The 72,089-nt window shown below is 45.1% G+C and overlaps 1 protein-coding gene across 1 annotated transcript; it reads right to left on the bottom strand.

Annotated features, from left to right (window-relative positions):
• Positions 1-11,798: 11,798 nt before the first annotated feature.
• Positions 11,799-39,712, bottom strand: TNFSF15 (TNF superfamily member 15). Its single transcript, XM_050926436.1, has 4 exons — positions 39,455-39,712; positions 26,073-26,124; positions 22,184-22,225; positions 11,799-16,445 (listed from the first exon to the last, which is right to left on the bottom strand). The coding sequence occupies exons 1-4, from the start codon at positions 39,650-39,652 to the stop codon at positions 16,018-16,020; spliced, it is 720 nt and encodes a 239-aa protein (XP_050782393.1). The 5' UTR covers positions 39,653-39,712; the 3' UTR covers positions 11,799-16,017.
• Between the last annotated feature and the right edge of the window lie 32,377 nt (positions 39,713-72,089).

Below are 72,089 nucleotides of genomic sequence, written 5' to 3'. Positions count from 1 at the left end.
ATGAATGCCAATAAGCAGAGTGCTTATCTATAGGCTATCTCAGTCTGAGATATCTCTCTGGCCAGAAAAGTAGGAGATCTCAGTAGTTCTGGTCAGTTTGTGGGAATCTCAGTTCCCCTTCTGAAAATACTTCCCTACCTCACAAGTGTTAGAGGACAAACTCATTAAAGATCGGAAACGCATAGATGCTTTGGTAATGAGGATAGCGGGGGTGGGGGCTGTAGTTATCTTACACAATTAGTCAGCTCCTTTTCTAAGTAACAAGTGCTTCATGACGAATTTTCATTATTCATAAATATTCTCTAAATAGATTGGATAAATAAAACTGAGCACCAGATGTTGTCTGCAAACCGCTCACATCGGCTGTTTTCTATTAGTGATGTATGCACTGTGATTGGCCACCTAAGTCACATGGTACTGTCTTAGTTTCGCTGACTTGGATGAATGAAACACTTCAAACACAAGGATGACAATAAGCGAATAATGAGTAATACATTTTCCAGTGTGAAATTCTGAATGAATAAATATTCATGCTAAAATTCTTGAATCTTCCAAGATTCATGGTGATATCCAGCCATCATCTGAATAATCTCAGCTAATAATATGATGCCATAAATCAAAGAAAATGAAACTCAGTGCTTTAGTTTCTAAAATATTTCTGGCTTAGTTAGCTCCACTGAAAAGCTCTGGAGTATCGCTGTTGAAAACGTGATAATTAAGATGGGGAAACAGCAGCCAAACAAAGTCTCTCTATGCCAAGATTTACATGCACGGAAAACAACATGCAAACCTGACCTGATTTACTGTGTGTTTTGCATCTTTTAGCTGAAAATGGACAACGTTTTCCTGCAGCTCAGCTAAGTAGGGAATTTACAATAATAACTTTCACATACAAAGTTAACGGGTGGACATAGTTTCAGTGTGTGGGATTGTCAGGGCAACCCTCCAAATTCCCTTTCCAGCTCAGCTTTGTAAAGAAATGGTAGCTCTGTTAGAGATTGATTGCTTTCTGACTTGGTTCCAGTTATGGTAGGAGTATCATACTCCTACAGAAGCAAGTTGAATTCTAACTTTCCATGATGGAATCTCCTATAATTTCCCATGTCATGCCCCAACAAGAAAGGTGATGACAGGTAAGAAAATGAAAAATATTCATTGTCGTTGAAGAACAAGTTGTGGAAACCCAGGATAGAAAAAATGAGAAAGCAAGAACCAGCCTGGCTGTACTGCATTTTGTTGCTGTGTCTCATCCCTCAGGGGTTAGGGGAATGTTGGCAGACTCTTGTTTATTTTAGATGAAGGCAAAGCAGGAAAAGCTGAAATGGTTTGAATACAATGGTTTTGGGATATGATTTGATAAAGATGTGGAGGCTATTAGAAAAAGCACTAGTGTGGTCTAACCTTCAGATCCTGTGTGTGTCCCTGATTCTGGGTTCAGCTGGGGACTGGTTCAACACCTTGGAGTAAATTCAAACAGCCTCATGGCTACAATAATTTATGCTAGGCTTCCCACGGCCCCCATGAGTTGTTCTATTATTTGAGAAGAGCCCAAGAGCAGACATTCCCGAGCAGGGCCAGCTTTAGGCACTGCGGGGCCCAATTCGAAGGAGCTGCTGCTGAAATCCTGCCGCTGTCTTTGGTGGCAGCTCAATCGCTGCCTCAGAGGAAGGGCCCTTCGCCGAAATGCCGCCGAAGACAGCAATGATGGCAACAACAGTGGCAGGACTTCGGCGGCAGCTCTTTCGGGACGTTGCGGGGCCCTCTTAGGGGCATGGGGCCTGATTCCAGGGCATCGCCTGAATCGCCCTAAAGCTGGCCCTGTATCCTGAGCTGCACACCTACACTGGGTGGGGCTGGTGAGTAGGTTGTGGGTGACAGAGCAGAGACACCACCTGGGGAGGTGGAAGTCCCAGATGGCCAGATCCTCTGATTTCTCTCTGGACTGCTATGCTCGTTTGGATCTGATTAATGCAGAGGCTTGCTTGCTGATTGCATTACTCTCCCATGCTTAATTCATTACTCCTCCCCCAACCACACACACATGTTTAGTTTAAGTGATGCAGAAGACTGGAAATTCTGCCGCAGCATCAGAATGTTGCAAGATCCAGGACTTGCACCAACTCAGAAGTTAGCTCCAGTATGTTGTAGTCACATCACCATCTTCAGCTGGGAGACCTACACCGTCATTTCCGGTTCCTAGCCTCCACAAACACAACCACTTTCCTGCTTGAAGTTCATGCCAAGCCCTTGAAAAGGAAGGACAAAATGTATCCCTTCACATCAGTGCAGTTACATCATTGACATATTGACTCATACTATTAATACTTATCTTATCTGAGCAATTAAGGTTCCTGAGGCTGGCACAGTATGGTACTCTTCCAGGAAGAAGTCACCTGGGAAATTCTTAAAGGTTAACTGCATACCATTTCGGACAGGGATGCTCAGATTGAGGTTCGCGAGTTTCAAGTAATTGTTTGATGGGTCTCCTGTGGCTCTTTGCAGCTCATGATATTAAAACACTGTGTAATTTAATTATTAACAGATCAGGGTGCTTTCAGTATGTTATTAACCAATTATAGTTGATAAAATAATACTTGGTCAGTCAGTCATTTTGCTGTGAGAATATATATAAATAGTAAATGAAGCAATGACTTCACACTACAGTGGCTCTTTTGGGTAATGTTGATCGCTAATTTGGTTCCTGAACCACTGAGGTCTGAGTATCACGGATTTAGGATAATAGTAAAGTAGGACTGGAAGGGACCTCAAGAGGTCATCTAGTCCATCCTCCCCATGCTAAGGAAGGATTAAATACACCTAGACCATCCCTCACAGATAGTTGTCTAACATGCTCTTAAAAACCCCCGATGATGGGGATTCCACAACTTCCCAAGGTAACCTGTTCCAGTACTCAACTATCCTTGTAGTTAGAAAGCTTTTCTTAATATCTAACCTAAATCTCCCTTGCTTAAAATTGAAGTGATTACATCCTGTCCTGTTCTTGATGGACCTAGAGAACAGGTGATCACCATCCTCTTTCTAACAACCTTCTACATATTTGAAGACTGTTCAGTTCCCCTGCCATCACTCGTTGTCTCTTCTTTAGACTAAACATGCCCAATTTTTTCAATCTTTCCTCAGAGGTCAGGTTTTGTAAATCTTTTATCACTGTTGTTGCTATCCTCTGGACCCTCTGTAATTTATCCACCCCTTCAAGTGTGGTGCCCCAAATTAGACCCAGTTCTCCAACTGAGCTCTCACCTCTGCCAACCAGAGTGGACCAGTTACCTCCCATGCCCTACATACAACATTCTTGTTAATACATTCCAGGAGGACATTTGCCTTTTCAACAACACATTGCTGACTCATATTTTGTTTGTGATTTATTATAACCCGCAAATCCTCTTCTGCATGACCACTGCCTGGCTAGTAATCGCCTCTTGTGTATTTGTGCATTTGATTTTTTTTTAAGTATAGCACTTGTCTGACCCATGATTTGTATTTTTTGTTTTAAAGAAAATATCTAATGTGCCCTTTACCGTGTGCCTCCTAAAAACGACCATATCTCTCTGACCATCAACTAGCTTGGAGATTTTTTCTTTTTTCTTTTTCAATACTACTGCTACTACTAATCTGATCTCTTCTTTAAAAAGAACTGGAAATCCTATTTTTGAACTACAGATAGTAGACCAAATTCTCAGCTGGTCTGAACTGGCACAGCCCTGACTTCTGAGTCTACTCATGTGTGTAGTTAAGCACATATTTAAATGCTTTTCTGAACAGGGATGAGATTAAGCATGCGAGTAAAGTTAACAAGGTGCTGAATTGGGGTCCCAATTAAAAACCACATGCTATGTTTCTATGTGTCCAGTCACAACTGCTTGAATTCTGAATATCAAATATTCACAACAAATGTGTTTGTGAATGAGGCACAAGAACAAAGGGCCAAAGCTACAAACAGCTGCATGGGAGTAAATTTAATTTAACTAAGAGATGGTACAGGGGTGACTTGATTATAGACTATAAGGACCTACAAGGGGAACAAAGCTTTGATAACGGGCTCTTCAGTCTAAGAGACAAAGGTATAACCTGATCCAAAGGCAGGAAGTTGAAGTCAGACTGGAAATAAGATTAAAGTTTTTAACCTTGAGTTCCTAATTACTGGGATCATGTATCAAGAGTTGTGGTGGCAATTTTAAAAACATGGCTGGATTACCCCCCATCTACTCCTCTCCAAAAGACATGCTGTCATTCAAAGTGAAATTAATTTAGGGAGATTCTACAACCTGGGGTATGCAGGAGGTCAGATGAGATCACCACAAGGGTTCCTTCTGGATTTATAATCTTAGTCCGTGAGTTTAATATGCATGAGCACTTGTGCCCTGAAAAGCTGCACATGACACCAGTCCTCCCTTACTGACTTTAATAGGAGTGGGTTGTATCCTGTGGGCACAGGTGCTGGCTTTCTAACTTCCCCAGGGGTGCTTGACCCCTGCTCAGCCCCAGACCCTACCCACAGTCCAATCCTTTCCCCAAGACCCCACCCCTGCCCTGCCTCTTCCTGCCCCATTCTTGTCCCCTCCCTCAAGTGTGCTCCACTCCCTTCCCTCCAGTGCCTCCTGCACACCACTGAACAGCTGATCACTGGTGGGCAGGAGGTGCTGGGGGGAGGGAGAGAGGCTGATTGGCAGGGCCCACCAGTGAGTGCTGAGCACCCATTTTTTTTCTGTGGGTGCTCCTGTCATGGAGCACCCATGGAGTTGGCGCCAATGCCTGTGGGTAATTTGTCCATCTCAAAAGGATGAAGAGATGAATTGACTCTATGGGGCTCCACATCTCTCTCTCTCTCTTGTGATTCTGTCTCCTCAGCTGGTGTAAATTGTCCGTTGACCTGATGGAGTTATGATACTTTAGTCCAGCTGGGAGTCTGTCCCAAGGTATTTCAAACCTGCTGCTTAGATTCTTAAGCCAGCCACTGCAGTGAAGTTTGGATGCTCTGTTGATTTCCCTCTCCCGGTTTAACTAATTCAGTAACGGTGGGGAATAACCTTATCATTAGAAAATTCCACCCATTGTTCTATGGTTTTTACCAGAATTGTTTCGTATCTTTTTGCCGTCAGCCCAGATATTTCCCCTTGATTTGCATGTGGAATTCCTATTTCCTGTTCTTCAAATCATTGAACAATTGGTGAGATTTATGGATGTGTGATGTTATTGGTGCTCAACAATTCCTCTTTGAAAGAGCATGACAAATGGACCAATGTTCTTTCCCACCCTACACTGCCAGGAATCAGTGGGAGTGGTGGATCAGAGTCAAGAAAATCTAGCACAGGAAAATGTGGTTGGATAATGGGAATGTTTTATGAATTTCTATCTGGTTTCTACTAAACCATAGAATTGTTTCCAAAGGATGTAATTGGATCCCCGTCACCTGTGTCATTAGAAGACAAAGCGTTGGAGAATATTATCATGTCTTGGCAAGGGATAGTCTAGGTGGCCTAACAGGTCTTTTCCGCCTCTCATTTCTGCATGGACGTAGAAATAAGTCTTTAATTTCCATTCAGAGGCAATACTTGATGTCAGTTGGAGCCACACACATGGATTTATAACACTTCCCTGGGTCAAGTATCAGAGGAGTAGGCATGTTAGTCTGGATCTGTAAAAAGCAACAAAGAGTCCTGTGGTACCTTATAGACTAACGGAAGTATTGGAGCATGAGCTTTCGTGGGTGAATCCCCACTTCGTCAGATGTGGGTGGGTCATCAGCAGGAATTGAACCTAATGGGCTAACTCTATTAGATGGCTGCTGTTAGCAAGCTGGTGTCCTCTTATTTTATCTGCTATAGGAGGATAAAGGAACCCCTTGGCGGCATAGTATATGACCGCAGCCTCTCTGGTTTCAGGGCATTGGTGTTTCTACCTTACTGGGAAGGTAGGAATACCACTGGGGCTACAGTTACTACAGTGCTGTGGGATAATGATTCACAGGATTTTAATAAGGAACAAAATGAAGAATGACTCCGCAATAGATCTGGTCAAACTGTTTATTACAAATAATATTAGTTATGATTTTAGCCCCAGTTATTCTAGTGACTCATTCACAATCAACCTTGATGTTCTTGGGTCATAACTAAGGCTAAAATTTTGTCATGAATATTTGTAGTAACATAGACAGGTCATGGGCAATAATGAAAAATGGGCCCAGACAGGTCATGGGTAATAAAGAAAAATTCAAGGAAGCTGTGACCTGTCCCTTTTACTAAAAATATCCATGATAAAATGGGAGGGGGCTGGGCAGCTGCAGGGTGGCTGGGAGCTCTCAGCCCACCCACTCACCTGTGGGGGCTCAGAGCTGTGAAGGTCCTCCTGCCCTGCCACGTAGATGGGGTACCCCCACCACCCATGGTGGTTCAGAGCTTGGGGGCCCACTGCCTCAGGCGGCAAGTGTACCTCACAGTTCCCTGCCACTGCGGGAGTCGGTGGGACTCTGCAGCTCCCATCCACCGGGCTGAAATCAGAGAGGCCTTTGGAAGTCATGGATTCCATGACTTCTGTGGCCTCTGCGACAAAATTGTAGCCTTAGTCATAGCCACTGTATTTCCAGTCCCAAGCATTCAAACCTCACTAGTCAGGGTCCCAAACTTCATGTAATTAGCTTAAAAACCATGAAATAATACTAATAAGAGTTCTTTTTATTCTAAGGCCGTTTGGCTTGAGCCTTTAGGTCACACTCATTTCACGTTTTCAAGCTGTTCTCTGCAGCCATGCGGGCTAGAAATCTAGGGCTTCTCTATGCAAGGACACTCCAGAAAGTTAACCTGAAGTTAAACTGGATTGGTTAAACCATGTTAATCTCCTATGTAGACGCTCTTATTCAGAATTAAATCAGTCCTAATTCATTAGTTTAAATCATTTGGAAGGGGTTTAATGCAGCTTGTTTAATCCACTTTTTAAAAACTAGTTCAGATTAAGTTTCTTGAGCATCCCAGTGTAGAAAAGCTCCCCTCCCCTCCTTTAAATGGCAGAGGAGATTTTCATGCAGTCTGTTAATTCAAACATCTACAGTTTTGTGAAAAAACACCAACTATAGTAAGATTGGGGATAAAATCTGACAGCACCATGTTTATGACTAGTAAGCATTTGTAATAAAATTCACTCTGTTGAGAGACTGCACAAACTCTACACACAATTTAATAACCAATCAAAACTTCACAAGAGGATTTACATGGAGCTAAACTGGTGCCTAAGCCCTGCTGATGTCTCTCTGCGCAGCAGTGAATTTCCCCTTCACTGAATTATTTGGATGAATAATTTGCAGACTATAGGTTGCTCATGAACTCTGCTCTTTGACTATTCACCATTCCTGTTGTGCAATGGGTCACCTAATTTGTATAGCTTTTGCTCCCCAACTGGTTGACGCACACATGTGAGAAATGAGAATAGTGAATGATAGCGCATGGCCAGTGGGAATTGTGTGTGCTAAAACTGATAATGTTAGTATTTACAGTCATTTGCATGACTGCATTATGTAGCCCAAAGATTCTGGAATAACAGTGACTTTTTGAATCAAATTCCATGCTTTTATTCCTGAAAAAAGTAACAAATCAGGCTTTTAAAAATTATTCAAGCAACTATAAATTATACTGCATGTTTCAAAGCCACATTTTATTATAGCTGCTGAATATGATAGATCTGAAGAGCAATTTTACATTGTGTCATTATAACAGTTGCATAAAGACTAAGACATAATACCAGTTAGTTCAATATAGTATCAATAAATATACTGTGTACACTGTCAGGAGGTTTACTGAAGTTTTAATATAAAACTTTTTAAGATCAATGAAAGCATGTCATTTGGGGAGCACTAAAATGGCAGACCCTGGAATGTTAACATAACTTTTATAGGTTTCAGAGTAGCAGCCGTGTTAGTCTGTATATGCAAAAAGAACAGGAGTACTTGTGGCACCCTACAGACTAACAAATTTATTTGAGCATGAGCTTTTGTGGGCTAAAACCCACTTCATTGGATGCATTGAAAGTTTATGCTCAAATAAATTTGTTAATAACTTTTATAATGATGCAAGAATCAACAGGAATTCAATTTCTCGATTTATAGTAAATAGTAGTGTATAACTTGCTTGTTACATAATGCCTTTCACGGTATTCTAAAACTCTTTGCAACAATGAGCTACAAACTGATGAGTTAGAAACTGACAAGGCATAGCCAATTGTGGTGGCTATCTTGCATTCAGCAGCAATTCATGGATTGTCTTGGACAGTAGAGGCCAGGTCTTCTGAAGCACCCAGCATGTTTGGTGCACACTGGGTGCTGAACTCCTCTGAAAATCTTGCCTATCTGTGGCACTATGGGAGCTGCTGAGTACTTTGGAAAATGTGGCTTTTGTTTAGGAGCCTAAGTGGGAGCTGAGCTCTCTGGAAAATCTGACCTCACCTGTCCTTGCTGAATCATGAATATCTGACCACAGGAGCTCAATCCCGCAAGGTGCTTAGGCAGGCCTGGTGCTAGATTTTTTCGCGCCCTAGGCGCATGGCCATTTCGCCGCCCTGCGCGCCGCTCCCGCGGCTCCGGTGGAGCTGCCGCAGCCATTTCTGCAGAGGGTCCATCGGTCCAGGGCTCTGGTGGAGCTGCCACAGTGGTGCCTGCGGGAGGTCCACCGGAGCAGCGCGGGACCAGTGGACCGTCCACAGGCATGCCTGTGGCAGCTCCACCGGAGCCACAGACCAACGGACCCTCCACAGGCACGACTGCGGCAGGTCCACTGGAGCCGCCTGCCACTCCTCCCCAGCAAAATATCACCCCTCGAAAATCCTGGCGCCCTAGGCGATTGCCTAGTTCGCCTCAATGGAAGCGACGGCCCTGTGCTTAGGACTCCTCAACACCTATTGGAGATGATGGGAATTGACGGCACTCAGAAGTGCAGCCTGACATTGGAAGAGTGAGCTAATAGGCTGTTTAAATGAGTGGCAACATTGACGATGACACTGGGGCTGTCCCCTACTCTTCTCAAAAATTGCCAAGGGATCTCCCCACCTGAGTAGCAACTGAGGAGGGGCTGAGTTGACCTTGGTTGACCAACTCATCCTGTGGTGGTTGACAGCAGTCCTGAAGATTTAAAATCACATCTCTCCCCTGGGGAATTCCCTGCCCTACAGAGTGAATTCCATGGAATAATAATTGATCCTTGTTGTTGCCTCTGACCTGAGCAGTTAGCCAAAGTTTGGGGCCTGGTGCAGATGATTAGTTGGAAGTGGAAAGTGATGGTAGCTAGTATTTTTACAGTCTTGTTTACTTTCAAGGAATGTACAAAGCCCTGCTTCTCCAAATACAGGAGGAACCAAGCACACAAGCAATAGTTTCTTAGCTTACAGCCCCAGACCTCTTTAGCCAACATACTCCAAAAATTCTCTCTAGCTTTTTCCAGGATCACATTATGCTGAAAGGTTACTCCTTGGTTTTCTTGCCTCTGCCTCTCTCCATCCTGTGTTCTCCCTTCTCTCACCCTATCTGCTTAACCAAAACGATACTCTGCAAAGGCCCTCCCGACTAAGTCCAAAAACTCCTAGGTGGGTTCACAACCCCTTATCTTAAGTGGGTAGCTTGTAAGTATTTTATCTTGATCATAGGTGCTGGAACTAGGGGTGTTGAGGGTGTGGTAGCACCCCCTAGCTTCAGGGCCGGCTTTAGGACAATTTGCCTGATTCCCCAGAATTGGGCCCCAAGTCAGGCCCCTGCACCTTAGGCACCTTTAAAAAATTTTTTTTTACTTACTCTGCAGCGGCCTGGGGCTTCAGTGGCATTTCGGCAGCAGGGGGTCCTCTCCGGAGGTCTTCGGCTGCCAAAGTGCCACTGAAGCCCTGGACCGCTGCCGGATATTCAAATTGGGCCCCTCCCTTCATAAAGCTGGCTCTGCCTGGCTTGAAGTGGTAGAGGGTTTTCATTTTGCTTCAAAGGCTCTCAGCATCCCCACTATATAAATTGTTCAGGCACCCGTGATACTGATAGTTATGGCCATTGAGGAATGTGTTAACACCCAATCTCAGAGGTTTGTGATGCAACAACCACCTTTCTGCACAACTTTTCATGAGTGATGTACCCGAGTATTCAGATTCTGATTTCTAACCTTTATTGTTAAATCTATTCATCTAAATTTGGGCTATTGCCGATTATGTACTCTATGTAGCGCATGACATTTAAAATACTAGCTTTGTATTTCTGGATAATCTAAGCACTATACCCAGATGTTCAGACACTCTTTTCTCAACCTATGTACTATATTCTTTTTTTAAACATTGGCTTTAATTAAATGTTTAAATCTTTCAGTATCACATTCTAATAAAATACCTTCTCTCCCTTCAAGGCAGGTTTGACCTGAAAGATCCGGGACTGTATAAACACTGCTCACTCAGTGGTTTAACAGTTTTGTATCTAACCCTTTGGAGGGAGGGAATTTAGTGCTGGTGAAAGGCACTGAGCTGAGAGAACTGGAGACTGGTGTCACTGCAGAATGATGGTAGCGGGGCTAGTTGTTGCCTCTCCTCTCCCCCAATTTGCCACTGGTATGGAGGGACCACAGCTGGCAGCAAGGGATCATTCATTCTCCATGGCTCACTCAGACCTTGGGTATTCTACTGAGGCTGCCAATCATAGAACACACATCTTAAGAATATCACAGAGGATGAAACACAATATAAAAAATGTTTTTCCCTTTGAAAAGACTTCTCAAGCACAACTTTTAGTGAAACCAGAGCTATGGATAAGCAGAGGACCCCACCTACCATTTCTGAACCCATCTTAAAAAGACATTCTGGTTTCAAAGGCAAGAAGATTTTAGAAAGCCTGGAAATCAAAAATGACATGTCCAGTGGGAGAGAGACTTCTTGTCTCTGCTGGTGGAGAGAGAAAGCTTCCATATTGTCAGAGGAGTGATGAATAAAATTGGCAAGGATGAGAGAAGAAAACCAAAAATGAGAGAATGTTACCATTACATTCAAAGAGTCTAATTCAGAAGAGCTCCTCTCTGTTGCTTTCATCAGAACATCTGACCTTCTCTTTTGGCTGAAGCTTGCGCAAGAAAGCTTTAAGCATCGAATGCATGTTTACATACATTAAAGCCAGCTGTGATTAAAGCAAAACATTTAGTTTCAGGCAGGCAATCGATCAATGAATAAATAAATCTTAACAGCCTGAAAGCTTCTGCTGAATCTAAGTGAATAGACACTGTATATTGGAGTAAAGTTTCAGTGTGTCATCTGATGAGCACTGGTTTTCCACAGGTTTCCACAACTGCTTCTTCTTTTAGTGTTTTTAAAACAAAACAAAACAGGAAACAACTGTTTCCCCTGACTGAAAGTAGATAAGAAACCCAGAAAAATCTGATTTCGCAAAGTTTCTTACATTTCGAAAAGCAGACAGAAGCATGTAAATTTTAGTTGTCCAGGTAACAAATTATAGATTCCCCGACTGGGAGACCTATAGCTTTACATTTTCTGGTCTCCCTTGTACTGAGTTCACTCTTGTTTGCGCATCTTTGTCTTGGGGGCATGTTTTCTTATTTCAATGCACTTTAAAATGATGATCACCAAAATCTTTGCATGTTACAAAATGTTGCTTTTTCTTATAGAGGATCTACATGGTTTCTTTCATACTAGCCAGCAAAATCGAACCATTCAAATGGCTGAATAGCCAACGGCAGCTGCATTTCACACAGAAATCAACTCAAATTACAGTTGCATACAGTTTATTTATATTTTATTATAAAACTTTGGAAACAGTAAGCCAAGTCTACTCTACCTTGAAGGAAACAGCTTGTACTATAAGATAATACAGTTATTTATATGAAAATATATTACTATAGCAAAATGCTATACCAGTCTCTAACACCCACATCGGGCAAATATTTATGACATTCAATCTGATTCTTTTAAAGAATGACATTTCTCCTTAGTTCTCTTTGGAAATGATGGGCCAGCCAGGATGTTAATTAAACAAAGCACATTATGGGTTCGAGGGAGACACTGTCAAGGTGAAAAATCAGATTTCTTTCAAAAATTGTCGTAATCTATGTTTCTAATAACACATAATTGTGATTTAATGCCTTGATCCTTTCATCTGATCTCCACAGGCACTTCCTTATGGCCATGGAGACTCCCTTTGCAGTCAGGGGTCTGCCCAAAAGAATTGCCTTACAAGATCATGGTCAAAATCATTTAAAAAAACATAATTTCTTTTTCACTCTTTGTGGAGGTTGTTTCCTTTATGCATTTCACTCACTGGGCTGTTCAATTTCATTTTCTGCCTGTTGGCCCCAGTCCTTCAAACACTTAGTCACATGGCTAGCCTTAGGCATGTGAGGAGCCCATTAACTTTAATGGAAAGACTCATGTAGTTATAGTTAGGCGCACCTAAGTGTGTGCAGGACTGGGGGTGATAGTCAGTTTCATTCTCTGTTGCTCATGCATTAGAACAATTCTGATGTCTGTGGGTTTCCAAATCTGTGAGGGGATGATTTAAACTGGAAACAAATATTTCCATTGAATCGAATCAGAAAATCTTTTAGAAGAACATTATTGTTCATATTCGGTTTTGTAAAACAAACAAACAAAAAACTTTTACAAAATCCAAAGTTTCAGCTCAAGCTACTTGACAGTGTCTCAAAGTTTCAATCAACTTTTAAAATATTTGTTTCCCATTGTACTATTTACATGCTTTTTGCAACCATTCTTAACTGCCTGGGTCTGATTATTCTCTCAGTGGAGATACTCCTGATATACACCAGTGGAAGTGAGATCAGAATCAGTTTCTTTTTATACATACTGGTCACCATCATTATTACAGAAGCACAAATAACAGAGAAAGTTTCCACTGGAGATTATGTGCAGGTTTAATATGCCACCGCCACTTTAAAACAAGTGACGAAAGAAAAATCACTTACGTACATAAACGTGATAGCACGAAGAAGAGTTGCATATGAAAGCCTACACTAAATGGACTACAAATACAGACACCTGGAAAATAAATATGGGTTTGTTTTGTGGAGAACAGGGTGAGGAGTACTGACAGCTAATCTGGGACTGCGGCCGGTAATATTCTGGGCTGTGAAATGTATGATAAATAGACACTGGAAAGAAATTGTATGCGGCTCATGTGAGGAAATTATTATTGCTCTAGGACTTCCTAGAATATAAACAGAATATATTTATATCTCTTTATCTATATATAAATATCTCCAATAATCTTTTCTTATATACCATGTACTGTACGTTTCACTCCTTTCCCTTAAACTCATTTTACCATGATTTAGTGCACCAAGCATTAAGAATTGATTACTTGATTTTTATGTATATTTCAATCAGGTGTAGAAATCTATTGGGATTGTATCATGATGATAGAATAATGCCACCATACCCCATTCTAGAAACAAAGAGCCCTGTGGATTTCTTTAACTGCTTGAATTTTGCCTTCATGGACACACTTCACAGAAGTGCTAATATCAGGTGGCTGAAAATTACCTGTCCTGGACAGGTGCACTGTGAGGAGAGTGTCTTAGCTTAACAGTGGTACCTTCCCTGGGCTTAACTTACAATGAGGCAATTAGGAGGAGAAAAGCAGGAGGCAAAAAGAGAAAAGACCATTTTAAAAAAAAAAAACTTGGAAGCTGGGAGCATGGCAATATCCAAGCTCTCGTGGGGCATGTTCAGTGCTTCTTAATTGTTTTTGGATGCATCAGCATCATGGTGATAGATGCCTTCTAAGGTAGATATCAAGAGAGCCAGGTGATAGGGGGATGGGAAGGATGGAGGAGAGGACCATGGGAGGGTTCTTCTCTTACAAAAGGGTTTGCAGTGAGAAAAACACGGAGAATCCTTTGCAACTAACCTGAAGCAAAGCCAGTTTTCCAGCACTAATGTGCTTGTACAGAGACATGGAGGCAATGCTCAGACCGTGATACTGTTGCATCATTTTGTCTCCTTCCATGTGTCTCTCTCTCTCCATCTCCCCCACACCTGCTTGTCTCAACTTGCCTTGGCTCTTTTCTTTTCCTCTCCTACACCACACTCTATATTCTATTAATGTTGTCAGATATGTCAATGTAACAATAAGCTATCTCCTGCTAGGAGGAGGAATGCAATGGAGAGAATGGACTGGTTTCCTTGCCAATCTAGCTGCATTATATATGTTGTGTGTGTGTATATAAGGAGCTTAAATTTGAACTCATCAACTAAACCATGTCAGGATCTCTAGAGTTCTCTAATGTGTGTGATTCCCATTATTGGTTTATGAGAGGCATGCACTTGCATTGGAAGGAAAATATATCTCAGCTACATTTAGCAATATGGAATCCAGCAAAGCACTCTGAGTACGTATATAACACAGTCTCTCTTTCACTGATCACATGGAAAGACATGTTGAAAGTGGAGGAAGTTCCAGTGAGAGAGAGAGTTTGTCTAGCTGCAAAATTAATTCTTTGGGTTCTTTACATGACTGAGCTTGGGGCCTCGGGGCACTTAAGAATATAAAGCTTGAGCCTCTTAGAACATGACTTGAATAGTCATCAGTGAATTGTTTACCACGGAAGTGGCGGGAAAGCCAGGGAATTTCCCTGAAAGACAGTATGACCTAGAAGACTGGGCAAGAAACTAGCAGTGGAAAGTTCCCGAGTTCTGCTCCTGGCTACACCTCCTACTCCCGCTATCGCCTTGACATCAACCCAGCTCTCTGGGTAGAGGAACCACTAGGTGCTAGCCAGCCTAGTGCCTAGAAAAACTTACAGCAGCCTTTCCTTTCAGGAATCGCTGCAGGAGTGAGCACTGGCCATCTTGGAAGGGGGTAGGGGGAGGCATTTTGTTTTTAATTTATGGAAATTTCTGAAATGTTGTGGTTTCTTTTCCTCAAAAAGCTACAAAATCAAAACAAAACATCACTTGTGAGGGAACATAACACATTTTCAAAATGGTCCCTATTCTGAGTGACTACACTTACCTGCTGTACAGCAGGTTGAAAGTTTTCAAAAGTTGAAATTTTTCTGATTTTTTTTGCTCAAAATTTCAACAAAAAGCTCATCTCCTCCCTCTCCCTCCAAGATTTCTTCTCCTGAGCCAGTTTTTCAACCTGTTCTAATATTAGGACTTTTTTCATAGTGAGATGAATTTTTACACTGAAACATTAACATTTTGAGTGCTCCAGTGTAAAAATGGACAACCCATCAGAAATGCTATAAAAAGAGCCATTTCTGGGCAGCAAATGGATCCAGAACAACATAGCCCACAATTTCCTGCAAAATTTCTTGGGAGAAAAAAATATCAGTAATGTTTTTGTTTGTTGGTTTGGTTTGCAAACGGCAAGAAATCAGTTTAATCTACTTCCCAGGGCAGTTGTTAGGGATTAATGACATATTTAATGATTTACATAGTGCCTTGTAGATTTACATTTCTATATTAGGACAAAGTGCTGAGCAAACCTATTTTTAAGAGAGTGCCAAGAAGTAATTGCCTGTTGAAAGGGGCGAGCTGAAGAAAGGTCAAACAAAATTACGTTGGAAACTTGGGGACAGTTTAAAGTGGTTGTTTAAGGCAAAATGGGGTTGTTTATTGGAGGTGGAATATAGGCGTAGTTGATCTGTTTGAGTTTATTGTTCCCCGTCACCTATAAACTATCTGTGCCCCAATTGTAGGGATCCAAGAGGTTTCTAGCTTTAGCATGGAAATGTATTTTTCTCTCCTGTGCCTCCCTATGTTTTTCTGAGGTTTGATGTGGTGTGATCTATTGGGTGATGTGTCATTTAATTTAACGTTCCTTCCCCCAAGGATAACGATGGGTACCACAGGTGAAGGAGAATACAGATAAGGAAACTGCTTTTGAGAGCACAGATGCTTGGCACTAGGACACTCTGATCCTGCACTCACTAAAATCATTAGCAAAACTCCTGTGTGACTTTCATGATAAATTTGATTCAGGACCCTAATTAGGAGCAGCCCTTATTGGCTGCTGTCAGAAGCCTACAGTAAAAAAGCACCAAAGAATGTTTTGTCTTCTTTAGTGTAATCCACCCATTGGATTTCACTAACGTTGACCATCAGCCTGTCCCCCTCCTCCATGAAAAGCACTGCCCCTAAGTAAATAGGCTGGAACCAGTTGTTTCCCATCTCACACAGAGTCTTGGTGGCAGTCAGAAGTTGGGTAGGCTCAGGGTAGCTGTCCGTGACTTTGGTGATGGTCTGTGTTATGGAAACTGGTTTACTGTGATTTGGAGTGGGCCCTCGGAAAGTGACCTGGGAGTAGATGTAGTAATCCCCGGCCTTTGGAATCATCAGTGACTTGTTGGTGTAGTTCATGTTGTTCTTGGTGAAGGCTAAGCCTCGCTCGTGTTCCCACTGGAGAACTGGAAACTGGTTTCCCATGGGGGGAGAAAGATCTTGTTTCTTAACTGGGGAGGTAAAGGAGAAAGGAAAGACATCAGTTAGTTCACCTGTTCAAGCAGGATGTGTGGGAGTGAACATGACTCAGGTGACGGAGTCCTTCGAAAGAAAAAACCTGGCCAGCACATTCTCTTTAGTAAGGGCTCCCTCTGATGTGTATTCCTGTAGCGCTCAGAGGCCCCACATGAAATCAGAGCCCTGCTGGGATAAGCAGTCTACATACACATTGTAAGAGACAGTATCTGCCCCCAAAGAGCTTACAGGCCAGCTAGACGAGGCAAACAAAGGGTCAGAGGAAAGGAATATTATTACTCCCATTTTACATATGAAAAACTGAGGCACGGGGCAATTATGGCCAGATTTTCAAACACAACTAGCCATTTTGGGTGCCCACCTAGAGACGCTGTAAAGGGACCTAATTTTCAGAGAATGGAAGCCGGGGCCCCTTTAAGGTGTCTCAGTTTGAGCACCCAGGAACTAAGCCACTCGGCATCATTAGTCACTTTTGAAAACCGTGCCTGATGCCACACAGCAAGTCTTTGGGAAATTGAGAATAAAGCTCAGATCTCCTGTCTTCTAGGCCAGCACTTACCCACAAGAGAATCCTTCCTCAGGGTGCAGTCTGGTCACATCAAAGTGGGAAATTCACTCCAGTGTGTAGAAGGATTTGTGCCCCATCCCCTTCCTCCCCCAAGCCCAATGCACCATTTCACACCAGTTTCAGGTTTATATCAACACATCATCCTAAAATGCAGCTGGCTCTGGGGCACCTGTGTGAATGATTACAGCAATTGTACATAATGGTGCAGGACAGTGATCAAGGAGACACCCCATATCCAAGGGACCCTTCAGTCTATAATTACCTTACCTTTTATTTAGCTAGGACAGCTCTGGAGAAAAAGTGACATGGAATCTTTTCTGACCACAAATGATCAGCACCTTGGTGTTAATCTAATCCAAATAGCTTGCAACTCCACCTGCAAACACTGTTCCAAAGTCACGTGGAATCTAGATTATCCTCCTTGTGTGTCCCAAACTATTTTTGTGGCTTAAACTTATCTCTAGCTATGAAGGGTTACTATGAGGTTTCCATTGGGGGCAGCTTATCTCACATCTGCCCACTGTGAGGTATCTTGTACCTTCCTCGGAAGCAGCTGGGGCCAGCTGCTGTCAGAGACAGCACACTGGAGCATTTGGACCCCAGGTCTGATTCAGTCTGGCAATTCCCGTGTTCTGGTTTTTGCAGGGTTTGGTGGGAGGACATGCATAGCTGGACTTTTACCCTTCCTGTTTTAATTATCTTTCTTCCCCCATTTGTAATACAGCTCAGGCAAGCAGCTAGGATAACAAGAGCCCTATATTGTATTTATAGGAGTGATTTCTGCTAGGAAACGGGAGTCAACTTTCCTAGTAACTGTGTTTGTCACAAAAAATTGTTGCGGTAAAGATGCAGCTGAGAAAAGAAACATCTGACTTTGCTGGGCAATAAAAAGAAACATACAAGGCTACTTATAAGCAAACAAGCAAGAAAGAGGCAACTGATTTCCAGGAGATAAGACCTTTTCTTTTATGTGAGCGTGGGTTAATACTGCATGTTTGTTCTCTTTCCATATCATTCAGTTTCGGGGGAAGTGGATGAATTAGGTACAGAAAAGAAAAGCTTTGGAAGAATTCCAGACTTAAGTGCTAACTATGACCCGTGTGGTACGAGATTCAGCAAGATCACACATAATTACTACAAAGAACAGGATTAAGGGCATGTGGCTGAGAAATGGCTCAGTTCCTGTTAACTTCACTGGAAATATGGGGGGCTCAGGTAGGTCTACACAGCCTGCAGAATCAACCCTCTGTGCCCACGCCGACAGATGGACTAACGGGGCATGTGATAGCACTCTAAAACTATATGTGTAGACAGATCTTTGCAGTCAGGACTTGGGCTCAGAAGCCTGGGCACGGGGGTCGGCTTTGGAGCCCGAACTCCAGCCTGAGTCACAATTTCAAAGCACTGTCTACACGTTTCTTTTTGGAGCACTAGCATGAGCCCTGCTAGTCCAGACCTGGGTTGGGAGACTCACTGCCCCAGGCTGTGTAAACGTACCCAATCTGGTCTGAAACCCCATTTCCGGAACATTGCAACAATTATTGGCTAGCACTGTTTTTCTCCTCTGGTAATATATAATCCATAAGAGGAGAATGAGCCGTAATGCCTTGCATATTCGCAGAGCAATATAACACTTTGATGACGGGAAGTAGCCTCTGCAATAATGGCTTTTCAGCTCTAGTTCATTCTAACTTTTCTCCAGAAAAAGGTAAAGCACACAAATGTGTGGGGGAAGACAAGGACTGCAATAGCATCTGGAGTGGAAGGAAGAGTGCTCTCTCTCTCTTTGGTATAGAAACAGAGGTTAGGGGAAGCAAATGGCTGGCTGCTACCTCACACTTCCCCAGGGCTTCCAGGGGTGTTCAAACTCTGGTATAAGTTAGAGCAGCCTTCTGCCTGCTCTAATTTGCAGCAGCTTCCAATAGCCCCTCCCATTCCACCCTCCCCGAGGGCAATTCAGCAGCTGGGGATGCTGGAGTGCAGGGGTCTGTATGTATGCAGCTCCCTACCAACCCTAGCATGGCCCCTACACTGGAGTGTGCCACATCAGTTGTGCCTGGTGTTTAGGACAAATTTAAAGCTCCTCTGTGCTACTGCGGCAGCTCCAAGCAGCCTCAGAATCTGGCCCAGAATCTGTAAAATTAAACTGGATTTACTGGCGCCAGATCTGACTCTGGTAGGCCCTCTTTCTTATTTATATGAGGCTGTGTTTACACTTAAAATGCCACAGCAGCTCAGCTGTAGTATTTTGAATGTAAATATGTATTTTACCTAGGGAGGTGGTGGAATCGCCACCCTCATCGCTTGTTAAGGCCCGGCTTGACAAAGGCCTGGCTGGGATGATTTAGTTGGGGTTGGCCCTGCTTTGACTAGATGACCTCCTGAGATCTTTTCCAACCCTAATCTATGATTCTGATTCTATTCACTAGATCATCACTGTAGTTAAGCCACCATCTCAAGAGCTGGTAGCTAGATCAGCAGAAGAATTCTTCCATTTACCTAGTGCTAGCTACACCAAGGGTTAGGTTGGCATAACCACATCTCTTAGGGGTGTGGATTTTTCACATTCCTGAAGGACACAGCTATGCCAGGTAAGTTTTCAATGTAGACCAGCCCTTTGACACTCATCAAGTGAGTGTGACTGTAATGTGTGTTACCAACGTGGCCTAAATCAGACTCCGGAAGTTCAGGGGTCACCCTTAAAAGGTCAGCTGTTCCCAACCAGTAACAGGACAGTCCTAAACTGACTTAGGGAAATGTTCAGATACCACCACACTGTGATAGCTGTTTGTTAATGATTTAGTAGTGTCAATCATTCCCCCTTACCCCCCAAGTGCTCAAAATGAGGAGGGGTTAGCTCAGTGATTTGACCATTGGCCTGCTATGAATTTAATCCTTGAGGGGGCCATTTGGGGGAATGGTCCTGCTTTGAGCAGGGGGTTGGCCTAGATGATCTCCTGAGGTCCCTTCTAACCCTAATAATCTATGAATGTATTTTCAGTGACAAGGGTAGAGGCTAGGGACAGGGAAAATAAGAACAGACCCTCTGCCTCATAGCTCAAATCAAACCTTTCCAGAGCTTCAAAACAGACAGGAAAACTTCTTGAAGACATATTTGTCATTTTCCTTTCCTTGCTCCTCTCCATTTGGAGGTACAAGCCAGTAAATGTGTCCAAACAGCAGATCAAGGAGGACTGGAAATCTTGGTGATTTCCAGCTAGATTTTGTAAACTCAAGAGGTTGAAAGAAACTTGATTCAACTGTTGGGTGCTTCTTTGAAGCAAAGAGAACATCACACAAGCTTTTGAAGTTAATTCATCAGGAGTACAGAGCTCCAGTCTTATCTTCTGAGCCAGCAGCCATGCAGGGGGGTCTGTCTCTTGCTACTATGTCACACTGGCTGTGCATCACAAATGATTGTTTTATCAGTGACTGGGACCTTGTTCTCCGGCAAATCTGTACTGTTGTGTTGAAACATTTGGAAAGGTTTGCCTTATTAGTAAAAGGCATGGAAAAGGCTCAAAAGACACAATCTAGCATTAGCCAGGAACTTAAGGACAAACCCAGAGAACAAAATCCTGCTACTGAGAGCTATAGGAACCTAGGCCCTGATCCAGTGGAGTGCTTAAGCACATGCACAACCTTGCACATTGACTTCAGTGGGGTTACCTGCACACTTAAAGTTACTCATGTGCTTTTTGGAAGCATGGCCAGAGTTCACTCCAGGGGGTCAGACCATGGCAGAGGGAAAGGGTGTGGATCTTGGAAGTCGTCCAACCATCGCAGCTGTGCCAGCCATCTGGCAGCTATTCTGCCACTGACTTTCCCCATTATGTCCTTGCCCTTGCGTTCTCTCATCTGGGGGCTGTAGAAATAGCTTAGGGCTCAGTTATGCCCCTCCCTCAAAAGAGTGTACTACAAAGGGGTTTAGAGCATACCAAGTGTCCCTTGCCCCTCAGCCCATCTACAGAGGAACAAAGCATCATCCCTTGGTCTGGTACCTTGACACTGCAATAAAAGACCCTCCGCATGGTCATGACTGGCCCATGTCAGCTGCTTTGAGCTTGGAGGGCTCGGGCTGCAGGGCTAAAAACTGCAATGTCAATGTGCAGGCCTGGGCTGGAGGTTGGGATCTGAAACCCCACAATGGGGCGGAGGGCAGGGGGAGTTGGTTCTCAGAGCCTGAGCCCACTGCAGTGTTTAGACCCATAGCCCAAGCCCTGTGTGCCCAAGTCCATTGGCCCAGGCTCTGAGAGTCGGTGCCATGGCTTTTTAACTCCAGAGAAGTACCTGACAAGCTCCATGAGGGCATGGCTGAGGGTAATGCTGGCCACCGCTGTTAAGCAAGGTGTAGCAAAGAGCACCCTTCAGCCTGCTCCCTCAGCCTTTCCTATTGCTTGTGACACCCCCCACTCCTGTGCTTGAGAAAGGCATAATACTCCCGGCACCTCCCCCTGCTCAGCACTGCTCAGACTCGTAAGAGTCACAACGGAGCCTAATTCTCCTCTTGCACATGTCAGTGTAAATCGGGGTGATGCCACTGAAGTTAATGGAGTTATACCGGCGTGGAGAAGGCGTAAGTGAAAAGAATCAACTCTGTGATGCTTATGAAATATTAAAGGTCTGGTTCTCCTGTCCCTTAAACTGCTCTAGCTCCACTGACTGACAGCAGTGGAGTTACTCCTGATTCACATCACGATGAGTCTACAACTAGGTCCTTTATGTTTAAATATTCCTGTTAAATACAGCAGAAGAGTAAAATACTAGCCATTGATTTAAGCACCAAGATAATTTTAGCAGTTGCTAACGGCCGCCAACCCGAGCGTAAACAGCCTTTTAAAACCATAAAAAGAATCTTTCATAAAGTGCCCAGCTTTGTAGACACTCTGTACGAACACAGGGCAAGATCCTCGCCTTGCATAAATCAGCATAGCTCAGTAAGGCTATGTCAAGTGACACCCGCTTGAGATCTGGCCCGGAGAGTGTAAACGAGAGATGACTTTCTTTCCCCTACATTTCCTGCCTTGCAATGTCTGCCTCTCAGTTTCCATCAGGCACGTGCGTTTCGGAGCTGAGCTTTTGTGCAGTGCAAATGTTAGTGACAACAACCCAGGGAGGCATATCATTTTTGAACAGTTACATTACCTGTCAGGTGTGCTCTTGGCTTTTCTGCACTGGATACTAAAGCTGTAATTAAAAAAAAAAAAGAACATTTGCAAACATCCGAGTCTGATTGACTTTACACAGAGAGAATCTGTGTAGTCCCTCTTCATTTCCACCTGGGTCTGTTTTATGAGTTATTTGTCTAGGTGGTTTATTTATTTATTTTGTGGCAGGCGGGAATGGAATTTTGGACAGAGCTGATACAATCACTGAGCAAGCACCAGGACTTGCCAACTGCACTGCAAGGCTTGTGAGAACTTGGCAAATCGTTTTAAAACAAACACTGCCCCCTTCCCCACCTGCCCCCCCAAAAAAGGAAAGTAATAACCTCTTCTTTGAATTAGATTTCAGCACGCACCAGGGCACCCTTTGTCGTTCTGCTATTTCAATACTAATATAGTCAGATTGTCCTAAAAAAGCCACAGGGCAGGTTTATCCCTATGCCAATGCAAAGAGGAGGTAGTCTGCACATCCCTTTTTCAGGGCCTGGAGTACCAACCCCGCCACTCCCCCATCTTATGCCATCTTTCTGTCCCCCAGGCCTCCACCACTTCCTCAAGCCTGCTGGTGTGGTTGTGGCAGAGCACACTCTCCTCCTCTCTTCCTTTCCCACCTGGCCTCCCATCTACACCTCTCTCCTCCAGCCCAGTGCTTGCCCATGATCCTTTCTGACACTCCCTGCACTGCGTGACCATTGCTGAGGAGGTATCTATAGACGTCCTATGTTGAAAGGAGTTGGTGGGGGAATGGTGGACTTTGGCCTCTTTACACCAGCTGCACTGGCGTGAAAGGGACCACAGGGCCACTGTGAGTCTGGCCCACAGAGCAAGAGTGAGCTGGGACTGGCTTTCACGTGCAGCTACATTTTCTCTGCACAGTGTCCTTAGCAACACTAATATCATAGAACTGGAAGGGACCTCAAGAGGTCATCTCATCCAGTCCTCTGCACTCAAAGCAGGACTAAATATTATCTAGACCATCCCTGACAGGCGTTTGTCCAACCTGCTCTTAAAAATCTTCAATGATGGAGATTCCACAACCTCCCTAGGCAATTTATTCCAGTGCTTAACCATCCTGAGAGTTAGGAAGTTTTTCCTAGTGTCCAACCTCAACCTCCCTTTGCAATTTAAGCCCATTGCTTCTTGTTCTAGCCTCAGAGATTAAGAAGAACAATTTTTCTCCCTCTTCCTTGTAACAACCTTTTATGTCTTGAAAACTGTTGTCATGTCCCCTCTCAGTCATCTCTTCTCCAGACTAAATGAACTTAATTTTTTCAATCTTCCCTCACAGGTCATGTTTTCTAGAACTTTAATCATTTTTGTTGCTTTTCTCTGGACTTTCTCCAAATCCTTCCTGAAATGTGGCTCCCAGAACTGGACACAATACTCCAGTTAAGGCCGAATCAGCGCGGAGTAGAGCAGAAGAATTACTTCTTGTGTCTTGCTTACAACACTCCTGCTAATGCATGTCCATAGATAACACTGTACACGGAAGCGGATTCAGATATAGATTATTATCTACCCCGAACCTTTCCCTTCATTTATGTTTTCTATTGACTCAAACCTTCACCCTCAGCCCAACCCTTCAGCTCTAACCCTGCTCATACCTCCAGGGACTTTGATGGGATTGCAGGAGCATGTGCTGCAAGAAGATTTAGCCCATAGCATTGCAGATGATAAAGATGGAAAAGACATCCCAGAACCTGGAATGCATCTGAGCTGTGCTCAGGAGAGGGTTTACAAAGATGGCTTTAAGCCACATGTACACCCTGCATCCCCCAATTCTGGTTCTTTGAGGATGCTGGACTTTTCGCTGCTGTAGACTAGATCAGTGTTTCTCAAACCAGGGCCACTGCTTGTTCAGGGAAAGCCCCTACGTGCCGGGCCGGTTTGTTTACCTGTCATGTCTGAAGGGTGGCCAGCCCGTCCCTCGGCCCACACTGCTTCCTGCAGCCCCCATTGGCCTGGAGCAACGAACCGCGGCCACTGGGAGCTGCGATTGGCCGAACCTGCGGATGTGGCAGGTAAATAAACTGGCCTGGCCCGCCAGGGGCTTTCCCTGAACAAGCAGCTGCCCTAGTTTGTGAACGGCTGGACTAGAGTAGCCACAGGGCTGATTGTACCTGATTGCCTATTGCCCATTCCAGGATCTGGGCATCACTGGGGGGAGAGTTGTCCCCCAAATATGTCCCCTATACTGGGAACTGGTATGGAGTTGGCATAGAAGCTACTAGGTGATTCCCTTGTGCCGTTCTCCACTCGCCAGATGTGATGGCTTTAGGACTGGGTTGCATTGTAGAGCAGTATGAAGCCCCTTTAGCAGGGCAAATAGCTGACACATCCTCCTCCAGACGGTTTCTTTGGGAAATCTAATTTTAGGATAATATAAGTGATAGGGCTTCTACCCCTTTGCGGGTGAGACTGATCTATAGCAGAACAGATCTCACTGACATTCAGCGTGAAGTTACTTTCTCGGACTTTAATCTCCTTTGGCTTCTAGTTACACTCTTTTGCACCACACTAAGCAATTCCTTTTCCTCTAAAGGAACCTGGTCTGGCCCCCACTCTGGCTCCACTACGCTGTTTTGGCAGCGTACAGGTCCCATGAAGGAGCTGCTAGGGAAGAAGTCCCCCTGGGGAGAAGTAGCACAGGCCTGATATTAGTGACCTTGCACACTGTCCTCAAAGCCCCACTCTAGGGGACATGCTGGGAGCATAGCTGGGTCAGGAAGGGGCATGCTGTGATGCTTCTCAAGGGTTACCCACTGGTGTGAGGTGCCTCCCTACCACCTGCCCTTAATGAGAGAAAAACTTGTCTGGGACCGCAGTGGGTCAGTTCCCCTACCCCTCTAGTTTCTGGGAACTAGTGCCTTCCAGGTCTCTGTAGGCCCCGTTCTCTCTTTACAGGTTAACGATAGTCATCCTGCAGTCTCCAAACACCTCAGTGGAGTGCCCAGCCCCTGATGCACTGGATTTCCCAGACCCTTTGTTCTGAAAGGAACAGTTCTCTGGCCCCCCTCCAGCGGTCAAATGACAGCAAGCAGAAATAGTGGAAACAAACGTAGCTCTTCCTACTACAGGTGATTCTGGGCTTCAGTGTGGCTCCTAGGTGGCCAATCAGGTCTGCAGAAAGATGGCAGAAAGTCACCTTTGCCCAACCCCTCCTGTGCTCTTTGTCCCGGGTTTCTCAGAATCTGTCCCCAGAAGCCTTTGTCCTCGGATGTTTGTGTTTATGGGTCATATCTCTCTACACACCCTCCCACGCCCCTCTCTACTGTACTTGTATTGTTCCCAATTTCCGGCGGGGAGGTGAGGCTTTTAAAGGTCATTATGTAACCCACACACCTTCTGGGTGTGGTGTTGTGTCCCACTTAGTGTCCTATCTGGAGAGAGAGCGAGAGCTAATAAGTCTGCTCTACAGCCTTAGGTAACAGGCAGCTGGCTTTTAGCTCACGTGGTAGAGGCTCATGCACTAAACGCCAGAGGTCCCAGGTTTGATCCTGCCCACCAATGACTGGGGTTTGTGGGAGTTACAATTACACATGAAATTCTTAGCTCTTAGTGGAGAAGGCAGGTGTCTCTACTTGATAGCTCTGGGAAAGTGCATTTCCGTATAGTGGAAAGAGAAGGAGGGTGAGGTAATATCTTTCATTGGACCAACTTCCTTGGTGAGAGAGAAACTTTTTTGAGATATTGCCTCACCCGCCCTGTTTCTATTACCCTGGAGCTGACTTAGTTGCAAAAACACTGCCTTTCAGTATTGCTCCTACATTTAGCTGCCGTGAGGAATTTGCAATAGCAGGTACCAACCCCAGTGGGCACATGAGTGAACAGAAGCTTTTATAGAAGAAGGAAAGGACAGGAAAACTTACAGATAGGTGATGACTGTTGCTTTAGGAATCTAGACATGCTTTCATCTGCAACCTGCAAATAGATTCACAAGCAGTTAGTGTTCAGTTGATTGAGACAAGACAAATCATGGAGAACAGAGGCCCTCCTGTGTATGTAATACTTGCATCAAAAGAGTCTATTAAAGCCTTTGACAATTGCCTCAGGAGACAGAAGAGGCAGCAGTCTCAGGCTCAGTTTACATCTGAACTGAGCCTGAAGTAGAAGCCCCCAAGTAGCTTTGGTTGTTGGTGCACCTTCTCCTCCGCAGTTCCTGTTAGTCTGAAATTGTCTTCCAATATCCCTCTGCCTCATACACACAGGCCAGATTCATAGGTCTGGCTGATCTGTGCTAAGCACGGGAACTGGGATGGGAGAACGATGCCTCCAAGGCATCTTCCTGCTTCCTGGCTCAACCAGAGCCTGAAACGGCCCATGGAATAACTCAGAAAGGCGTAAGCGCTACTCTACATTATGCCACCCAGAGCAGTCACCTGGCAACAGTTCTGTCAATCAGGGGGTGTGGAGCACAACTCCACCCAGCCCCACTCCCTCCCATCCCCAGCCTACCACTGAACAACTCCTACACCCCAGGGAGGGGAGCCAATCGTGGAGAGGTGAAATAATGCACAGAGGTTAGAGCTGGAAGCCAAGATCTGACCCTGACTCTTTCTTATCTGAAAACATAATGGACCTGATCCTTAGCTGGTATCATACCGCCTCTGAACCAGGATACACTGATATATGGCAGCTGAGGATCTGCCCCATAATTTCTCCCTACTTCTGTACCTTGGAATTTTCTCTCTTCCTCTGCTCTTTTTTATGTGAATCTGTAACTCTATCGTTTCATTCTCTAGGGCACTGAGGAAAGAGTTTGCGTGAAAGACAGATCAGTAACGAAAAGGAACCAAGAACTCTCAGTGGCTGAGAACTAACCTTGCAAGTAAACAAACACTTGACAGAGGAAAGGTCAGTTTTATTATTTTTAATCACTTGCTAAATCCCTCTCTCTATCTCAGAGCCAGAGTCCCTGTGACGTGCATCCAGACTCACACAGTAAATATTGCAACATAATATTGACTCGGTCAGTGCCAAATACAAAAGGCATTTGTGCAAAGCAGCAGGAAGGGTGGTTACCACTTGCCAGTCAGATAGATGCCTGCCAGTGGTGTTGACTTTTCCGATTCAAACCCAAAAGAGAGCATGCATTCTTGCAAGGCTTTGATTCTTTTCAGCCAGATTCTCAGGTGATATAAATCAGCATAATGTTAAGTATCAGAGGGGTAGCCGCTTTAGTCTGGATCTGTAAAAGCAGCAAAGAGTCCTGTGGCACCTTATAGACTAACAGATGTATTGGAGCATGAGCTTTTGTGGGTGAATGCATGCATGCATCCGACGAAGTGGGTATTCACCCACGAAAGCTCATGCTCCAATACAACTGTTAGTCTATAAGGTGCCACAGGACTCTTTGCTGCTTTTACAGTATAATGTTGACGCCAATGGAGCTAGGCTGATTGAGGCTCTGGTCTCTAGTTTGTGCATGTGCAAACCCCGCCGCCCCCACCTTAATAACAGTGCCTAGAGGCCTACAATACTTACAGTGGTTCTCAAACAGCGGAGCATTTGCTGATGGTCTACGGAGAATCAGCTCACATGATGCTGACTCTTGTTTCCAGCTGCTAAACTGCATCAACACACTGCCTCTGCCCGCACTCTACATTTAGGGCCAGCTTCAGGCACCAGCGAAGGAAGCAGGGGTTTGGGGCGGCCAACGGAAAGGGACGGCACGTCTGGGTCTTCGGCGGTGGGTCCCTCAGTCCCTCTCTTCCTCTTTGAGCTGCCGCTGAAGTGCCGCCGAAGAGGAAGAGAGGGAGCAAAGGACCCGCCGCTGAAGAATGAAGCAGCGCGATTGAGCTGCTACAGAAGTGCTGCCGATCGGCTTTATTTATTTATTTTTGCTTCACCGCTTGGGGTGGCAAAAAAGCTGGAGCCGGCCCTGTCTACACTGAAAACTCTCCTGATATTATTTCTCCCCAAGCCCAATTCCTGTAGCTGCTACAGAAATGGCAAAAAAGGCGGCCTATGCAATAGTAAAAGGGAGAGCAGGTGTTCATGAGACAATAGTCGGCTAGATCATCAGTAGCCGTGAATCAGTGTAACATACTGATTTACAGCAGTTGAGGTGCTGACCCAACTCTCTCTGTTAAAACGAGGGCTAGGCAAAAGTGAGAGAGCCCCTGCAGAACAGAGTCTGCTGGGAGCCTGCTTGTGTTGTGTGCTTATGCACTTTGAGGACCAGGCTCTCAGTGTAAATCAGAGTAGATTTCATTGTAAATGAGTTTCAGTGGAGCTCTGCTGATTAACTCCAGCTGAAGATCTGGCCAATGACAATTGCTACTAGAAAACAGTGATAATATTTAATGTGTATATACATATATTATCCAGCTCGGATTATTTCACGCACCCACCCACCACATCAGCTACTTCTGGGGGAAGAGGACACATACTGCAGGCCAACATGATCTGGATAATACTTAATCTTGCCAGGAGTGCAGTGGACTGAACTAGATGAGCTCTTGAGGGGACTTCCAATCCTATGCTTCTATGACTCCATGAGCAAAAGGTGAATGAATGGCTGAGTTAGCTTTGTGGCAGATGGACAATATCCTGAATTAACTTTACTGAATCAAGTTAAACCTGGCTGAATTAGTTTTAACAGCTTTGGGGTCCATTGTTTTAAAAATGCAATTGTGTCTGTGTTATTGTGGAATGGTATGTTTTTACCTTCTCTAGGAGATCGACTCACTAATGCAATGTCTGGGATGTATTAGGAACTTCAAAGGGCTTTTTGAAACAATACTTGTGAAATGGATTTCCTAGGAGGTACCTGGGGGCAAAGGAAATGCAAATGACTCACCTCTAATCCACTCTTTTGAAGCTGTACCTTCCTGAGGAGAAGCTACTGTATATTTATTACCTGCTCTAGGAAACTCCAAATCAAAGACGCCTAAACAGTATAGAGGATGGGCTAGACATAGGGTGACCAGACAGCAAATGTAAAAAATTGGGACGGGGGTTGGAGGTAATAGGTGCCTATATAAGAAAAAGCCCCCAAAATCAGGACTGTGCCTATAAAATCAGGACATCTGGTCACTGGAACGGAACGTGTTATGAGTGGGCTAGTTCTGAGCTGAGGCTGTGATGAATTTGAAACTGCAAAGGAAATCCCTTGGGTGCGGTGCTGAAGGATTGCTTCAGCCAGAGATCGTATTCGAGTCAGGGTGATGTCTGCTAAGCTTATTAGCATTAGTGTGGTTTTTTGGGTTTTTTTTTGGTAAAGGTTTTCTCTGTAGTGCTTTTACCTTAAGAATAAAATAGGCTTGTATTAGAAAGAACTGCATGGCAGTTTATAACTGTGGACAATTGCTCTGTTATCAGTCCCTGAACAGAAAGCTAGCACGTGCTGGGGCAGCTTGTGTCTGCTGAGAATAACAAAAGTGAAGGCAGGCAACTGTGCAACCTGGAAATACCTCACTGTAGCGGTGTGGGTACCCACTCCTGCACTTTGGGGTAGAAAACAGCCCAGGAGAGGGCTATGGCTGAGAGGGTGGGATAGCTCAGTGGTTTGAGCATTGGCCTGCTAAATCCAGGGTTATAAATTCAGTCCTTGAGGGGGCCACTTAGGGATCTGAGGCAAAAATCAGTATTTGGTCTTGCTAGTGAAGGCAGGGGTCTGGACTCAATGACCTTTTTCAAGGTCCCTTCCAATTCTAGGATATAGATAAATAATTGGAGATGACTGTGGCTGGGGCAAGAAGCCTGGGCTGATTAGGGAAGGTAGGCTCAGCTGTAGCCAAGTCCCAATCAGGCACAGTCGGCCCCTAAAAGAGGCAGTGAACCAGGAGCCCAGTCAATCATCTTCTTCTTCTTGTAGAGGGAGAAGGGCCTGGTTTCAGGGAGTGAGAGACAGGGTACTTGAGTGGAACAGGGCTGGGGAAAGGCAGAGGACCTGGGGAGCTCCAGCTGGAAAGCCCCAGGCTGAGGCCTAGCATTGGGCCAACAGGTACTGGGAGTTGCAGGGGGTAGGCCAAGGCAGCAGGCCTAAACCTAACCTTGCCAGTGATGAGTGGCTGATACTGCAGTCTGCCCCAGGGTGTGGGGCTAGACAATGACTGGCAGTAGCCTTTATGTGAGGTGGAGATAGAGGGCGGGGGGCTTCCTGGGGAGGGAAGATCCTAAGAGAAAGGAGTTATTGCCAGGGGGCAACCCCCTAGCTAACAGGGCACCAGAGTCCAGGAAGGGACGTGGGGGCCAAGCAGTAGTGGATCACTGGCCTGCAGGGGGTGCTCCAGGCTGGAAATTGAGCTGAGACCAGTAGGAGGCACTGCAGGGGTGAGTCTGCACGCTTACACCCACTCAGAAGGGAGTGAGACATGAGGGTCCCCCCCCTTTTTTCATTTTTAAACAAAAAAACAGCTGGGGATCTGGAAGCCTGAGAGTGGGTGCCCTTGCTGCACCACTGAGGGGAAATACAGGCACAAGTTGCCCTGAACTAGAATTGAATCTGGTGTGTGCTGTATTGAGGCTTGAGATTTTAAAACTGCTGCCCAAAGCTGAGGGGTGTGTGTGGTCTAGGAGACAGCTAAACCACTTATAAAATGGTAACTTCCCAATAGTTAAATTACTTAAAAAAAAAAAAATTGCAACAGAAAATTCCATCCCTTCCCCATCATGCCCCCCAGCAGAACAGCATGATCTAAAAGACCCTTGTGAAAGCTGCAGGGCACAGTCTGCGAGATAGGAAGGAACCAGGAAGGACACCCCTACTCAGGTTGACCTTGAACTGTTTAAGATGGGGCAGCTGCTCCGTACTGAATATTGCATGGTCTGCAAGAGCTCACAAGATTGCTAGGATGTTTGAATACAATTGTAATTTATGATGCAATGTGCAGCATCATGGTCAGCTGAATGTGTGTTGCCCTGGAGGGACTTTACAAGGCCACAGTGTGGGAATTCCCTTGGGAGCACTCCTCCCCCATGTGACAGTTGTAATCACTTAAATGCCAAAGTAGTTACATGTGCCATAACAAAGCTGTGTTTGGCCTGGCTTCAGCAAGATACTTCAGCACACACCTGACTTTAAGCATGTGAACATTTCTATTGATTAACTTCAGCGGGACTACGTGCTCAAAGTTAGATCCGTGCTTATGTAGTTTGCTCAAGAACCTTCATAATTGGAACCCTTGAGATTTAATTAGAGCTGATTGTTTCCATGAGAAGTTTTGACTTTTTTTTGTCAAAAATGTGGAATGGTTTAGGGACAAAAACTGGGGAGGGGGAATGGCTAATAACTGAAATATGTTTGGCTGAAAATCAAAACAATTTCTATTTTAGGCCAAAAGTTTTAGTTTTCTGAGGGGAGGGAGCTCAATGTGAATAACATGGAGAAGAGAAGCAGCAGTGCCTAGTGGATAGAACACTTGTTTGGGACTCAGGAAATCTAGGTTCTATTCCTGACAGTGGCAGTGGCCTGCTGGGTGACCTTGGGTGCATCACTTCCCTTATTTCTGCCTTGGTTTTCCTAACTGTGAAATGAGGATAATGATATTGACTTGCTTTGAAATCATATGATGAAAAGCGCTAGTTATTTTGAATAGTTTGTTCATGTATATACTTCATAGTAAAGATCAGTTAGGCTGAAAGATGCTATTTAAATACAAGCTATGTTATCATACAATAAGGAGGTATCATTTATAGACCCCATAATGAAATACTTTTAAAAATTAGTCCTTTTAAAAATTATACTGGAGAGGTTTCTTATTCTCCATTTTTGATTAGGTTGGTATTTTTCAGAAGTCCTCGGCATCACCCTAACCATGCTGCCACTGAAGTCTGTGGAAAAATACCCATTGATTGCAATGGGAACACAGTTAAACCAGCCTTGTGTGCTTCTGAAAAATCCCACCCCAGAGCTGATTGGAAGACCAGGATCTCCCGATTAGAAGCTGATTAGGCCTCAATTTTAGTATTGTGTCCAGTTCTGGGTACCACATTTCAGGAAAGATGTGGACAAATTGGAGAAAGTCCAGAGAAGAGCAACAAAAATGATTAAATGTCTAGAAAACATGAGCTATGAGGGAAGATTGAAAAAATTGGGTTTGTTTAGTCTGGAGAAAAGAACTGAGAGGGGACATAAATTTTCAAGTACAGAAAAGTTTGTTACAAGGAGGAGGGGAAAAAAATGTTCTTTGACCTGTGAGGATAGGACAAGAAGCAATGGGCTTAAATTGCAGCAAGGGACGTTTAAGTTGAACATTAAGAAAAACTTCCTGTTAGAGTGGTTAAGCACTGGAATAAATTGCCTAGGGAAGTTGTGGAATCTCCATCACTAGATTTTTAAGAGCAGATTAGACAACAACCTGTCAGGGATGGTCTAGATAATACTTATCCCTGCCATGAGTGCAGGGGACTGGATCAGATGACCTCTCGAGGTCCCTTCCAGTCCTATGATTCTATGAAATGGCAGAGTTAGTTTCTGTGAAGACTGTGGTATGCAAAAAAGTTGCCATAGACTTTCAGTTCCAAAAGTGGCCAAAAGTCCCACTTATAAACCTTTAACATTTAAATCAAAAGAAAACAGCTGAAGATCCCCCTCCCACACATCTCATTTTATTGTAGTCTTTTGAAAGGGGGTGTCCACATTACAAACCTGAATACAGCAAAATAGTTAGGAATGGTGGGGTCATAAAGATTAATAAGCAGCTGTGTTCAGATCACATCTGTGTCTTTTGCTCTTTACACAAGAAGAGAACAGGCCTTTTTGGGGCCAGATTCTGTGTGCGTTAGTGGGCATGCATGGGTAATCATAGACATGCATGGCTGGAAAGGACCTCAAGAAGCCATCAAGTCCAGCCCCTGGTCTTGAGGCAAGACCAAGTATACCTAGGCCACCCCTTAAAAACCTTTAATGATGGGGATTCCACAAGCTCCCTTGGAAGTCTGTTCCAGAGTTCAACTACCCTTATATGTCAAACGTTTTTCCTAATATCAAACCTTAATCTCCCTTGCTGAAGATTAAGCCCATTACTTCTTGGTCTACCTTCACTGGTCATGAAGAACAATTGATCACCATCTTCTTTATAACAGCCCTTAACATATCTGAAGACTTATCAGGTGTCCCCCACCCAAGCCTTCTTGTCTCAAGACTAAATATGTGTGTTTTACCCTTTCCTCATAGGCCAGCTTTTCTAAACCTTTCCTCATTTCTGTTGCTGTCCTGTGGACTCTGCAGTTTGTCCGCATCTTTCCTAAAGTGTGGCATGCAGAACTGGAAAAAGTACTCCAGCTGAGGCCTTACCAGTGCTGAGTAGTGCAGGACAATTACCTCCTGTGTCTTACATACAACATTCCTGTTAATAAATCCCACAATGATAGTATCCTTTTTTGCAACTGCATCACATTGTTGACTTAGATTCAATTTGTGATCCACGGTAACCTACAGTTCCTTTTCAGCAATACTACATGTTAGCCAGGTATTCTCCATTTTACAGTTATTCATTTGACTTTTCCTTCCTAATGGCAGTACTTTGCCCTTCTTTATTGAATTTCATCTGGTTGATTTCCTACCGATTATCCAATTTGTCAAGGTTGTTTCAAATTCTAATCCGGTCCTCTAAAGTGCTTTCAACTCCTTCCAGCTTGGTGTCATCTGCAAATCTTATGAGTGTGCTCTGCACTCCATTTCCAACTCATTAATGTAAATATTGAATAGTACCGGACCCAGGACTGATCCCTGTGGGATCTCCACTAGGTACACCCTCCCATTTGGACAGCGAACCATTGATAATTATTCTCCGAGTCCTTCTTTCAACCAGTCGTGCAGCCACCTTATAGTAATTTCATCTAGACCACTTTTCCATAGTGTGCTTATAAGAATATCATGCAGGGTTGTCTCAAAAGCCTTACTAACATCAAGATACATATCTACTGCTTCCCTTGTAACCACTAGGCCGGTAATCCTGAAAAAGAAAGAACTTAGGTTGGTTTGGCATGATTTGTTTTTGCCAAATCCATCCTGTCTATTCCTTATTCTCTGAGTGCATACAAACATAGTTTAATAATTTGTTCCAGTATCTTTTCAGATATTGACCAGTCAGGCTGACTGGCCTATAATTCCCAAGGTCCTCTTGGTTCCCCTTTTAAAGATAGTTGTTATATTTGCCCTTCTTCACTCTTCCGGCACCTCACCCATTTTCCAGGAGTTCTTGAAGGCAATTGCTAATGGTTCTGAAATTGCTTCAGCTAGTTCTTTAAGTATCCTTGGATGGATTTCATCTAACTTAACTTATCCACATTTTCTTAACCTGTTGTTTCCCTGTTTTTCTTTACATGCCTTCCCTCTTGTTGGTAATATTAATTCTGTTGAGTATTTGGTCAGCATTAAACTTTTCAGTGAAAACTGAAGCAAAATGGGCATTAAACACCTTTTCAGCTTTCTCAATGTCATCTGTTATTAGCACTCTTTCTCCTCTAAATAAAGGAGCTACATGTTCCTTTGTGTATCTCTTGCTTCTAATGTATTCAAAGAACCTCTTCTTAACTGCCTTTTATGTCCTTTGCTAGGTATAACTCGTATTGTGCCTTAGCCTTTCTGAGTTAGTTCCTATATACTTAGGCTATTCTTTTGTAAGCCTTCTTAGCGATTGTCCATCCTCCACTTTTTGTAGGATTCATTTTTGATTTTGGGATCATTAAAGAGCTCCCGATAGGAAGAATAGGAAGGGGCCAATATGGTTCTATCTTTCCTTTATGTTGAAATAGTTTGCAATTGTGTCCTTAATATCGTCTCCTTAAAAAACTGACAACTCTCCTAAACTTCTTTTTCTGCTAGATTGTCTTCCCATAGGACCTTCCCTACCAGTTCTCTGAGCTTGTTAAAGTCTGTTTTTTTTCTGAAGTCCATTATCTTAATTCTGCTGCTCTCACTCCTTCCTTTCCTCAGAATAATGAAATCTGGCCCTTTCATTCAAATTGCCTTCCACCTTCAGATTCGCTACCAATTTCTCCTGGTTAGTCAGAATCAAGTCTAAAACACCTGTCCCCTTGGTGACTTCCTCCACTGTCCAGAACAAAAATTGTCCGCAATACATGCCGAGAACTTACTGGAGAGTTTGTGTTTTCCCGTATTACTTTTCCAACAGTTGTGGGGTTGTTAAAAAGTCCCCCATTGCTACCAGAGCTCATGTTTTGGATATTTCTTTTATTTGTTCTAGAAATGCCTCATTCACCTCCTCTGGCCTGATACAATGTATGCACCAAATTTATTTTGTCATTTCGAGGCATGGAATATAGCTTAAGCTTGACTTGTGCTGTAAGGGCCTGATCCGACTCCCATGTAAGCCAATCAAAAGACCCACTAACTTTCATGGGAGTTGGATCGGGCCCCAAGGGAAACGTATGATACCTGTGTAAAGCTGGAGTCATTACTATCCACTTGGGCAGTGGTGATAATGCAGACAAAGTTTGGGAAATGAAAACCACACACCTGGGGGCCAGGATGGGAGTCTTCTCCTCAGCCCACCCACAGCCATTCCTCCAGCCTATGTACTGGGGTCGCTGTTTCAGCCTCCCTTGGCCACTTGCACGGTATGTTGGGGTCATTGGCTTTGCATAAATGTGGTTCCTTTCGGCTCCTCTTTTGGCCCTCATCATTGGCCTCCTTGCTGGCCAGTGCAGACCTGGCATGGAGAGATCCATGCCACAGCTGGCGGCTTTGGAGGCCCATCTGCGCTGCTGCAGCCCACTCCCACAGTCGCCACTTGAGTTCAAAGTGGGCTGCAGACCCTTATCCCTTCGGGTGAATTTCCCTCTAAACTTGATCCTGCCTGCCTCAGGATGCCTTTGACCCACCTGTCCAAATCTCAATGGGAGTTAAGTGCAAAGAACAGCAATAAAGGCTTTGCTACCCATTTACAGATGATTAACTGAGAAAACTGATAAGGCAGCAACCTGCACATTCCTAGCTGCTGTGTCACTCCACTAGTCCGCTCTGGGGAAGGTACGATGTGCTCAAGTTATATTCTAAATACATTCAATGAAATGGATTTGGCCAGGGAAACAAATGTGCTGTTGAAACCACCACACCACTAAGGGACAGCGGTACAGTTGTTTCAGAATTAGAGCGCAACAGAAGTATCTGTTATCTTGAAAAGGGAGTGGGTATTGGTGGTGGAAGATGTCCAGCAGGAAGCTCTGGAGCATGAACCTCATAGTTCTACACAGACCAGGTGCAATATGATGAGGAAAGCAGAATTTCCGGTTTGCCCATGTTGTCCCTATCATGTGCTCTATCCCAGAAGGGCTGCCTCTAAAGATCAGGCAACAGTCTAAGCTTGCCCCGGGATGGAGTATGACTTTAGGCACATGCGTGTGCGAGGGGTGGCATGTAATCTGCACCAGCCCTGCAGGAGACGTAGGAGAGAGACCCCTTTGTGGCACAACTCCCTCACGCGCTTCCCTCTTGCTCCTGAGGGAAAAGAGTTACTGCTAGCTCATAACATAGCAAAAAATGAACGCCCGCCCTCAGGCTGGGTCAGCCGAGCAACCCAGCACTGTTGTGAAGCAGAGAGAAAGCTCTTCCTATTGTCCTCTCCACTGGTCTCCTCATCACCAATCCGCTTGAGAGGGCGGCAAGCAATTATGCAGCCTCTGCTGGTTCTTACCTGTCCACCTGCTTTCAGGGGCAATCAGTGGGAACACAGCTTCAGCTTATTCCTACATGCCCAGATCCAAGGTCTAAGGAACCTGTGCAGAACTGTAAGTGGTTGGGGGTAGGCAGGGGCTCTTGCTCCCTTCTGAGAGATCCAACCACCATTTAGCCTTCACTCCTTTTCTTCTCAGTTGGGCCTGCTAATGATGATGGAGGGTGGTCGGACAAAAAGATGCCCTTAACCAGCACAGTTTGAATTTTTTAAAAGACCAATGGGAATGAATTAGATCAAAAGAGATTTTTCAGTTTTTGGTTTTTTTTTAATTGTTCAGAAAAGAAAAGACTTTGTCTGAGTTCCTGCACCCCTGGTAGCATTCCCATGGGAATGAAAGGAGCTGCTCCTATGAGTAATGGCTACAGGACGAGGCACACACAAGGAGCCCAAGTTCAGTTCAGAGCACTGGTTTTTGGAGGCATGAGAAGAAAGTTCTCAAGGAAAGTCAAACACACCCATAACTATTTCACGGCTGCTAGTCACTGCTGACTGACTCAGTTCTCAGTGTAGCAAGTGAAAGGTTTATTGAGTGTAGTAAATAATTTAGCCGGATAAGTATGTTCCGCCCACTCCACTTGGCCGAGACAGATGGCAAGTTTCCAGCTATGATGATTTTACTTTTGCCTACTGGGATTTTCAGACACTATATCTCATTTGATCATAACCAGTTTTTAGACTAATATCAAGAGACATGCATTAATTTCCTTTCATGTATATGTATAAATATAATAATATTGTCCAGAATGAAGCAATCCTTAATGCTTACAAAGCACCTTCTATCTGAAGATCCCAGAGGCATTCACCAGCATTACTTAGTTAACCTTTACAACACACCTGTGAGCCAGGTAAGTATTAATCTCATTTGACAGATTATTTTTTTATCATTTCAGTTGTGGAAGCATGTAGAGGCCCCAGCCAGGATCTGGACACTCATTGTGCTAGGTGCTGTACAAATATATAGAAGGACACAGTCCCTGCACTGATAGGCTGACAGTATAGGGACCAAAGTCAGCAGTAAACTCCGCCCAGATACAGAAGTCCATCCATTCAGAATTCAGTGTAAGGTGCCATACCAAGTAATGTCATGCTAAGTAATTATTACAGTAATGGGCACTATAGAAACCACTACAGCAGACAGTGAGAGGCATTGAGAGGTTCAGTGACTCACCAAAGTCACGAGGCCACATAGTGAGTCAAAGTGAAAGCCAGGAAGAGAACTTCTGATTTAAGAGTTGCGTGTTTTTAAGCAGTATAAAACTGCTTCTCTGTATACAAACATGCACTCTCACACATGGTACAGATGTGGATATAAATAGGAAATCTGCCTTAAGCATTCTTCTAAGCAACCAGTAAACACAGTAAGTAAAGAGGGTCTAGAACTAATATTGTATTTGACACCCTGGAGAGATTATAAAGTCTTTGACCAAGAAATGTATGTATTAGAAGTGAGCCCCTAGCTCTGATTTCACTGTGTGTGTGTGTTTGTACCTATATCTACACAACTGCATGTCAAAGAGTTTACAACCTAGTGGCAAAAAGTTTGCCAGAATAGAAATAAGGCTTGTATTCTGCCTATTAGTAGCTGTTGATTGTTGTTGTTCATAATATTCATTCAATTAAAACTTTGTTCATACAAATTAGCAAAGAGTGAATTTCAAGCATAAAGCTGAAATTTATTAAGGGTCTCGCTCCTGCAAACAATCAGACATCTGCCCACCTTTAAGCAGGTGGGTAATCCCATTTACATCAGTGGCAATATGCACCTGCTTAAAAAGCTGCTGTGGATGCCAGCAGCACAGGGTTTAAAGACAAATACCTACAGAGGTATGCATGTGGAGATAGATGTCCAGCTGTTTATTAGAGATGGACCTGAAACTGTCCCCTGAATCCAGTGCCTCTGGACACTAGAAAACTTTTGCATTTAGATGAGGATTTGAATGTTGGGATTAGGGTCACTCTCAATAATTAGCCCAGACTGGACCCTCATATGTAAGCATCCCAAATCTCAGGGAAATCTGAATTCACATGTGATTCTGGAGCTGAAATGGGTAGTTCTTTCCCATCTGATACCTGTGTGTGTATTTGACACAAACACAACCCCCACCTAGAGAGATAGACACACAAATGACATTTAGCAGGTGGCTGGTGAAATAGGGTCCTTTCAGCCTGTAATGAGCCAAGAGAGCTCTCAACTTGAACCAGAAAAAGGGGGAACAGAGATGGTCAGCCAGATCCCCAGCTGAATTCAATGGCATGACCAGCAATTTACACTAGCTGAGAAGCTGGACCATAGAGTTTGCTTCAGTCTGCCAGGTAGGATTTAATATTGTTCCTGCTCCTCTGACCCTATTCAACTCAAGGAAGAGAAATGGAGAAAGATCTGCCTATTAAGAAACATTTCCTCCTCCTCCCTCACTGTGTGCATGAAAGAGAGAAAAAGCAAGCAAGCAAGAAATAGAAAGTTTGTTTAACATTCTTCCTTAAAATTGCAAATCCATAAAGCAAGAAGTCACAAACTTTCTCCAAACTCAAATATTTAAAGAAACTCTCTTCTCTTTTTCTTAACCTTTCCTTAAGATCACTGAGATATGGCACTTTCTTACCTGAGCTGGGCCAGATTTATGGGCTCTGAGATTTCCAACCAGCAGATAGGCTGTGGGCAATGCCAGGACTAGAACAGACAGCAAGCAAAAAACCACAGCACAGCGTATTTTCTTCAGATCCTCCCTGACACCCATTCCGGATTCTTGATTGGTCATATGAACCGCTTCCTCCAGGGATATTTCAGCAATGTATTGCATGCCTGTGACTGGCTTGTGCACCTCTCCCTCTGAATAGAATCTGGGAGGAGGAAAATCTCTTCTGCTTGCTGTCCGGCATGGAGACCCCCATTAAATAAGAGCTCACTTGAATGTGGGATGGCTCTTTTCCCCCCCCTCACACACACACATGCACCCTCCCTCCCAAGGAATGCACCGCCTACATAGAAACCCAGTTCAGGGACACAGACAGACAGCACCACTTTTGCTAAGATTGGAGAGGTGCACGTACTATGCTTGTGTCAGTTTTTCCTCCCTTTACAGAAGGAAGTTAGGAAAGTCCCAGGGGGTGGAACCAGGATAAATTATGATGGATCAGATTAAAAGCTTTTCCACCCAGCAAAAGGGAACATGAAACCAATGGGAATGAAAGTGAGAGATGAGAGAGATCAGCACAGAAATAAGACACTGTGCTAAAAAATTACAGAGTACGCTACTTTAATTACAAAGAACAGGAGTTACTTGTGGCACCTTAGAGACTAACAAATTTATTTGAGCATAAACTTTCATGGGTTACAGCCCATTTCATCAGGTGCATAGAATGGAATATATAGTAAGGAGATATATATATATATATATATATATATATATATATATATATATAATATACACAAACAGAGAACATGAAAAGGTGGATGTTGCCCTACCAACTCTAAGAGGCTAATTAAGATGAGCTATTATCAGCAGGAGGGAAAAAAAATCCTTTTGTAGTGATAATCAAGATGTCCCATTCTAGACAGTTGACAAGAAGGTGTGAGAATACTTAACATGGGAAAATAGAGTCAATTTGTGTAATGACCCAGCCACTTCCAGTCTCTGTTCAAGCCCAGGTTATTGGTATCTAGTTTGCACATTAATTCTAGTTCAGCAGTTTCTCGTTGGAGTCTGTTTTTGAAGCTTTTCTGTTGCAAAATTGCCACCTTTAAGTCTGTTACTGAGTGACCAGAGAGTTTGAAGTGTTCTCCTACTGGTTTTTGAATGTTATTCCTGATGTCCTGTGTCCATTTATTCTTTTGTGTAAAGACTGTTCGGTTTGGCCAATGTACATGGCAGAGGGAATGGCTGGGTCATTACACAAATTGAATCTATTTCCCCATGTTAAGTATTCTCACACCTTATTGTCAGCTGTCTGGAATGGGCCATCTTGATTATCACTACAAAAGTTTTTTTTTTCCTGCTGATAATTGCTCATCTTAATTAATTAGCCTCTTACAGTCGGTATGGCTACTTCCACCTTTTCATGTTCTCTGTATGTATATATATATTCTTCCTGTATGTTCCATTCTATGCATCTGATGAAACAGGTTGTAGCCCACCAAAGCGTATGCTCAAATAAATTTGTTAGTCTCTAAGGTGGCACAAGTCCTCTTGTTCTTTTTGCGGATACAGACTAACACGGCTGCTACTCTGAAACCTGCCACTAATTTAATTGAGGATAGTCACATCATGCAGTTCTAGGAAGGAGGGGGGCAAGTGTCCTGTGATTGTTTAGGGATAGATAAAGTGACTCTGAGAAAGGGCTTGATCCTGAGAAATGCCAAGTGATTCCTAACTTTGGTGGGAGTGTGCAGGCTGAGTTGTGCTCATTTGGAGATGCTCAGGCAACAACTCCCAGGATCTGGCCCAAAACAAGAGCTGATTGGATTCCTGCCTGTTTCTGAGGTGAAACCAAACTTCTTTGCAGGTTGGAAAAATGTTGGGCCAGTTTCTGTGTTTAAGGGGTTCTTTTCAGTGCAAATTCCTGGGCGCCTGTTGTCACTGGTTAGGAAGGGAAAGGAGAAAGGTAATGTCTCTGCTGCACACTGCATGCTTTAGGGTCACCTCAGTTTATTGGTAGGCTGATGGGGTGATGTTAGCTGAGAAAAGGGCAGTCCTGGGCCAACAGGAGTTTAGTGATTGCCTTCAGTGGGAGTAGATCAGGATCCCTGCTAATAACCCCAATAAAATTAATAAAATAATATCAGGCCATACGGTGTGATTTAAACAGTCCCACCTGAAAGCGGGGGAGGGGAGGGAGTTGGGGTGGAGGAGGAGGTATTGCCCCTCAGGGAGATCCAGGAAGCCACAAACCCTTCCAGATTTTTTTGAATATTGAAGGAATTGCACATGCTGTATCTTCCTTTGGGACAATAGATCATATGTGCCCATCCTTCCTCCTTACATTGGCTGACTTGTCAGCACATCTTTAAATAATGGGATTGCTGCTGTGCCTGATTCCCGTATGCAAACAGAGCGAGGCTGCTGCTGCTACCCTCCCTCCCACTGCATGCGTCCACGCGTGTCTTTAGAGACAATCAATCAGAGGAGAGGAGAAGGAAGATTGCAGATTAGCAGCTGCAGCAAGGGCCTGAGAAGAGCTGTATACCTGTAGTTCCCACTGAACTCCGTGCTCACTCTCTCTAGATGAAGCCCTTGCTAGGAGGCAGAAAACAGTGACAAATCAGAAGCTCTGTGTGATTTTAGTGCATTGAAATTCTCAATTGTAGTGCTATATTCTGTAGTAACTGGGGCTCCAAAATGATCAGTTATTCCTATTTTAGAATTACCCAACCTTGTAGAAAAGGTAGAACAGAGGACTAAAAGAATAAAAACCCAAGTTCTAAGGGCTAGATTTCTTCAAAAGGAAGCTCAGAGTTGTTTCAGCCTTTTGGAAGAGCATACCACTGGTGTAATGAAAGTGCCTTCTCTTTTATCACTGGCTGTCAAAAAGTAAATGACTTAAAAGTCCTGATAAATTAATATCAAACATTGATGTTATATGATGTTCCAGATACAGTAGTAAAATAGGGAACATGATGGAATCCAATATTATAATTCATATGCATATGAAAGGGAAGTCAATTGTAAGTGGTACAGTTTTGTGCAAAATATATAAATTTTCATGAGAGGGTTTTCCTTATGAGCAGTTAGGAAAGAAAGCGGTTGCAGTCCTACTGATTTCTTTTAGTTTAAGTGATAAAGTGAAGAAGTCAAGCTAATGTTTGCAGTCAAGCATGCTTATGCTATCAAGTTAGTGGATGCACCTGTGCAGAATGAAGTATTAAATAAAAGGAACTGAAATCAAATAGTGTGTTTGTATGGACAATTGACCACAGAGTAGAATAATTAGAAATGTAATTGATTGGTTAATAATGCACAAACTCAGCCAAGCCAGGGTTGGCAACCCTCCAGGCATAGGCGGCAGGTTTGTATAATTTTTGGTGGTGCCCCTCCTACTCCCACCCTGTAAGCCAATATAAAATGAAGCTACAACGTGTCGGCACCACAAGATTACAAGGGTCAATTAAAAGTGGAAAGTCAGAAGCAGCACTTGCCTGCTTCAATATATGGTATTATATTTTGTTGCACCTGTTGTGCCAAAGTGGAAATGTTCTTAATGTTTTCTCTGAATACTGTGTGGGTGCCTCAGTTTCCCCTGCAAGGTGCCAACTGAAGGTGTTGAGGACAAAGAGATCAGGTGGCCTCCTTGTCCAGAAGAGACACAAAGGCCAGAAGAAGGAGTGTCAGTTTGGAACTGGCTGGGGAAATGGGGAGAGGCTCAGAACTTGGGTCTGGACACCCCACCCCTCAAGATGGACTTGACTGAGGGGTCCTGTTTTCTGTACCTACAAGCTCTGTTTTAGACTGTGTTCCTGTTGTCTAATAAACCTTCTCATAGACTCATAGGTCAGAAGGGACCAATCTGATCATCTAGTCTGACCTCCTGCACAAGGCAGGCCACAGAACCCCACCCATCCAATTTTATAACAACCCCTATCCCAGGACCGAGTTATTGAAATCCTCAAAAATGGTTTGAAGACCTCAAGCTGCAGAGACACCACCAGCGAGCGACCCGTGCCCCACGCTGCAGGGGAAGGCGAAAAACCTCCAGGGCACCTGCCAATCCGCCCTGGAGGAAAATTCCTTCCCGACCCCAAATATGGCGATCAGCTAAACCCTGAGCATGTGGGCAAGAGTCACCAGCTAGCACCCAAGAAGGAATTCTCCGCAGCAACTCAGTACCCATCGCATGCAACATCTCCCCGCAGACCATTGAGCAGACCTGTCTGGTGGTAATTCAAGATCAATTGCCCAAATTAACGATCTTATCATAACATCCCCTCCATATACTTATCAAGCTTTGTCTTAAAGCCAGGAAAGTCTTTTGCCCCTACTACTTCCCTCGGAAGGCTATTCCAGAACTTCACTCCCCTAATGGTCAGAAACCTTCGTCTAATTTCAAGTCTAAACTTCCTAATATCCAGTTTATACCCATTCGTCCTCGTGGCTACATTAGTACTAAACTTAAATAATTCCTCTCCCTCCCTAACGTTAACCCCCTTGATATATTTATATAGGGCGAGCATATCCCCCCTCAGCCTTCTTTTGGCCAGGCTAAACAAGCCAAGCTCTTTGAGTCTCCTTTCATAAGGCAGTTTTTCCATTCCTCGGATCATCCTCGTAGCCCGTCTCTGAACCTGTTCCAGTTTGAATTCATCCTTCTTGAACATGGGACACCAAAACTGCACACAGTATTCCAGATGGGGTCTCACCAACGCCGTATACAACGGTACTAACACATCCTTATCCTTGCAGGAAATACCCCACCTGATGCATCCCAAAATCGCATTTGCTTTTTTAACAGCCGTATCACATTGGCGACTCATAGTCATCCTGCTATCAACCAGTACCCCAAGGTCCTTCTCTTCCTCCGTCGCTTCCAACTGATGTGCCCCCAACGTATATCCAAAATTCTTATTATTAATTCCTAAATGCATGACCTTGCACTTTTCACTATTGTATTTCATCCTATTTCTATTACTCCAGTTTACAAGGTGGTTCAGATCTTCCTGAATAGTATCCCTGTCCTTCTCCGTGTTAGCAATACCCCCCAGCTTCGTGTCATCCGCAAACTTTATTAGCACATTCCCGCTCTTTGTGCCAAGGTCAGTAATAAAAAGGTTAAATAAGATCGGTCCCAAAACCGATCCTTGAGGGACTCCACTGGTGACCTCCTTCCAGTCCGACAGTTCACCTTTCAATACGACCCTCTGGAGTCTCCCCTTTAACCAGTTCCTTATCCACCTTACAACTTTCATATTCACTCCCAGCTTTTCCAATTTAACTAACAGCTCCGTGTGCGGAACCGTGTGCGGAATTTCTGTTTTACCGGCTGGCTGAGAGTCACATCTGACTGCACAGTTGGGGCGCAGGGACTTCTGGCTGCCTCAGGACCTGCCTGGGCAGACTCGCTGTGGGAAGCGCACGGTGTGGAAGGGTATGCTGAATGCTCTGAGGTCAGACCCAGGAAGGTGTAAGCTTCTTGCCCTGGAGACAGTATGTTCAGAGAGAGGAGGCTCCCCTAGAGTCCTGACTGGCTTTATATGGAGTAGTTCCAAAGCATCCCAACATCCCCTTCCACACCATGCGCTTCCTGGAAGTCCGCATAGACACTGACACTCCCTGCTCTGGCCTTTGTCTCTTTTCCAGGCATTAGGAGGTCACCTGATCTCTTTCTTCTCCAACACCTTCAGTTGGCACCTTGCAGGAGAGTGGCCCAGGCCATCAGTTGCCCGGAGACAGGGTTTCGGCCATTCTCTGTGCAGACAGCATCACACTGGCCCTCTAGGGCTCTACAACAATCACACACCCTTATCCCACCATCTAGATCCTTGAGAAATGCATAGGGGAAACTGAGGCACCCACACAGTATTCAGAGAAAACATTAAGAACATTCCCACTTCTTAACACCTGTATACGACTAGTTATATACTTTAAAGCGTGTAAAATAATCAAGTATTGTGTTAAACACAATGATACTCCAAACTGACCACCAAATTTAAGTTGCACATTTTTCCCCTCAGGTGAGGGCTCTGGTGTGGGGCTGGGGATGAGGGGTTCACAGTGCAGCAGGGTGCTCAGGGTTGGGGTGCTGGGGATGCAGGCTCTGGGGTGGGGCAGGGCTGGGGATAAGGAACTTGGGGTGCAGACAGGCTGCCCCAGGGCTAGAGCCAGAGAGGACCCCCCCCCACTGGCAGCAGCAAGCTTCAGGGGAGGGATCCCTCCCCCCCCCCGGTAGGGTGACCAGATGTCCCAATTTTATAGGGACAGTCCTGATTTTTGGAGCTTTTTCTTATATAGGCTCCTATTACCCCCTGCCTCCATCCCAATTTTTCACACTTGCTGTCTGGTCACCCTAGTCACTGGACATGCCCCTAGGGCCTCTCTCAGGTCCAGAAAGCCCACTTGCCTCCCCTATAGTGGGTACCGGGGAGGGGGGGTTGCCATCATGTGTGGCCTCTCCTGCTGCTGCCCCTCACCATAGCCTCACTGGGGATGGGGCTGCTCTCGCCCAGCATGGGGCAGGAGTGGGGACTGCAGGGTGGTGGCTGGAGGTGGGCAAGGTGTCACAAAATTCACCTAAGTCCCAGCTGCTCAGGTCTAGGAAGCCCCCCTCCCCCATCTCCCCTGTGGTGGGTGGGTAGGTGGGTGCTGCGGGGAGACTGCCATCACATGTGGCTTCCTTCTCCCCTGCTGCAGCCTGCTGCCCCTCACCTTAGCCTCACTGGGGATAGGGCTGCCCCTTGCCCAGCATTGGACAGGAGTGGTGGCTGCGAGGGGGAGGGAGTGGATCACAGGGTCACACCTCACCAACGCCCCAGCAGCTGCTCAGATGAGTGATCTCCACTCCAGATGCCTATCTCCTGGCCGGAAGTCCCCTTGGCCTCTCCTCCAGGTGGGTGTCGGGGGACGGGAGAGAGGGCTCCCAAGCACGGGCATGCCTCCTCCCCACTCCTCTCTCCCTCTGCCCCCCCCAGGTGCTCCAACAGTCTGTGGGCCGCTGCTTTCTATAGCCTTAGGCAGAAGCAGCGGCAGGCAGCCCACAGCACAAGCAAGGGAGAGAGGCACGGGCTGATTTTTTTCAGGCAGAGAAGCTCCGAGGCAGGGCGGGGCAGGGGAGAAACCCAGCTCCAAATATTGGTGGAGCACAGACCTTAGCCTTGAATATTCCTGGTGCTCGGGCACCACGAGCCCATATAACCTTCCGCCCTTGCCTCCAGGATGATCCTAGAGTCTTCAGGAATTAAAGATTAATCTTTAATTAAAGATTATGTCATGTGATGAAACTTCCAGGAATACGTCCAACCAAAATTGGCAAGCCATCCCTACCAAGGTCCCACCATTGCAATTAAAACAAGGAGAACAGCTCCAGCTGTTCTGGCTGGTTGGAGCACAACAGTTCTTGAAGGGACCTTGCATTGCATAATGAACTGTCAAAACAAATTACAAAAAACAGAGAAGAATATGGAGAAACTTTGTATAAATTATATTAACTTTAAACTGGACATTTCAGCAGCTAGCAGAGTGTTGATGGAGAAACAGAAAACTGAGCAAGCATAACTTACAAGAACTCAAAAATTGATGTCTCATTCCCTGATGGGATGGTGAGAGAGGAAAACTCTCCTTTTGGTAGGACGTTTTGAATCTTCAGAAGTATAGGTCATTGTCATAAACAGATTGTTAAGGGTTAATGTCTCTTGTACCTGTAAAGGGTTACAAGCAGGGAACGGGACACCTGACCACAAGACCAATCAGAAGACAAGATACTTTTAAATTTGGGCGGAGGGAAGCTTTTGTGTGTGTTCTTTGTCCGTTGTGGGGTTCTTCTCTCTGGGGGTCTGAGAGAGACCAGACATTACTACAGGCTCTCTAAGTTTCTTTTCAAATAGTAAGTAAAACAGGCGGTTTAGGTTTTTAAATTGTTTTACTCTATTTGCAATTGTGGATCTGGCTGGTTAACTTTTATATGTGTAGTTGCTGGGAATATTTTGATTTGTATTGGTACTGGGGGGAAAGTCTCTTTCTGGTGTCTGTAAGCTATAGGACCCTGTAATATTTACATCTTGAAGTTACAGAGATAATTCTTTACTTTTTCCTTTCTTGTATTAAAAGATTTCTTTTTTTTAGAGAACCTGATTGATTTTTTTCCCCCTTGTTTCCCTTGTGTTATTCCAGGGGATTGGGATAACTCACCAGGACGGGTCGGGGGGGGGGGAGCCGGGAGGGGGAGAGATAGAATCTCTCTTTGTTTTCCTTGAATCTGTTTGCCTCTTTGTGGAAGGGAAGGGAGATGCTTCTCTGTATGGTGATTTAAGAGGTTGAATCAGTATCTCTCAGGGTAGCCCAGGGAGGGAAATTCTGGGAGGGGGAAAGGTGGGGGAATGGTTTATTTCTCCTTGTTTTAAGAACCCAAGGGATCTGGGTTCTTGGGGTCCCCAGGGAAGGTTGGGGAGGTCAGAGTGCCCCAAAACACTATATTTTTGGGTGGTGGCAGGGCTATCAGATCTAAGCTGGTAATTAAGCTTAGAGAATTCAGGTGCTAGTATCTCATTTTCTGAACTCTAAGGTTCAGATGTGAGAAGGAATGATATGACAGTCACCATCTGTCACGGACTCACAGATCATGCCCACTCTTGGCCCTGGGCACCCCCCACAGACCGCACCTTTTAGTGAGACAGCCCTTCTCGGGGGTCCACTCTCTCTCGGGGTCAGGCCCCTCCACCTCCTGGAGCAGCACCTCTCTGAGCCTTAACACGTCTGTCTCTGCCGTGGGCACCCTCCTGGAGTCCACGTGCTCGGGACCCCCTGGGCCTCTTCACCCCCGAAGGGGCTGATGCAACCCTGTTCTCTAGACCAGAGTGACTCTCAGCCAGCATAAAACAGAAGGGTTTACTGAGAATTGAACACAGCACAGGAAACTCTCAGGGCCTCAGGCCTGGCCTCTCACAATAACAGCACATCCCAGTTTCCCTGCATCCAGGTGGGCTCTGCCTGCTTCCCCTCGCCAGCCCAGAGCCCCCCTGCTTCCCAGTTGGGCCTCTGATATTCCCGGCCTCAAGCCCTGCCTCTGTCCATTGTCTTCTCTCCAGGTAAACAGGGTCGTAAACAGGAAGGCCTGAGTCCCCTCTCCTCGCAGCTCTCCTCTGGCTGGAACCGGCTGCTCAAGTCACCGGGGTCCTCTCTCTGCAGCCCATTGTTCTCCCACTAGCCAGAACCAGTTGGGTCTCCTGGGCTGGGGTCCCAAGTCCCTCTCTGGTCCTCTGTAACAACAAACTCCCTCTCCCCTCACCTTGTTAAACCAGTAACACCCAGGGACATTGAGTCCCACCCCCTGTGCATGCAAACCCTGGAAAAGACAGAAAACCCCAAGAAACCCCCCCCACTTCGTCACACCATCTGATTTGTCCAAGCCAGCACCTTCAAGAAGAGAAGCCACGTTGGATCACCCAGCAGAAATCGGATAAAATGGTCCATCTTCTTCAGCACATTGCTTTCTCAAAGCTGAAGACACCTGGAAGAGAGAAGACTGAGGTCCTCGACCAGCCACTTTTGAGTCCTCCTAGTGACGCCTATAATATTTATCTTGGATAGGAACCTTCAAATGTCTCTTTTTATTTTCCAGCAATTTGGGTTGCCCACTAGCACACTGGGAAAAGACTATAGTTGTGTCTGTCCTTCACTCCACTAGTTTTTGCAGTGTCAGCTCCTGCTCTGAATGATAACTGAGCTGAAAGCTGCTGGATGAACAAGATCTCATGATAAGCAACACACAGACTTCCTCTCAGGTGATAACCATATCAGCGAATTGATTACTTCCTGAAACTGAGTACCTAATTAGCAAGGAAATGTAAGTGCTTGTGTGTCTACTGTGGAGATTGTCACAAATTTCATGTGTGTCTTTGTTTTGTAACAGGTTCCAGTCAAGATTATTGTAAAGTAACTTTAAAACTGAACAAGTTACTTTTGTTAACTAAGAGGGATAGCTCAGTGGTTTGAGCATTGGCCTGCTAAACCCAAGGTTGGGAGTTCAATCTTTGAGGGGGCCATTTAGGGATCTGAGGCAAAAATCTGTCTGGGGATTAGGTCCTGCTTCAAGTAGGGGGTTGGACTAGATGACCTCTTAAGATCCCTTTCAACTCTGATATTCTAAGATTGTGGAACTGTACTTGTATGTAATTAATTGTTCAATATGGTGTATTCAGTTTGTCATAAACATAGGAGTTTATGTAGGAAAGTTAGTCAGATCCTGGAGCTAATATAATTCACTGGGAAATAGGTAACAAGGGTTGACTATTATAGATCTGTGGTGTAGGAAACATTGGTGAACTGGCATGTAAGTACCTGACCAAATTATCTTGTGATCTGCCTTTGGATTATTTTTCCTCTGTTGTGTTAGCAACACAGGAGTTGATCACCGTCACAAGTGAAGCCCTATTCTGTCAAAAATCTAAACAAAGTCACTTTCCCACGGCAATAATGGAATGTGTTATTTTCTATTGCGGTTGTGTGATTTGATTCTGAAACCCTGAATGGTTATATCGACCAATTTTCTAGTTCATGTTAGCCAAATTGATGCCTATAATATGTATGTATGCCAAAAGATTTTCCACTGCATTTTCACTTTTTCACAATTTCTTTTTTTCCTCAAAAAATATATTGGAGACTATTTTTTCAAGATTATTCCTCTCATTTTGGTAGGAAAAAATCCACTTTTTCCTGTTTGTTTTTTGTATACAGTTTTTTTTCCTGTTTGTCCCCCCGCCCCCCACTGGGAAAAAAAAGTTAAAAAGTGAAAGAAAGTAGGAAGGAAAAAACCAAAGATTTCTTTGACTTTTTTATTCTCCTTTTTCCCAGTAGGAAAAAAAATTGTGTGGGGGAAGGTTTAAAGAGCGAGGGAAAGTGGGATTGTTCAGGAAAAGTGAAAGTGTTCAAATACTTTGCTGAACATTTTTGCATCAACATTTCATTGAAAAAACAAAACAGTTCAAATTCGCCCTTGAAAAAATTGTAATCAGAACCCATTTTTCAATTAAAAAAATTCTGGCAATAAAATTTCAGCCAGCTCTACTCAGTAGCTATTTGGGGAAGTAAAGATTACACTTCACCCTCGTACAGGTTATCCTGTGCTGCCCTTTATAAAAATCCTACTTTGTACAGAATATATCACTTAGGTCCTAATTCTGCACTGAGAAATCCACAGAGTCTGTCTGCTTCCCTCTCACTGCACGGTCAGGGCCTTGGGAATTGAAGAAAGAGGAAAAGAAACCTCTATAGGTGGGTTGAATGAGATGTTACAGCAGAAAAGTAAAAGAAGAAAACAGGATTAGGAAAGGGGTGGGAGGGGAGTGGCTTTTGAACTTTTTAGGCTGGGTACCTCTTTCCAAATAATGTAGTCTACTGTGTACCTCCATCTGAGATAGGGTCATAATATACCTATGAAAACTGAGGGGGTGAAAAAAAGGTCTGTAAGGAATAACTCAATGCACAAGGCCTAAAGTATGTTGCTCTGGATAATATTATTATTAATATTAAATATTTTATTGTAATGAACAATTTTATTATATATACTTTTGCTTTGGACAAAAATAGTCCCTCAAACGAGTTTCTAGTCCGGTGTGGTGATGTGACCCTATAATCCCAGTTGCTTGGAAGGCTGAGGTTGCTAGATTGCTTGAGCTCAGGCGTTCTAGGCCGCAGTGCACTATGCCAATTGGGTGTCCAGTGCCACTGGCACCTCCTTATCTATTATTGGGAGTGGACGACATTCACCCTGATCTAAGTGGCCTTATCAACACTGGTTCTCCGCTTGTCAGGTTACTCCCTTCTAGTCATGTGTCATTACAGAATGCCTGCATCTGTAACTTTCACTCCATACATCTGAAGACGTGAGGTTTTTTACCCACGAAAGCTTATGCTCAAATAAATGTTAGTCTTTAAGGTGCCACCAGACTCCTTGCTGTTTTTGTCATTTTATTGTAATTAATTAAAATGAAAGAAGCCTCTGTGCTGGTCTCAGTCACTCAGAATTGACATAACCTGTGATAGCCTGTTCGTGACTAAGCATTTTAAAATGCCAGTCATGTATTTTTGTTGATAATAAAACAATACAGGAAAGGAGGCAAAGAAAAGTTCACTATCTACGCATTCCTATAGCTGACTTGGGTAATAAGAATATATAGTGTTGGCATTTTAAAATTCTTGCTGACTAACATACCGTACTTATTGATGTTAATTAAAAATAATAAAACACTTACCTATCAGTATGGCCCATTGTGACAGGTCCAGGTAATCTTCCATCCTTTGTGCCTGAAAGTCTTCCGAAGGTTTGAGTGTAAACTCTTATTTAAGCCCACTGTCAGAAGAGAGAACTAAACATTTCTACGGCATGTGCACTGACAGATGAGGGATTGGGAGAGATTGTACTGTGTATGCAGGCATTTGCATTGTTTATGTTGTGGAAATATTTTCTAAGTTGCTGGCTAAATGGTTGCAAGTGCTCCATAATGTCAGCTTTCACACTCACATAACTGCATATTGCTATTTGTTGCGAGACGTTTTTGCAGTATTAGAAAGCAGTCAATCACATTTCTCTTTAAGCAGCTAGCTTAAAATAATAGTTTCTTAATCATGGATTCAGTTTTGTCTTGTGTTTTGAAAATAGTGACATTTAAGCCCTGAAGGCCTAAACTGAGCAAGAAAAAATGTCTGCCAAGTAGGCTAATCACTGAAGCCAGGCAGCATCTTCCAAACAAGAGGACAGTGCAAAGGGCAGTGGCTGGTTTAAAAAAAAACAAAACAAAAAACAAAAAAACCCTTAAGGTCACCAGCTCAAAGAGTGGTGTCAGCACTTTGGCACACAACGGTCAGCGAACCTCAGTGTGCATTAGTAGCATCAAATGGTCACTTCCCATTTCATCACACAGTAGCAAAAATTCTCAAATTTAGGAGCTGGGCCTTAACAAAGTTCATCAGTTTGACTGCATTAGATAACACTGACATTAAGTATTCAGGCATCTTTTGGGAAGCAAGGACCTCTTTGTGGAGTCTGCAGTACACCGATGTGGCTTCTCTTGCGACGGCCTTGATACAAACTACAATTCCACTGTGCTTTCCCATCATTGAGTTTGCCCCATCATTGCAAATCCCTACGCAGTGCGACTAGTCAGTTCCATTCTCACTCATGAAGTTATCAAGCAGTAAAAAAATCTCATCTTCTGTTGAGGGGCTTTCATACATATAACTAACATAAACCAAAATATTAGGTAGGCTCACTAAGTCCGCAGACTTGTCTAGTTGCGGAGAATAATAGTCACTGTTTCTAATGTGAAAGAGAACATTTTCAGCCATATCAGCAATGCACTATGACACAGTGCTATCGGAGAAGAGTGTGGTATGAAGTTTTTCCTACCTGTCCACGGAGCAATTGAAAAACTGAGCTGGTTTGTCTTTAAATTGATTTTGTTTATGTAGTACCCCCTCTCCACTGAGTTACCTTCTTTAATGCCAGTCTGCTTACAAGTTTTGATGGACAGGTCTGGGTTCTTCTGGATCCCGCCACCCACTCAGCAGGGTGTATCTTCTTTATTTTTTCCTATAAATTTATTTGGTGGTGCCTCCACCTCCCTCGCTTCTTCCTGGCAGGGTCACCAGGGCAGCTTAGAAGGAAAACTCTAACCACAGACTAATCCCCACTTACTTGCCAGATAGTTGGAGACTTCCACGAAATAACACAAACACATATAATTATTGTGTTGACTATATTGTATTAAACAGGAGACATAACTGAGTAAAACACTATTTTTAGGGTCACTGGTGCCCATGCTGCTAATACCTGTGACTTTCCCCAGTCACGTGACTTGAGGTAGCAAATGTAAGATTAGTGTCCCATTGGTACGCGTACTTTGTTAGGGCCCTTGATGACCTATGACCACAAAATTCTTCTCTGCCGTGGTTTAGCCATGTGGCTGACTGGGTTCAGTACAACCCAAAGGACTCACAAGTGGGAGAAGGTGGTAAGACCTTTAATATGCAGCAGGTTATAAAATCCCCAAACTCTAATTCCCTGGCTTGAGGACACAGTTCAGGGAGTAGGGGGTCCCCAAAACAAGTTCCCTGACTGACTAATTAAAAGATGGTGCCCTCACAAACTCCATGAATGATCCTCAGGTTCAGAGATGACTCTGGAGTTCTCAGTCACTGCAGAAAGGGTGATCTCTGCTGGCCGGGATCCTGTTCAGGCAGGAGTCAGGCTGCTTAGGTCCCAGGATTTCCCCCCACCACAAAGTGGTGCAGGGCTCAAGGTGCAGATTACACAACTACACTAACATCCAAACTGTCGTCTCCTAGCCCAGCCTCCAGTCACACACTCAGCAGGCAGCAGCCCTGGACTAGCAGCCAGAGCAGAGCTGACCAGGTGGTGACTGGTCTCACCTAGGGAGCTGGACGGCAAACAGCCTGGCTGGGGAAGTTTCCCAGCAAAACTCTACAAACTGGGAACCATCAGTGGAGCGGGAAAAGCCCAGCTGAGGATCTTGCTTTCAGGTCTCTAGAGGCCAGTTCTCAGGGGAACCCTGCCTGCAGGCCTGGGACTCCCCAGCTTCCCACACAGCCAATCCTGCCCTTGTCCTGGCTGGCTCCAGACTGACTCCAAAAATGGCTTCTCCCCTTTCCTGAACTCCCTGGGAGGGGCATCTCACTCCCTAGTGGTTGCCGGGCAGACTCTGAGTCTGCCTTAGCTCCCACTCCAAGCCAGGGACAGTGCTCTCCCTGAGCTGTCAGCAGACAGAGGCCCAGGAATCTAGGTCATCTCCTTGGGGGTTACATTTAGTCTCTAGATGCCAGCAAAGATGGGATGGGTTAAGACTGTTGTTTGATCAGTCTTTGATATCCAGTATCCCCATTCCATATAAATCCAAGTTCAATGTAACTTTCATCAGACTTGCTTTTCTTTGACCCCCCCATTCTTTGTCCTGCTCTGTTGCATCTTCCCAGATTGAACTTGTAAATCAGGCGTGGCCTCCTCTGCGTTCGCACCCCTACAGCGACCAGCAGTAGTTGAATGAGCTGAAAATGTGGTTGCACTGGGCTCCTGTTGATCTCTATTTGTTCCACCCTTCGCTAATGTCCAAGCCTTGAGCCAGCGAGCCATATTTTTCCACTGAATTGAAGCCTAAAAACTCTTAACTCTGACACCAGATGTCAATAGCGGCTTGTAAGAATGAGGCGAATTAGACCTCATTAGCGTTAACCTCGCTAATGAGCCCTAATTGGCTTCGCACTTGTAGCGTTTATATGTGTTTATTGCAATAACCTTGCACAGCAGAAATGAAATGTGCACGAAGGCGGCTGTGGTTTTAATTGAAAGGAGATTAAACGTTGATTAGATTGCAAGTCTTACACAATAAAATGCACTGTCTGCCATTACAGGATTTTTCTCATGTACTTCCTGACAAGAGCTCACATACCCCTAGAGTTACGTGTACCTCAGTTTGAAAACTACTGATCTAGGGAGTCAGTATAAATGATATCAATTATAAATGACATAAAGCATCCAGCATAATGGCACCCTGCTCTCAGATGGGGGCTTCTAGATGCTACCATAATATAACAAAGAAAGAGGGAAATTAACATATTTCTAAGTGCAATAATAACAAGAATAGTATTTTGCATATCTGTGCAATGAATGACTCCATCTGAGCTTCTAAAAGTGTTTTACAAATATGAATGGAATAAGCATCCTAATATCCCTGTGAGGTAGGAGAGTATTATCACCATCTTTCAAAAATAGAGTGCAAAAGGTCCTTGAAGATCCACGTCTTCAAACCCGTAGATATGTATTATCCTCACGAGTAGTTCAAGTGAAATAAACGGGAATATTTGCATAAGTACAAACAACTCAAATGAATAAATGTTTGTTTGATGGCTGCCACTTTGGTCGACCCACCGGGAATTGAGTGAGGAATCTCTAGAACTAAAAGCAGGAACCGCTACAATTTGAGCTAGAGAATCAGTCCTCTGTAGGTGGGACTATAACAGACTCATCTTCTTTGTGGATTGTACAGAGAATGACTTGTAACACTAACTCATCAATGAGTTACATTTGCAGGATTTAGCCTCAAGGTGACTTGCCTTAGGTCACGCATCAAGTTGGTTTCAGAGTTGTAGAAAGAATACTGTTCTCTAGACTTTCAGTCTCATGTTCTAACCACTAGATCAGATTCCTTCCTATGTGAGAGTCATATGACAAAAAATGAAAAAGGAACAAAAGAACAGGGGTGGAAGAAAGAAAAAGAAATTAAGCAAAAGATTGGTGCTTCTATTTGATTGCACTGGGCATTTATTTGAATGAGCAGTTGCTGAGGTTCTACAGTGGGTTGTGAAAATGACAGAATTGGTTTCCTTTTCTGTATCACTAGGAATCCCCAAGATTAATCTGACTGAAAGAGTTTAGAGACTAAAATGGACGGAGTTTTCATCCTTTCATCAAAGATCTTCAGGTCCAGCCAAACTATCCTTGGAGTGTATGCTGAAGGGGATAGGGGCAAACATGACATTCAGCAGTTCTCCAACCTTGAGGGCAACCAAGGTTGGTTTACGTTCCAGTATAAATTAGAGCAGCCTCTGATTTATTCTGGTAGTAAATCAAGCCCCTGAGAACTGTTCTAGTGCTCCAGGGCCTCCAGAAAGCAAATCCCACCTTTGGTGCACCAACTCCCTACTCCCTAGTATACTGGGTAGTGGTGTTGGGGAAACCAAGAGCATGCTCCAGTCCCACCTCCAACTTGCACCTTTCCACCTCTGATGTTTCATGTACCATTTGCTAGATAATAGCGCATAAGAACTCCATGCCTGTGAAATTACTCTAACTCTTTATTAAGAGACCTCTTTGCAGAGATGTTGCAGGTACAGCTAGAAATCCAGTCACAGACATACACCCTGATTTCCTGTGCCTGCTCCAAATGCTTCCTTCCTGAAACCTGTGCTCCAAGTTCCATGTAGGTAGTTACATCTTTCCTTCAATTTTTTTCTTGTGGCTGAATGGTTCATCTAGTTCAATAGGCTAGAACCCATTATGGACACCCCAAATAGTGAACACTTTCGAATATATTGCTTAGTGTGCCCTCAGTTGTTGTTAGTGGATAGTGACTTTTTTCAATGAGCTGTGCAGTGATTTTGGGTCAGCGCAGATCTTCAATTTTCTCTTCACTACTAGGCTACAATTCTACTCTGTGTCAGCTTCGAGAGGAGTCATAATGAATGTAATGTAATCTTTGAGGATCTGCCAATTCTGTCTTCATATTTTTCCAGTCTAATTTTGCTGCTTATCATTGTTACAGGGATTACATTGCATGGGCTCCACAGGCCAGTGGGAATCAAACTGGTTATTGATCTAATAGCATACCTGCAAATGCGGCCTTTGAATGACTGACAGCCTTCTTCTGCAGCGTGTGTATATTGACAGTTGTTGGGTCTGCTAAAGTCACTCTGCCAATGTCCTCTTCATCACTGGATGTCCTCAGTTACTGCATGTGCTGCTCCATTTTCCTTGCTGGGGTAAACTGCGGCATTGGGACACAAAGTGCTTCTGCTTCCCACAACCCTGCCCCTGCTACCCATAGACTGGGCATTTTTCTTTCTGCCTTTCTTCTTTTTTTTTTTGTGGTACTTATCAGGGCACTGGAACGAGGGGGCCATGGCCCCCCACCTTTAAAAGTGGAAGGGGTATGCCCAAGGTCTGTGGGGGGCAGGAGCAGGCTTGGGAGGCAGGGAGCAACTGCCCCCCAGCATGAGTCGGTGGAGCAGAGAGGGTTGGGGCCAGGTTGCTCCACTTCCTGCTGCCCCGTGATTGCAGGGCGGGCCCAACCCCGCACTCACGGGGCGGCGGGAGGTGGAGTGACCCGGCCCCAGCCCGCTCCGCTCTGCTTCCCTGACTCCCAGCCTTGGGACTTGGGGGGCAGGGCAGAACCGCCCCCCAGCACTCACCAGTGGCACGGCTGGGAGCCGGCAGAGCAGACCAGGCTGGGGCCAGGTCGCTCCATTTCCCGCTGTCTGGTGAGTGCAGGGTGTGCCCGACCTCTGCTGCAGTCCCCCAGGACGTAGCTCAGGGGAAGGGGTGGAGTGGAGGTGGGGCTGGGGCGGAGCAGGGGTGGGAAGAGGCAGGGCGGGGGCAGGGCAGGGGCTTTGGGGCAGGGGTGCTATGATTTTAAAACCAAATTGGCTCTTCATTAGCAGAATTATTTACAGATATGCTAGTATTGCAGCCATGTGCACACAGACTGGCTTCCTGCTACCTCCTTCAATCTCTTCCCTCCTTCAACCTGTGCTACTCTCTCTAAGGCCTATACAGGTTGCAACACGGGACATGCACCAGGGGCTGAGAGGAGACACAAAGGGTAATAATGGCTCTATGTCATCAGGGGATTCCCCTGTGCAAAGGGAATCTCCAGTTACCGTTTTAGGTCAGGTGTCTGTGCCCAGGGCATTAGGAAAGCAGCACATTAGGGACAGAGCAAGGGCTGAGGACCTGGGTCTAAACAATGACAACGTTTCTAGTCATATTAACATTTGTGAAACTATCTCTCCCTCGCCTCCCTGCCCCCAGGAAACCCTAAAATTGGGATGTAAACTACCTGACAGGATCCCCAAGTCCTTTCCTTTATTTGAGGAGGAGGAGGTATTTATGAGCTTGTCTTCTGAAAGGGACAAGTACATTGAAGCTGTGCAGGCCTCACGCCATGTGTCTGCAAAGTATCAACACCTAGAGATTGGATTCTAAATATACTATTTTTTTTAAAAAGCCCCAAATGAAAATCTACTACATTATGATAAGAAAGCAAAGAAATAATTGTTACTGTCTTCCATCCATTCTATTTTAACCTACTTTGGTCAGCGGTGTTGAGAACAATTCTCATCTGAGCTCAGAAAAGTCAGGGATCAAGGGGAAAATTTGTGCTTTTGACCCAGAGAAAAATGTTGCCCTACTGGTAAGAGGGATTGGCCAGACATTGCTTCTGTAACAGCCCCTTCCCAGCCCAGCTTGGCAGTGAAGCAGACCGTCACCAGCCAATCTTTGTGTCCAACGAAGTTTTGAGAAGGTGATTATGGGCCAGATCCTCTGCTTAGGTGTATTGGCAGAGCTGCATTGACTTTAACAGAGCTATAGCAATTTACACCAAGATCTGAATCTACTTTCTGGAGGCACAGCTGTGACCCCCATGAGGTGCCTGGCCCCTATGTCCCATCTTGTGTGAGTGGGTCAGGAATGGACATAATGCGGGCAGAGTTTTGACGTGAGCAGGAAATAACCTGCACCAATTAAAGGCCTGGCACAGATTTTTTGTTTCCCCTCTTGAAGCAAGTGATGTTATGGACTCAGACAATCACACTATGGTCCCCCATCGGCTCCAGTGCATAGTTACACTGCCCTTGCTAGAGGTTTGTGGCAAAACCTTTGTATCCTCAGGGGTGAAGATGGGTTGAGTTGGACCCTGTCCCATCTGATAAAATAAACCCCAGGGAGCAAGTGCAAAGGAGAATATTTAAGTTTTGATCCCGTTTGCTTCCACCCTCTGCTGCCCAGAGTCTGTATTAAATGTTCCTCCATGAAAGAGCCGAGAGCTAAACCATCTGCTGTGCTGCGTCCGCGTTGGCCTGCCTGCCCCATGTGTCTTGTTAGTAAATTACTGCATGCGAGCAGAGCTAGTGTTTATTGCAGGCACATCAAGAGGCTGCCAAAGATACACAAAGTGACATCGGTTATGCATATTTTTTTCAGTCCAAGGGAGAAAAAAACAAAACAGAACAAGACGATCCAGAAAGCGATTTTAGACATCACAGAAGGGACCAGATGGTTCCTGTTTCACGCACAGCTGCGTGGGGAGGAGCAAGTAGCCATCTGCGGCAGTTGAAATCCCCTGCCCTCTGGGGAGCAGTTTGTCCCCGAAGAGGTGGAAAAGGGCAGGGACAAGCTACCCCTCTTTGCACTGGCCCCTGGGGCTAATAGGCCTCTGAAAAGGGGGGAGCTGATGCAACATCCTTAAGAGATATTGCAGCCTGCTCACTGCATGGGGCTTCTTGGGAGACCAGCCCTCTCCAGTTCCCCTTTGGGCAGTGCAGTTGTGCAGTGGCCTCAAAATGCCCAGTATGTCATATAAAGTACCTCCCCCCCCCCCGCAAACGCAGAAAGTTCAATCATGCAGAGTGACAAAGAGACATTAGGAATAGAGACCAGGGGCAAAAGATATGCCATTATTTTAGGCTTGAAAAAAGAAAGATGGAGGGGCAAGAAGGAATAGGAAAATTGCACTAGATTCAGTGGAGCTGCAATGTCTGCTACCAGATTCAAACTTTTTCCACAGTCTGATCACATCTGGATTCCTGGTTTATGTTCAGGTGCCTCTCAAGTCCTGAACAACCCGCTTGCAGAGGAGAAAGTTCTTGCATCAAGCATCTTGCAACAGAAAGGAGGCTGTTGAGACATGAGAGAAGGGACTTGGGAGGAGAGCAGAGGAGATCACGTAGTTCAGTGAGTAATCCCAAAGAGACATAGGAATGGGAAGATATCTGCAGTTACAATAACCAGGATGAAATTAAGAAGGACTCTTAATCCTCATGATTCAGGGCACAAGGAAATCATTAGCTGAGATCAGGAGGAAGTATCACCCTATTACTTAATATTGCATAACTGGATGCTGTCTGAGAATTTAATGTTCTCCTCTTAAGTTTCCAGCATAGGTCACTGATAGAGGCAGCAAATGGTAAGATATTGGACTACAGGTACCAGTTGTGTTTTCTGGCATGACTCAAGAACATTGAGGGCTTTAAAAATTTGTACCAAGACCTTGAACATGGCCTGGAATTAGATGGGAAGCCAGACAGTGAATGAGGCAGCAATGTATGTCAGTCTAGGCTGCCCAATAACTGAGTTGATGTATGTTAGATCAATGGGAGATTCCTCATGGCCTTCACAGACAAACCCAATTAGAGTGTACAGGCCAGCTTGGAGGTGACAAAGGCAGGGGCCATCATGGCTAATCCTGCTTCTGAAAGAATGGGGAGCAATCTCCTATGTAGTGAAGAGTAGGAAAAGCTGCTGTGTGAGGGTCAGAGATGAATCCAGAAGAAGACAGACACTCTGCACTGCTGTGACCAGCAGAGGCCAGATGCTCTGAGTGGGCAGAGATCCAAAATCCTGATGCTTCCCTCTTCATACCAATATCTCCTACATTTTTACTGGGTTGAGCTCGAGTTGTAGCCTTTGCAACCTACTCAGGTGCTGGGATGTTTGAATAATAGCCCTATAGAGTCAGCAAGTGGGTTGCTGGCAATGCACCTGCTAGAGTGGAAACTCCCAGTTTGAATCTCTGTTTTCCTTCCACCAGCACACCCTTTATGCAACTGTTGGCTGCGGTTATAATGAATGGACTTGCCCCTACGATACCTAACATTGTACAATGTGATAGCCAGGGGTTAAGAAATGAGTAAATACAGCTGGATAAGTACAAGGACACAGGCAGATGAGAATGGTGGTGAGTGAACCCCAGAAAGTTCAACATCTGGGAGACACACCTAAAATATTTCTCTGGTATCTGCAAAACAATCAGATTCCCAGAAAAGCTGTGAACTCTGTTAGCTGTAAGTCATGAACTGGTGCAGACTGAAAATTCCTCAAGAAAACTCCTTCTGACAGCATTTTGGCATTTCCAGCTTTGATCCATGCTGCTAATCACACATTTCAAAAATCTGAGAAAAGTTTTTGGAGGGTGTGATGGGGCAAGGCCAGATGGCTACAGTAAAGTACTGAGGAACAGGTATGTTAGCCCCAGGCTAAACAAATCCCTAGGATTGTGGTAACCAAATGGCAGTTGTGCCAGGTTAATCAAGGCACCTGGGGCCAATTAAGATCTTTCTAGAAGGCAGTGGAGAGAGCTACTTTGATTAGAACACCTGCAACCAAGCAAGGTGTGCTAATCAGGGCACCTGGGTTTAAAAAGCTCACTCCAGTCAGGCAGGGAGGAGTTAGAGGAGAAGGGGTGCGTGTGTGGAGTTGGGAGCAAGAGGCACAAGGAGCTGAGACAGTGTGCTACTGGAGGATTGAGGAATTATCAGACAATCAAGCATTATCAAACAGCAGGAGGAAGGTCCTGTGGTGAGGATAAAGAAGGTGTTTGGAGGAGGCCATGGGGAAGTAGCCCAGGGAGTTGCAGCTGTTACAGGAGGCACTATAGACAGCTGCAAGCCACAGGGCCCTGGGCTGGAACCTGGGGTAGAGGATGGGCCTGGGTTCCCCCCAAACCTTGCAACTCCTGATCAGACATGGGAGGAGTTGACCCAGACTGTGGGTTTCACCAGAGGGGAAGATCACTGAGGTGAGCAAATCCACCAATAAGTGCAGGACCCACCAAGGTAGAGGAGGAACTTTGTCACAAGGGTAAGAAATGGGCAAAGATTCTGAGGAGTATCAGAGGGGTAGCTGTGTTAGTCTGGATCTGTAAAAGCATCAAAGAATCCTGTGACACCTTATAGACTAACAGATGTTTTGGAGCATGAGCTTTTGTGGGTGCATCTGACAAAGTGGGTATTCACCCACAAAAGCTCATGCTCCAAAATGTCTGTTAGTCTATAAGGTGCCACAGGATTCTTTGCTACTTATTCTGGGGAGTGGTTCTTTATTTAACAGATGTCTATTTTCCAACCCCTTACACTGAGCTTCTGGATGTCTCAATTGAGGGCAACTGCATCTGTATTTCCCCTCACAGGTCCATCAAGGCCACCCACACTTGGCTTCCAGCTCTCCCACTGTTGCCTTTGTGGGTGGAGACCCTTGTCACTCTCAGGGCTGGTGCAAGGATGTTTCGTGCCCTAGGTGAAACTTCCACCTTGCGCCCTCCCCGAGCCCTGCAGCAGCTCCCTGCCCCAAGGCCCCGCTGCAGTAGCTCCCCCCACTCTGCCCTGAGGTGCCCCCACAGCAGCTCCCCCTTCCCAGGGAGCTGTGTGGCAGCTCCCCACCCCAGCTCACCTCTGCTCCACCCCCTCCCCGAGCCCTGCGGCAGCTCCCCTCCACCCTGAGACACCTCCCCTGTGGCAGCTCCACACCCCCCTCCACCCTGAGGTGCCCCCCCCCCGTGGCAGCTCCCATCCCCTGCTCTGCCTCCTCCCTGAGCATGCCATCGCTGCTTCACTTTTCCCACCTCCCAGGCCTATGGCACCTAAGCTGATTGGTGCTGCAAATCTGGGAGGTGAGAGAAGTGAAGCAGCCACGGTGTGCTCAGGGAGGAGGCGGGGCAGGGGTGAGCTGGGGTGGGGAGTTCCCCTGTAAGCCGTCCCCCTCCTTACTTGCTGCAGGCAGCCCTTCCCCAACTCCCTCCGCCTAAATGCTGGGGCGGCTGAAGATCCGGTCGCCACCGAAGAAAATGCTGCCCCCCAAATCCTAGCGCCCTAGGCAACCGCCTAGGTCACCTAAGAGGTTGCACCGGCCCTGGTCTCTCTCCCTTCTGACTGGGGTATCCCCAGGCTACACAGTGCTCTGCCTTCACTGTGTATTTCCTAGCAAGACCAGCTGCCTAAACAGACATCTGCTTTCTTTTCAGAGACTGATAACAGAGTGGTTGTTACAGATTCAAGTTACCACACACCTCTTTCTAAGCACGCCTACTTTATTCTTTCTTAAGGCAAAAGCATTCCAAAGAAAACATATTAAAATAATAAAAGAACCTACATACTTATTTTTAAGCTTTCCAGGCATCACCCAATCCTTGGAATTTTTGTTATACTAGGGTTTCCTACATCTGGGTTTTCCCAGACGTGACCTCTTTTTTGGTCCTTCAATCTCTGTCTGGGTGGATTTTTGAATTATGAACAAATGTCCAGGAAGGATGGTATTTCCACTCTTACTTCTGCGCTGCTGTTGGCGGTGCTGCTTACAGAGATGGACAGCTGGAGAGTGGCAGCTGTTGGGTGGGAGCCCAGCTCTGAAGGCAGCACTGCCATCAGTAACAATGCAGAAGTAAGGGTGGCATGGTGTGGTATCGACACCCTTCTGCAATGCTGCCTTCAGAGCTGAGTGACCAGAGAGCAGCAGCTGCTTCTTTCCCCTTTCAGCTCTCCCTGCCCAGGCAGTGTCCTCTCTTTGGGAACTTGAAATATGGTAACTGTAGGTTACATGTTCATCAGAGCTTCAGCTCAGAACAAGCATAGAGTCTTGTAAGGCTTCAGTAAGTGAAATCCTTCCAATCCCCCTAAGGATTGGGAGCCTCCCTGGACTAGAAGTCCTGTCCATTAGCTGGCTCAGGAAGAGGGCCCTGAGTCAGTTTAAAACTCAGGCTTTTTATCCAAAAGTCTTTGGCTTTTGATCTCTGGAGAATCCAGGTTGAATTAGTATAGGCATATTGTGATGCAACAGGGAGCGGGGTGGATTTGACCTGGGAATGTTGCAGGGGAGTTACACTGGGGATGGGGGACTTCCCTTGAAGGAAGATCCCTGAGCTGTAACCTGAGTCAGGAGGGGGGTTGAGAGAAGTGATGCCTTCTGGCTGTGAGACTGGACAAAGGAGAAGAGGAGCTGTGGGGAGGGGAGAGAGAGCTGCTGGAGGAGTTTTTGGTTTCAGTTTGATGCTGGGTGGTGGAACACAGGGAACCCCAAGGCTGGGGTCTAAGCTCCCTGCCCCCTAGAAGAACATGACTGAGAGGTCTTGGTTACACCTACAAGCTCTGTTTTAGACTGTGTTCCTATTGTCCAATAAACTTTCCATTTTACTGGCTGGCTGAGAGTCAAGGAGAATCCCAGGAAAAGGGGTGCAGGGCCCTGACTCCCTCACACTCCGTGACACATATCTCCCCTGGAGGTAGTTTCAAAGACTGATGATGGAGGAAGTAAATTAACATCCCCTCGCCCTACAAGAGAAAGTACATATAACACCACAACAACACATACACAACTGCATTTTTAATACAAAGTATGTCAAAGATGTTAATCCTAATTCAATTCAATGTAATTCAATAAAGTTTATCTTAATTCCCTTAGGTTTCTGTCCCCCTGGACAGTGTATTCTATCGCTGTGTCTTCGCTGGCACAAAAATTTTCCTTTGATGGCAAGATAACAAACACGTGCAATAGCTATCTTCTAAAATCCTAGGTGGTGATAAGGCACCCACAGCATTTACTGTGAGGTGGCAAGGTCAGCCTTATCCCCCCTTGTGATAGCCTGTTTAAATGCCACATTTGCTAACCATGGGGTAAGAGGAGCCTGAGCCCAATTAGGCCACTAGGTGGCACCTGGAGGGGATTAGGCGTAATTGATAATCAAACCCAACTGGAGAGGAGCAGCATTCTGAAGGAAGGAACACAGGGTAGTAAGGGGAGGCCATGGAGGAGACCCAGATGAGAGGTAGCTGGGAGTTTCTTCTCCTGGACTAAAGATAGAAAGAAGCCTGAACTTTGGAGCTAATTTGCAGGGACTGAGCCAGGCAAAAGCCTAGGAGTCTGTACCCTGAAATAAAAGCAAGAAAGACATTTGCTGACAGTAGGTTGAGCCCCAGCAAGAAGCCCGGAGGATGGGGGACCTCAGAGGGAAGCTGTGGGAATCAGTGAAGGCTGCTAGAGGCAGGGAAAACCCTGTGTATGGACAGTTAAATGGTGAAGACCACAGGAGATGGTGAGTCTCATTACAGCAGGCAGAAAAGAGAATCTGGTGTGCAATGGAGACTCAGGAAGTACCAAGAAGGCAGGAGCTGAGGGGTTCTCATGGTGCTGAGCCCCAGAGAGGCTGGAATTGAGTGGGACTAGAAATACACGATAGATTTCTTTGTGTGGTCTATGTCAGTGGTTCTCACCCTGGGGGTATACAGAGGTCTTCGAGGGGTACTGAAGTCATCTACATCAGTCTTTCTCAGCCTGGGGAGTGTTGCAGGATGGGTTTAGGGGTGTTGCAGGTACAGGGATGATATTAAGAGTGGCAAGCAAGTCAATTGCCTGGGATCCTATACCACAGGGGACCTTGCACAACTAAGTTACATGCTTCAGCCCAGCCATTTCGGACTCAGGCTTCAGATAAGGCACATGAGTGAAAAACAGGCTCAAGTATCAAACTGAAATGTAAGTACAATATTTATATTCCAATCACTTTAATTTATAATGATATGGTAAAAATGAGAACGTCAGCAATTTTTCAGTAACAGTCAGCTGACACGTTTATATCTTTGTCTGATTTTTTTAAGCAAGTAGTTTTTAAATGAGGTGAAACTTGGGGTATACAAGACAAATCAGACTCCTGAAAGGGGTGCAGTCGTCTGGAAAGGTTGAGAACCACTGGTCTGTGTTGAAGATCTTCGGTGGGGACCCATAGGTCTTAGTGACTGCCAGGAAGAGGGGTTGAAGGACAGGGGCACTGGAACAATTTGTATAGTAGGGGTGCTGAGAGCCATTGAACCAAGCTGTAAACCCTGTATGTAATGGAAACCACTTCAAGCCAGGGGGTGTGGCAGCACCCTTAGTTCCAGCACCTATGCTGAAGGGACTGAACTCTGGCTATTATTTTATGTGGACTTGGGCCTGGAATACCTCAGAGGGGTGTGGAACCAAATTGTGTCCTGGCCAGAGGGCTAAGTCACAAGAAGAAGTGGACCACCACAGGACTGGAGTGACCCTCAACAGGGGGTGCTAGGGAAAACAGAGCTGCTATGTCACACCCAGCCACATGGGGGCATGCCTTGGGAAAATACACTCCTCTACCCCCACTACCCCACAGCTGGGTTTGACCTCACTTTATTTACATCATAGTAAAACTAAAGTGCCTTGTCCCCATTGTTTTTAGAGCCAGACAGCTAATAAATGTTAGTTATTTTTCCAGCAAAATGCACCTTTTTTGGTCAGTGATGACAAAGTCTCAGTGTTGTTCTAGGATAGAGGTGTGTCTTCTCATTGCTTTGTGACCTGCTGTCTCTGTCTATGCAGCCCAAAAGCACGACTTTGTTTTGTTTTTTGCATCTTTCCAGCTCTCTCTTTTTGCTTACAAGGAATTGGCTTCAGGGTGAAGTGAAGACCTTCTGGTCGTTGCCTGCAGTGGACTGTAACTGTCTCCCAGGATCAGGTACCTGTAGGCATTCAGACACTATGAGTGGGTGTGTGTCAGGTGGCAGATGATGCTAAATGGCAACTCGTGGTTGGTGTAGACAGGGAGCTTTGCACTCATCTGGAGCTCTAAAGAGATGTGGAAATGTATTCTACTGAAGTTGTTGACTCTAGAAATTGCAACACATAAGTAGCTATGTTGAAATGGCATATGGAAGTTACAGTCCAGATCACAGGGCTTGCAAATCCAGCAAGGCTTAGGAGGTTGTGCTTTTCAGGCCCTGAGGTCCCATGACCCACCATAGTTTACTAACAAATAATACAGATGGCTGACCAAGAAAAGGACAAGTCATACCATGACTGGAGGTGGGGGTGGGGGAAGAATTAAAAATAAAGTGAAGAAGAAATTATTGCCATGGCGCACGAACTAGGTTGTCGTGGTTCCAAATGCAGAAGTGAAACAAGTGCTTCAGTGTGGGTATTGGTCATTTGTAGAATGAGTTAGCTTTCTTCACTCATTTAAAATGATCTGGTTTTAACGCCTGAATTTAATGCTCTGAACCTCTTCTCAGAGAAGATTTACATGTGGAACTGAGGAGGCAGTCAGAGCTGGAAAGCGCTACTCAGGGAGAGCAACATCTTTATACTATCATTACAGAACATGGTAAATTCCATGCAGTTGTCACCTTTGGGGCTTATATGGTTCCTTCCATTGGAGGATCTCAACGTGCTTTGTAAATAGGAACTCACCGGGCCTGACAGCATCTTGGGACATAGGGATTACCTGAACCCTTTCACCCATCCCTACAGGGAGTATGTTGCTTTAAATGATAGCCTTAGAAAAATGCTAAGTACTCAGCCATTTTTCTGACAAAGGGAAGCATTTTAAGGAGCAGAAGGCACCCTTACCCAAATGGGATAAGTGTCATGGACCTCACGTTGATCCCCCTGTCCTTTGCCCCTCCAGTGAGTTTCCTGATTGCCAAGTAAGGCGTAGGCTGAACTCAATTTGAGTGAGCTATGCAATAAAAATTTAGGAATAACTAATATCTCTGCAAAGACCAAGGTTCCTTCTCCAGCAGTTCACATAATGGTCAAATGGCTAAATGTGCTGGCTAATTTACTCGCTTCAAATAAACCAGCCATCCCCAGGTCCAGAACATTGAGACATGATTTTCAAAAGTGGCAAATGATCATGTGACTCAATTTTAGGAGGCCCAACTTAAGTTACCTTGAAAGGGACCTGATATTTAGGAAGTCCTGAGGATCCACTCTCTGAAATTCACACCCTTTTAGATGTCTCAGGTTGGACACTCAAAATTGCTAACCAGTTTAAAAAATCTTGTCCCGTGTTCTAGTCCTCTTCTAACCAGCATGCTGCTTGTATAGCCAAGGTTTGATACCTTTTATTTATGGCAATAGTTCAAAACTAAACCCCCTTGGTATGCAACTGATAGTGGGGTGAGTAATTCCAAATAGCTTCCACTTCAAGCGTAATTTTTTTTTTAAAATCCCACCTCCATTCTGCAACATAACTTGATGTTGCCAGACACCATGGGGATGTAAAACAAATCACATTGCAACACCCTCCCCACAGAACCCATGTTTTGTGGATGGAATGAGGGTCAACAAGGGAACTGGTCTAATTGGGGAACTGGCAACTCTCTCCTTGCCACACTCTACAGATGTGCTTCTGGGGGCTAAAGATTACCCCGGAGTGGAAGTGTGGTGGTTCCTTGTCTGGGTCATGATAAATGACGGTTTGATGCATTTGTCATCCCATCACAACCCACGGAGCTGGGTCTGCTGAGCCTGAACTCATATAGTGTAAATCCATGCAGCCCTATTGGTCACAGTGAGGTTGGGCTGTTTTCCTCCAGCGGCAGGTCTGCGCTGTCTAATAGTGGCTGGGTTCAGACTGGCAGAGCTTATTCAGATGGGCCCAATGTTTCCTCCGCAGTCCTCACCTTTTGGTAACAGATTAACTAGTATAAACTTCCTGTCTATTTGTTGTCTATACCTAATTAAGAACATAAGAACGGCTATACTGAGTCAGACCAAAGGTCCATCTAGCCCAGTATCCTGTCTTCTGACAGTGGCCAATGGGAGTGCTTCAAAGGCAATGAACAGAACAGGAAATCATCAAGTGATCCAGTCAGGGCCGCCCAGAGGGGGGGGGGGCAAGAGGGGCAATTTGCCCCAGGCCCCGGGCTCCACAGGGGCCCCCACGAGTTTTTTGGGGCCCTTGGAGCGGGGTCCTTCACTCGCTCCAGAGGGCCCAGAAAACTCTTGCGGGGCTGGGCCCTGGAGCTTCTTCCGCTCCCGGTCTTTGCCGGCGGGGGGGTCCTTCCGCTCCAGGGCGGAAGGACCCCCCACCAGTGAAATACCGCTGAAGCGGGACCTGCAGCTGAAGTGCAACCCAGTCTTCAGCGGCAATTCAGTGGCGGGGGGCCCTTCCGTTCCGGGACTCACTGCTGAAGTGCCCCCAAGACTCCCGTGGGGGATCCCTGCAGCCAAACAGGGCCAACTCTAGACATTTCGCTGCGCAGGGGGCGCCCTGCTGCTTGCCGGTCTTGTGGCTCCGGTGGACCTCATGCAGGCAAGCCTGCGGATGCTCCACCGGAGCCGCGGGACCAGCGGACCCTCTGCAGGCACGCCTGCGGGAGGTCCACCGGAGCCACCTGCCACCGACGGCCCCAGGCCCCCGAAATCCTCTGGGCGGCCCTGAATCCAATTCCTGTTGCCCACGCCCAGCTTCTGGCAAACAGAGGCTAGGGATACTTCAGAGCATGGTTTTGCATCTCTGCCCATCCTGTACTGTCAAGTGAGAAGAGGAGTGGATGGAATTTAATTTAGCTGCAATGAAACATGGGAGGGCTATCCTGGGACTCTGTCTTGTTGTGAAGGAAGCAGAAACTTTGCTAGAAAGAAAATTGTTGTTTCTTTCTTGCTCAGTGCTAAATGTAAAAGCAGCAATGTTTGCACTTCCTCTATTCTATTCCAATGATTCCATACAACAGAAATACGTTTTGAGCTTCCTTGCCAGCTACCCATGAAGAAAGGTTGATCACAATCTCCAGAAGCTGTTCATGACCCTCTGCCCTGGCTACGGACCTGTTCCACTGCACTTCACATTCAGCCTTTGCCCTCTCTTTTAAAAGCCTCTTGTTTCTCTGCTACATTCTTCTTTCTCTAGACTTTGCCCATGACACACCTCATAGGCCAGAAGCGACCATAATGATCAAATAGTCTGACCTCTGCACACTGCAGGTCACAGAACCTCACCCACTTACTCCTGGAATAGACCCAGAACCTCTGGCTGAGTTACTGAAATCCTCTAATGATTTAAAGATTTCATGTTACAATAAATCCACCATTTACTTTAGTTTAAACCAGCAAATGACCCATGCTTAAGAGGAAGGCGAACCTCGCCCCCCTCAGGGTCTCTGCCAGACTGACCTGGGGAAATATTTCTTAGTGACCCCAAATATGGCAATCAGTTAGACCCTGAGCATGTCAGCAAGACCTACCAGCCAGACACCTGGGGAAAAATTCTCTGTAGTAACTCAGAGTCCACCCCATTTCCACATTGGGGATTTTTGGTATTAGCAATCACAGATGGGCCACATGCCATTGTAGGCGATCTCATCATACCTTCCCCTCCATAAACTTATCAAGCTCAGTCTTGTCCCTACTATTCCCCTTGGAAAGCTGTTCTGGAACTTCATTCCTCTGATGGTTAGAAACCTTTCTCTGATTTCAAGTCCAAACTTATTGATGGCCAGTTTATAGCCATTTGTTCTTGTTTCAAGATTGGCACTTAACTTAAATCTATCTTCTTCCTCCCTGATATTTATCTCTGTACTCTATTTATAGAAAACAGTCATATCTTTCCCTCAGACTTTGGTTAGGCTAAACAAGCAAAGCTCTTTGAGTTTCCTTCCATAAGACAGGTTTTCCATTCCTCAGTTCATCCTAGTAGCCCTTCTCTGCACCTGTTCCAGTTTGAATTCATTCTTCTTAAACATGGGAGACCAGAATGTCACACAGTATTCCAGATGAGGTCTCACTAGGTACCTTGTATAATGGCAATGACACTTCTCTGTGTCTACTGGAAATACCTTGCCTGCTGCATCCTAGAATCACAATTGTCTCTTACATGGCTGCATCACATTGGTGGTTCATAGTCATCCTGTGATCAGCCAATACACTCAGGTATCTCTCCTCCTGCTGCTTGCAACTGATATATTCCCAGCTTATAACAAAAATTCTTGACATTGCTCTTAAGAACATAAGAACGGCCATACTGGGTCAGATCAAAGGTCCATCTAGTCCCGTAACCTGTCTTCCAACCAGTGCACCAAAGGGAAGGAACAGAACAGGTAATCAAGTGATTCATTCCCCGTTCCCAGCTTCTCACAAACAGGGGCTAGGGACACCATCTCTGCCCATCCTGGCTACTAGCCATTCATGGACCTATCCTCCATGAAATTATCTAGTTCTTTTTTTATCTCTGTTATAGTTTTGACCTTCACAACATCCCCTGGCAAAGAATTTCACAGGGTGACTATGCGCTGTGGGAAGAAATACTTCCGTTTGTTTGTTTTAAACCTGCTACCTCTTGATTTTATTTGGTGACAACTACTTCCTGTGTTATGAGTAACTCTTCCTTATATACTTTAATAAATAACACTTCTTTATGTACCTTCTCCACACCAGTCATTAGTTTGTAGACTTCTCTCATATCCCCCCTTAGTCATCTCTTTTCCAAGCTGAAAAGTCCCAATCTTATTAATCTCTCCTCATATGGAAGCTGTTCCATAACCCTAATCATTTTTGTTGCCCTTTTCAGAACCTTTTCCAATTCCAATATATCTTTTTTGAGGTGGAGTGACTACATCTGCATGCAGTGTTCAAGATGTGGAAATATCATAGATTTTATATAGAGGCAATATGCCTTTTTTAATCTTGTCTATCCCTTTCTTAATGATTCCCAACATTCTGTTCACTTTTTTGACTGCCACTGCACAGTTTTTCAGAGAACTAGCCACAAATACTCTAAGATCTCTCTTTTAGCACTATTAAATTTCATCCTATTTCTATTACTCCAGTTTTCAAGATCTTCCAGATTTTCTTATATAATATTCCGGTCCTCCTCCATTTTGGCAATATTTTCCAACTTTATGTCAGCTGCAAATTTTATTAGCACACTCCCACTTATTATGCCAAAGTCATGAATGAAAATGTCAAACATGACTTGCCCCAAGACCGATCCCTGAGGAACTCCATTAGTAACCTCATTCCAGCCTGACAGTTCACCTTTCGCTATGGTCTATTGTAGTTCCCTGTCAACCAGTTCCTTATCCACCTTTCAAATCTCATGTTAATTCCCATCTGCTCTAATTCAACTAATTTCTCATGTGGAGCTGTATCAAATACCTTACTGAAATCCAGGTAGATCTGATCTATTGCATTTCCTTTGTCTTAAAAAAAAAAAAACAACCCAGCAATTATCTTCTCAAAGAGATTAGC

Source organism: Gopherus flavomarginatus, chromosome 17 (assembly GCF_025201925.1).
Source record: "Gopherus flavomarginatus isolate rGopFla2 chromosome 17, rGopFla2.mat.asm, whole genome shotgun sequence".
Taxonomy (NCBI): domain Eukaryota; kingdom Metazoa; phylum Chordata; order Testudines; family Testudinidae; genus Gopherus; species Gopherus flavomarginatus.
This window is presented reverse-complemented; position numbering and strand designations above follow the sequence as displayed.

Bases quoted from the DNA above. Each gene is read 5' to 3' on its own strand.
- TNFSF15 (XM_050926436.1), bottom strand. From the start codon at position 39,652: ATGCAATACATTGCTGAAATATCCCTGGAGGAAGCGGTTCATATGACC. The intron at 22,226-26,072 runs GTAAGTTTTCCT...TTTTAATTACAG, and splicing joins GCAACAGTCATCACCTATCT to CTTTAGTATCCAGTGCAGAA. The intron at 16,446-22,183 runs GTAATGTAACTG...TTACCTCCCCAG, and splicing joins GCCAAGAGCACACCTGACAG to TTAAGAAACAAGATCTTTCT.